Here is a 60,948-nt window from a genome sequence, read left to right on the forward strand (position 1 = left end):
AGATACTCCAATCTCCGCTGTGGAGCTTTGCAGCTCCTTCAGGGTCATCTTTGGTCTCTTTGTTGCCTCTCTGATTAATGTCCTCCTTACCTGGTCCGTGAGTTTTGGTGGGCGGCCCTATCTTGGCAAGTTTGTTGTGGTGCCGTATTCTTTCCATGTTTTAACAATGGATTTAATGGTGCTCCGTGGGATGTTCAAAGTTTCTGATATTTTTTTATAACTCAACCCTGATATGTTCTTCTCCACAACTTTGTCCCTGACCTGTTTGGAGAGCTCCTTGGTCTTCATGGTGCCCCTTGTTTAGTGGTGTTGCAGACTCTGGGCCTTTCAGAACAGGTGTATATGTACTGAGATCATGTGACACTTAGATTGCCCACGGGTGGACTTTATTTAACTAATTATGTGACTTCTGAAGGTATTTGGTTGCACCAGATCTTATTTAGGGGCTTCATAGCAAAGGAGGTGAATACATATGCACGCACCACTTTTCAGTTAAAACATTTTTAAACAAGTTATTTTTTTTATTTCACCTCACCAATTTGGACTATTTTGTGTATGTCCATTACATGAAATCCAAATAAAAATCCATTTAAATTACAGGTTGTAATGCAACAAAATAGGCACTGTACATGATATTCATTGGATAACATCAACTCAATAGTGATGACGAGATATGTTAGATAGACCACAAACCATTTATCGCGTGCTTATGTCCCCAGCTTGGTTGCTGTGGTCGGGAGTCTGTCTGCAGTGAATGCAAGGCCCATGTTGACTTGTGCAGATGTGTTGTTGTTTGCTCCCTCTGTCGCGTTCCCTGCTGGGGGGCTGGAAGCTGCCACTGCTCTGACTGCTATCAGCATAGACGGAGAGGAGTACAGTGTGTGCGCCTGGGCGGGTGGGCGTGCATGTGTGTGTGTGAGAATATAATATAATACAACTTTATTATCCAATGTGTGTATGAGGGGGTCTGAGTTAGTTTAGTGTTCCACGTTTGTAATGTGATTTTTGGACCAGATGCACAATGGAAACAYGACCACAGTTCCCCCAGATTTCATTTCACTCGGTCATGTGGCCTCCATCACTCTTTTAAACAACCGCTCTGTTTCCAAAACAGACATACCCTTCTGTCGTTTTGGAGACCTATTTCAAAATGGAGGGAGGGAGGGAATGCCTGTTGTGAATGCCTATTTTTGTTCTTGAATAAGACAATTYCTCTAGTAGAGTGAGCGTACTGTGATATCAATCAGTCAGTGATGAAACGCACTCAAAGAAAAGAACGCAAAGAAAGACACACAGCATACACTGGCTGTGCCCGGGGGCAGCATGCAAAATGTTTGTCCTTGGCATACATCGATCCACACGTCTGGCTCGTTATGAGAATTCATCAGGCATTCTTTGAGTGTGCCCTTCAGGGTCCTGAGGGGAACACCCTCTCTGTTAATTTGCGTCTATGTAATTGATCAATTAAATGAAACTAATTGTAACGTTGTGTCAATTGCTGTGCGTATGCAGAAGGGGAATGATCTTATAATTTTTTTAGGTGATTAGGATATTTTCTAACTCTTGGGCATTTAAGGTACAGTATTTCATAGAGGAATCAAATCCTTACTTGAAATATGCACCAATTGACATTTGATGTATTACCATATTCAAGTTGGGAGTGAATGAGCTGATCTCAAGTTAGATTTTGACCCCCAGTGATATTGTTGAGACTGCCTCTATTAATATCAAAGTCTTCTCACAGGCTATCTTACATTCTGGGTTGATTAGTCTTTGTATTTTTTTTTCTTCATATTCAGACAATAAATGCGATTTTTAACTAGCATCGGTAATATTAATTTGGTACCAAACGGAAGTGAACGGACTGAAACAGGGAGGGATTACGTGTCAAAGCACTTTTCCATTGCATGCGCTTTTACAATGAATACTACCCTGGTGATGAAGGATCTGTTGGCCTGCTGTGTTGGTTTGTTCCAGAACAGTCTTATGGAATCAGCCCCTGGCGTCTCCCTGGAGAAGCCAAATTAGATGGCTGTAATTTTGAAGAATTGGAAGAGAGCAGGCACTAATGATATCTATTCAGCTGTTATTTTTTTCCTAGCCTGGGCTTTCAAATGTAGGTCAGGCTGATTTCATACAGGAGTCAGCCTTGCAAAACAAAATCGCTCTGGCCGACAATATGGAAACGCCAGACATGTGAGGGCTGACTCTGATGGAGCAGCCTGACTGCCCTCCTTTCGTCCGTCCCCAGCTCAGTGAACTCTATCTCCATCCATCGCTTAGTGTTGTGCATCCTATCTGCACTGACAGTATAACTGCCTAGCCGGACACATGACTCACGTCATAACGGTTTTATGGCTAATTCAGTGGGAGATATTTAGATGCATTAGCATTGTGCTATGCCGGTGCAATACTGCAATGTTGTTGTTCATGTGTGACTGATCGGGATTCGAACCTGGGTCTCCTGCTTGTCACAATACTGTGTTAGCCCACTTAGCTCGGTACGTTTTTTATTTATTGGCCCCGGAAACCACATGTATCCGATCTGCTCATGCATGGTTGTCCGCAGAATTTTTCAAGGGGGTGTGGTTCAACCCATACATTCCTCTCACTGGAACACATTGAATTGGCTGCGTTTTTTTATGTGTCATTTCCGTTTTAGGGGCCCTTGCCCTGTTGGCAGCTTAACTTTTAAGCAGGGCAGCAGACTATTCCATGAACCCCTGTCAGGGTCAGTAAAATACATTTGGCTTGTAGGCATCGTTTACTCCCCAAAATACAGATATTACATCATCGTCGTGCAAAGTACAAGGGATGACTCTGAACGCCCTTGCTTTGTGGATAACCTGATGTTTGTACATTTGCTTTTAGGGAATAGACAGCCAGAGGTAGAGGTTAGTATATTTTTTTACTTTGAATGTGTTGTGGGAGTGCACATTTTTTCCTGAAACTAAGGTGAAGTATCCCAGAAAAATGACGGGCTGTGATTAATAGCTTGTCATGTTGATTCTAGGGCATGTGGTATATTTGTCAGTCGTTCTAGGGCATATCATGTACAATATGGTTATTTGGAATGGATGCGAATCATTCAGTGCTAATAGAACCTATTTTGAACTTTGTAAATTTAGGTGAAGAGCCTCGTTTTTTAAAGTAAATGAGTAGGGGGGCTTTACTTACTTTTCTCTTTCTCACTCATATGCAGGCAATGCACGCCGAACGCGCGCTTACAGACGCTTAACCTGGTCCATTTTAAGCATCCCCTCTGACACTGAGCTGACCTGCGCGACTCCATATCCCTCTCAGCCTGTGATGTCTAACCCCTATCGCTCTCCTTTCCAGGGTGACCCCTGTCCCTTTGTGTACTGGGATGTTTGAAGGACATGCTTTGTGACATTTGTTATTTTAAGGGTTTGGCCCTGTCACGTCACTCACCGTGAGGGCCCCGAGCCAAACACTGTTACACAAGCCTTGCCCCCTTGCAGGTGATCCCGGGATCATCCCACTGTAACCAATTAGCAACGTTGTCATGTGTGCGTGTGTGTCTCTGTGTCCTTTGGCCTCACGGAACACAACACTAAGTCATCTCCTAATGCTGTTATTGTGGTGCTGTGGATGACACAAACGGATTTTGGTCACACCGTACAAAGCTGCTTACAGAGAATAAAACTGATCTCATCCAACAAGCAGCCCGGAGACTTAAGAGATGATGAGGATGAGAAGGCGGTCAAAGTTGATGAGCTTACTTTATAACTGGCTTACTGTATAAATGTCTCTGAACATGCTTCGAAAAGTAATCTGAAGAAATGTTTTATTTCGTGTATACTCTATACTTTGTGAGAGAGACCACTGAGCCTAATGACAGCCTTAAATCTGTCACATTGAAAAAGCCTGTGTAACACAGTTCTTCTCTGCCAGTACATGCTACAGTCAACATATTGTATACCTTAAAAGACATCTTGTGTTATTAAAAAACACCTGTCAGGCACTTTGGCTAAAGAAGGGCTGGAATCAGTAAGAATGGGGAGGAAGGATAGTAGGGCCATCCACCTTCTGCTGCTGTTAGCTCAGACAGTAACTGATACAGTGGCAAGAAAAGGTATGATAGCCCTTGACCTGATTTCTGCATAAATTGGTCATCAAATTTGATCTGATCTTCATCTAAGTCACAACTATAGACCAACATAGTGTGCTTAAACTAAACACACAAATTGTAGAATTTTTCTTGTCTATATTGAATACACCATTTAAACATTCACAGTGTAGGCTGGAAAAAGTATATGAACCCCTAGGCTAATGACTTCTCCAAAAGCTAATTGGAGTCAGGGGTCAGCTAACCTGGAGTCCAATCAATGAGACGAGATTGGAGATGTTGTTTAGAGCTGCCTTGCCCTATAAAAAACACTCATAAAATTTGAGTTTGCTATTCACAAGAGGCCTGATGTGAACCATGCCTCGAACAAAAGAGATCTCAGAAGACCGAATTGTTGACTTGCATAAAGCTYGAGAGGGTTACAAAATTATCTCTAAAAGCCTTGATGTTCATCAGTCCACTGTAAGACAAATTGTCTATAAAGGAAGAAAGTTCAGCACTGTTGCTACTCTTCCTAGAAGTGGCCGTCTTGCAAAGATGACGGCAAGAGCACAGCGCAGAATGCTCAATGAGGTTAAGAAGAATCCTAGAGTGTRAGCTAAAGACTTACAGAAATCTCTGGAACATGCTAACATCTCTGTTGATGAGTCTACGATATGTAAAACACTAAACAAGAATGGTGTTCATGGGAGGACACCATGGAAGAAACCACTGCTGTCCAAAAAAACATTGCTGCACGTCTGAAGTTTGCGAAAGTGCACCTGGATGTTACACAGCGCTACTGGCAAAATATTCTGTGGACAGATGAAACTACAGTTGAGTTGTTTGGAAGGAACAGACAACACTATTTTTAAAATGTATATTTAACTAGGCAAGTCAGTTAAGAACAAATTCTTATTTACAATGACGGCCTAGGAACAGTGTGTTAACTGCCTTGTTCAGGGGCAGAACGACATATTTTTACCTCGTCAGCTCTGGGATTTGATCTAGTAACCTTTCAGTTACTGGCCCAACGCTCTAACCACTAGGCTACCTGCCGCCCCACACTGTGTGGAGAAAAAAAGGCACAGCACACCAACATCAAAACCTCAACCCAACTGTAAAGTATTGTAGAGGGAGCATCATGGTTTGGGGCTGCTTTGCTGCCTCAGGGCCTGGACAGCTTGCTGTCATCGACCGAAAAATGAATTCCCAAGTTTATCAATACATTTTGCAGTAGAATGTTAGCCTAATAACATATCTGAAGCTCAACAGAAGTTGGGTGATGCAACAGGACAACAACCCAAAACACAGAAGTAAATCAACAACAGAATGGCTTAAACAGAAGAAAATACACCTTCTGGAGTGGCCCAGTCAGTCCTGACCTCAACCCAATTGAGATGCTGAGGCATGACCTCGAGAGCAGTTCACACCAGACAAATCAGACTTCTCTTTCTCTGTTGCTTTTCAAACTACGGGAGAAAAGCAGCATGTCCACTGTTTTACCTCTTCCATGTGCATTTACCAGATTCTGATTGCGCGACAGTCAGTAGCTATTTATTTAAATAAAAAGAGAAATAGTGTGTCTCGATAATCAATAGGCCATGTGAAAATATACATAGCTGATATTTGGGTTTCTGTCAATCCGGAAGACACAGAAACCCCCAAAAATCAAGGCAACATCATTATAGAAACGAGAACAGTGAAAAATCTATTTAGCCCTTTTGGATCCACAGTGTCTAAGGAGTACTGCTAGAATACCTCTCTTTGTTTTACTTTCRGTACAATATCACCTCTTGGTGAAATTTGGACGTGTTTTATGGCTACAAAGCGCGGGGAGGAAGGTGAGCCTTTTTTTTTGGCACAGATGATGTGGCGCGCAATAGCATAGTCCGTGTTTTTATTTCYAATAGCAGCCTTATGTTCTGCAATGTGAAGTTTCAATGCCCGTTTAGTTTGACCAYTATTAGCAGCCCCACAGAGGCATTTGAGCATGTACAGTATATGACGTTTAATGAAGCTTTGGTTTTTGTATTCTTTACCTGTTCTTGTGTGGTAAAAAACGTTCGTATTGGTTGTACTGTCATAATGTACACCGTGGCCACACTTAATTACAATAACACATTTAGGGTAACAATTCTGTGTTTTTATTACTGTGTATTTACTCTCGTAAGTACTGTGTAACAACTACTGTAATTTTCACATACAGCCGTAACCATAACCTGAGCTCTAACCCTTACCCTACCTAGTGTAAGGCAAGTACAGTGTAACGAGTGATTACAATACTTTTTACACTGTACTGTACAAGAATAATTACAAATTAAAAAGTACACAGTAAAGTGACCCAGTTTATTCCTAATTTAAGAACATGATACCAACCCCTACACGCAGAGCTGAGTAAGAGCGAACCACACATGGCAATACACAGTCTGCATTGAGGAATAATGCTTGTCATGTCTACCCCCGCTCCCTTTCTCCGACGCTTGACGTTGCCGGTCTACTACAATGGAAACAGCAGTTTATCAGGACATCTCCCAGATMGTCAGTGAACAGGACACCTATTTCGCCAACCCCACGACCAGCTGGCACAACTGAGGATGGCTATGGATTAGGTCCTCTGCATTCTTCGATGTCTCAACATTCCCAGAGGGGCGTCACCACCAACAAGCAGAGGATTCTCTACCACAAGTCGACCCAGAGAGCCAGCACCCCAGCCTATCCAACAGTCCGCCCAGGTCAGCGATGCCCGTTAGTTCCTCCCGAACAAATATGACGGGCCTCCATCCAAATGCAGTGGCTTCCTACTCCAGTGCTCCCTCTATTTCACTCAGATGGGAGCCCCCACCACCGAGAGGTCCCTGCTGACCGGACGGCCATTGGACTGGGAGAGAGAAGAGGATGAGCTGGGTTCCTATGAGGGGTTCATGGCCCTGTTCAGGGGGGTCTTCAACCATCCACCGGAGGGCAGAGAGGGGGGTGAGTGCCTACTCCACCTTCGGACAGCGGCAGCATCCAGAGGAGGGAATGAGCCGGCTCTCTGCACCCTATTCAGAAGATCGTTGATCGTTCCGAGTCAGAGCCTGAACCCATGGAGGTGGGGGCCACACGCCTCCCCGCGGCTGAGTGACGCTGTCAGAGTCAGTTGGGGCTCTGTCCCTATTGTGGCCAGGAGGGGCACCAGCTTCAACAGTGTCCGGTACGTCCAAACCCGGAATCCACGAGAGCAGAGGGACGGCCCTGTGATCATCCGTCTCCTGGGTTGGGCGGGGGGGGGGCTTGGGTACTGTCACGTCTACTCCCGCTCCCCCTCTCCGGCGTCGGTCCTGGCAACCCATCGTTACACAGACCTGACAACCCTCATTACGCACACCTGCGTCCCATCATGAGGCACACCCGGACTCCATCACTTCCCTGGTTACTCCCCCTTTATCTAGCACTCCCTAGCATCACTCTTCAGGCAGTATTGATTATGTTTCCTTGTCAGACGTTTCTCTTGTTTTGTGTCGTGCTACGTTCATTATTATTAAACTCACTGACTGCACCTGCATCCTGACTCCCTGRGTCGACGTTACAGCTAGCCTGTCTGTAACTTCCAAGTATCACATTGTGTACATAGGGTTAGCTCATGCACTACATCCCTTGACAGAAGGCAGATTTTGGGAGTGTGCCTCAATGGACAGTCGATAGGGAATGTAATTAGACGAGTTAATTGAGGCCATAATAAAATMAAATAGAACATTTTTAACATTAACCTCACTGTAAAGTTTCATTTGAATGTTTCAGGACTGTCCTATTAAATGATGGTAAACACGCCTGGGAATTGTGGGAAAGCCAAGCAGCTGTAGYACTAGCCAAACCCCCGTGTTTAAAAGCCTATTAGTAAGTTTGTGACGTTTTSCCCATTGCCAAGTGAGGCTTTTGTGAAATGAAACTAGTACGTCTTTTGTGTCTGGGGTAACAAGACACTAAGTACATAAAGGCACTAAACAAAGCCCACAGATTATCCCTCATTTCAACAGCACGACTACTGACTCTTTCCAAATCTATTGACGAAAACAAAGACACAAATCCCCCCCAAATACCGGACAAAGTGCACCGTGGAGAAAACACCGATTTTCTTGTTAGACCGATTCTGATTCATGCCACTTGAACGTATGCGTGTACTTGTAGAAATACCACTCGAGGACAGGTAAGGTCTAAGACTAAGTAGATGTAACCAGGGAGAACATCATGCTGGTCTATTCGCCCTTGAGCCAACACCCCTTTTGAAATCAACGAACAATATGTGTTCTATTAATCCTAAACCCAACATCTGTAAACAAACATAACAAACATTTGAGATATAATGCACGTCAATCTGTGGCATGTGGTGTTTTATTAATGGATGCTTGAGGATTCACTAAACCTGTTTCCTAACAGACGGTTAAAAAACYTTTGTTATGTGAAAACCCTAAGAACATATGGGCGGATTTTGGCAGGAATTTTACAGCCTAGCAGACAATAGCTCACCTCCACCCCTCCTATTCGACATCACTCATTACCTTTGTATGTGGACTTAAAACCATTATCCTAACATATTTTGTGTTGTTCTAAGTTGTTGTACAATTTACAATGGGCAAAGTTTGTCATAGGTCAACACTATGGTCTAGAAAGGACTCCCTCAGCAGGTAAATCTACTTCCTCTCCTCCTCCCACCATGACTTTGCAGGACTTTAAATGTCTTTAGGCCAAAGCACCAACCCATCGATCTAGTCTAGCATCTCTCACATTACATTTAGGAAAACACCTATTCAGTTTGATCTATTCAAAGGAATATGCTTGTTTTCCCTAGTAATGTTTAGTGTTTAGCTCATCACATACTGTAGGTAGTTCCTACCATTGACGTTCATTTGAGAGTCAGTACCTGACTTTGTCTCTAGTCTCCTCCACACACAGTAGTCATTGACAAGTGGTGTTTACCTCTCTCCTGCTTTACCAGCCTGCTCAAGTACTGCCAGGGTCCACGGAGTAGGAGTGGAGGGCGCTGGATGAGAGTGCTTCGTAGGAGGATTTGCAGCTAACGGATTAGCAGCTAACATTTGCAGCTAACGGCGCCTAGCAAACGTCCGTCCATGCAGCCCTCTCTCTTTCTTCCAACAATGTTGCATAATGAAGATTTTTTCCATGTTACATCTAGGGGCTCCCGAGTGGCGCAGCAAGAGGCGTCACTACAYTCCCTGGTTCGAATCCAGGCTGTATCACATCCGGCCGTGATTGGGAGTCCCATAGGGCGGGGTAGGCCGTCATTGTAAATAAGAATTTGTTCCTAGTTAAATATACATAATTAAATTAAATACAAATGTAGTTCAAGTAACAGTCAATCTTAATCACATAACACAACATTGTTGCTTTATCAACATAGATATGAATGCTTATAGCAAGGCTTATAATGGTCTTCACCACCTAGGGGCCAGGCACTGAGTGCACATATTGCCATGTGTTTATAAATGCAGTTTAAACAGCCACAAGCAATTACGACTGCTTATAGCGAGCCTAATAATGCATGGCGGTGTGTCAGAAGGTGCRATTAATGCATTCATAACACATGATCACACTGATGGTTTGATTCACAGAAATTATTACCGCAGAAAGTGCCCCTTGTGAGAACACAGAGTGCATACCAGGTCGAGAAACGTCAGAAGAGAAGCACTCAGCCAAGAAAGCATAATAAACCTGAAGAAGAACATATGAGAAGATTTAGTTAGATGGGCTATGCATATTAATCCTGGTTAAACTCGACTAAACTTACCGCTGTGAGCACAGCATTCAGTCTGGTTTAACCAGGCTAAGCACATAAACAGCAGGCGTATTAATCCTCATGCAAGACCAGCCAGGAGGGAATTGAGCTGGACTTGGACACGGCGAGGCGCTGCTGCCAGTAACCTGTCCTGCCTTGTAATAAATAGCTGTGAGCATATGGCAAGATGCGTGCACTCACCCACTTTGATAGGGTGCCAACTCATTTCGTTGGGTATTTTTTTTATTGCTGGCTTATCTGCCTGGCCGTTGCTTTAACACTATTCATCAGCAATGAAAACAAGCAACATTTATACTCGGATTGCAGGGCTGAACAACATAAGACAATACACATTTTTTTATTCTTTGTTTTGGCTTTTAGCTTTGTTTTGTGTTCTCGTTCGATAGCCACTTTGTGGGAAGAGACACAAATCCAACTGCAGGATGGATGGATGTCCTGGCCCAGCTTTGAAGAGTTGATTGATTAAAAGGATGCGACGTGAAATTGTCACTACAAACTAACACTTGTCGTCCTATGTGAATACATTCCCCTTTATTGGCAGCAGGGCTGAAAATTGACATCTTTCCAATTTGTCAATTTAATTTTAATTCATTTTCTAAACTGGCTTTGGTTCAAGTGGAATCGATCCAAACTCTGCAACAGTATGATCCAAGAGAGGGAGAGTTCTGTTGTTTAATGTTGTGGTCAGATTTGGGGATTTTCCAATTCCAATTGACCACCTATTGGTTTGGAATAATTTGGAAAATTCCCATAAGTAACTTAATTTTAGGTCTTGAAATTGAAATTGAACTGGATCACTTTATATACAGAATGGAACATTTTATTTTGCTCTCTGGCGCAAACAGACATAAAAACATACTAATTACACACATTGAGCATTTACATGTCAATTCATCAGTCTTATTTTGGATTTTCACTGAGCTGGGGATGAAGGATTTCTTTCTTCCGTTCCTTCGTGCGAGGAATGGACGGCAGTATTTGGAAGGATGTGTACAGTGGGTGGGTGTTGTCGTTGAAGACCTGGAGTGCTATCCTTGTTGTGTTCTGTGTGCACAGTTCCTGGAGCTAATGCTGTTTATTGACGACTATTTTGCTGGCCTGATTGACAAGTTGTGCCAGTTTACTCCTGTTCCTGATCGAGAGGTTCCCATACCTGGAGGAGATGTTGAAAGTGAGAACACTCTCGATTAGGGATCTGTACACCATGGTCAGTGCGTGTTTGCTTGCATTAGAACTTCAAAGCTTTCTTGAAGAGGAGGTCAGAGTTTTCCTAGAAGTTAGGTTTGTGGTCTAAAATTGTCCTTTCATATGAGAGAGAGAGAGGATTTTTCAGAGAAGATCCAGATCTCAGGGAATTAGACCAAAGTTCTCAATTGGTACAAAATATATAGAGTACTGCACACACTACAATTACTTACGTTTAAAAATAAGCTCAACTGGACACCTCAATGAGGCAGTGAATGCACAGAGAGAAAGCACGCAGGGCATTCTACGCCATTAAAAAACAAATTCAAATTGAAATACCTATTTAAATTTGGCTAAAACTAATTGAATGTGTCAATGAACCAATTGCACTTTATGGCAGTGAGGTGTGGGGTCCACTTGCAAAACAAGATTTCATCAAATGGGACAAACACCCCATTGAAACCCTGCATGCAGAGTTATGTAAGATTCTCCTACATGTCCAGAGGAAAACTACAAACAATMCATGCAGGGCAGAATTAGGCCAATATCCACTAATAATAAAAACTTGAGAAAGAGCTATTTAGTTTTGGTAACATCTAAAATACAGTTACCAAGCCCTGCAATGCCAAGAGCTGAGCAAAGAAAAGAGTCCCCTCATCCAGCTGGTCCTGGGGCTGAGTTCACAAACTTGTTCTACTAACACACTGAAGCCTCAGGACCAGAACATCCAATCAATCAGAATAAACCAAATTACAACACAGTCAAAACAAAATTACATTGCTTATTMGGAAACACAAGCACAAAGCAAAATGCAGTGCTATCTGGCCCTAAATCGACAGTACACCGTGGTTAACTGTTTGACCATGGTTACTGATCAAAACCTTAGAAAAACCTTGGCAAAGTACAGGCTCAGTGAGCACAGCCTTACCATTGAGAAGGMTAGACACAGGAAAACCTGGCTCCTTGTAGAGGAAAGGCTGTGCAATGACTGCACAACAGCAGAACCTGAGACGGAGCTGCATTTCCTGACAAAATGTAAAAAATATAAAACAATTAGAGAGCGTCATTTCCCCAAATTTGAAACCCTTATTCAAGGTTTCAAAGACCTCTCTGATGAGGATAGGCTACCCGTCCTGTTGGGGGAGGACGCAGAGAGCTGTGGGTTGGCAGCGCACTACATTGCTGCCTGCCATAAATTGAGGGACAGTGTCTGACAGACCAATCAACCTGCACATGTCCTCTACTGTATACTTATTGTTGTTGTTCAATGTATGGTTATTTTGACCCTTGGTTATTGTTGTTACTGTCGTCCCGTTGACAATTTTGATTCTTATTATTTTCATATTGTAAATATCCAAAGTAAGCTTTGGCAATATTGTTCATTGTTACGTGTTGAGAGACTGAGACTTATTTTCGTTATTCCCCAGCTTACCAACAAGGCATAGTTCTTTAGTCTTGGTGACARTGAGGTCAAGGAAGCTATTGTCAAACCATGTTATGAGGCTGTCAATGAATTGGTACTAGCTTAAGCTGGATTTTCCACCAGGCAAGCAACCAGAGCCATGCCGTTCGCATATTTGATGAGGGTGAGGTCACTGTTGTTGCATGCCATTTCATTTGTGTATATGGAGAGCAGGAGATGTGACATGAGCCATGTCGTCCACATATTTGATGAGGGTGAGGTCACTGTTGTATGCAATTTCATTTGTGTATACAGTATATCCTGTGTTTAGGACAAGGTGGTCAGATACGGTGCCTTTAACATTGAATTTCTGGGGTTGCTCCATCAGGAGCTCCCAGATCCACAGCACCAGGCCCGAGTTGACATTTAAAGTATTCGTATCCTTTGACTTATTCCACATGTTGTTGTGTTACAGCCTGAATTCAAAATGGATGGCATTTTTTTGTGCAAATTTATAGAAAAATACAGAAATATTTCATTTACACCCCTGAGTCAATACATGTTAAAATCACCTTTGTCAGCGATTACAACTGTGAGTCTTTCTGGGTACGTCTCTAAAAGCTTTGCATACCTGGATTGTACAATATTTGAATTTTTTATTTTTTTATTCTTCAAGCTCTGTCAAGTTGGTTGTTGATCTTCACAAGACAGCCATTTTCAAGTCTTGCCCTAGACTTTCAAGCCGATTTAAGTCAGAATTGTAACTAGGCCACTCAGGAACATTCTATGTCGTCTTGGTTAGCAACTCCATTGTACATTTGGCCTTGCGTTTTAGACTATTGTCCTGCTGAAAGYTGAATTTGTCTACCAGTGTCAATTGGAAAGCAGACTGAACCAGGTTTCCTTAAGGATTTTGAAACTGTTTAAATGTCACCATTCACCCCATGGTGAAATCCCTGTGCAGTTTCCTTCCTCTCCGGCAACAGAGTTAGGAAGGACGCCTGTYTCTTTGTAGTGACTGGGAGTATTAATGAATAACTTCACCATGCTCGAAGGGATATTCAATGGCTACTTTTTATTTTACTCATCTACCAATAGGTGCCCTTATTTTCGAGGCATTGGAAAACCTCCCTGTTCTTTGTGGTTGAATCTGGAACAAATGGGTAAAACATGTCCCACTTGTGAATCACATTCCTTCAGGAGCTTCCCCTTTAGGTCGTCTGGTCCTGGAGCTTTGAGTGGGTTGACCCGTCAGAATGCAGAGGTAAAATGTCTCTCCTCTATTGTCACATTGCCTGGGACCATTCCTTCACAGATACTGTGGCACTCCCAACTGTAATCATGCTTGTCAAATCTGAAATAAAATGTTCTGTTCATTTGCAAAGTTAAGGGGGTCTTCACAATGAATGCTTGTTTTCTGTGGCCTGCCCATCATCGAATTCAGTCCTCTCCAAGCCTATCTTGCATAAGAATTTGTTCTTAACTGACTTGCATAGTTAAATAAAGGATTTAAAAAWAAWAATAATAATAATTGTTAAAAAATTGCCAGCACTGAATTTCTCCTCAACCTTGTTTTTGAAGTAAATTTAAACAGTTCTTATCTTGCATCTGATGTCCTTGTTAATTTATTTCACTTTCCCTGTGCCTCCCTGGGCAAAGGTTATTCTCTTGATATTAGGACAGTGTTTAAGTTTTTTGTTAACCCATGTTTTGTCGTTGTGGTAAWTTCTAACAACCTTCGTTTTGGTGATAGAATCTACACAGAAGTTAATGTAGTATGTTACAGTGTCCAAAAGCAATTATTTGTTGAGGGAACAGAGTACCCAGATCCCTTACCTGAACTCAGCATATGTTTTTTTGGACCCCTGGGGGAATGACCAGATAACTTTCTTGGACCCCCCCCAGATAACATTTTAAGACTATCACAGATAGCATCTAGTGACTGAGAGTTCATCAGAAGTCTCACAGATCACCTTTTTTAATCCCCATGGACGTTTCAAGTGTGTTTTATATGTGTGACCGACTGGCTATTGAGCCCAGGTTTTTAGGTAAGGTTACTTGTCATTTGATGAGTGTTATGTTCACCCTTAGGCTTACAGTATTCTCCACTTCACATTGTCTACCAAGTCTCTTCTATTCCCTTTGAATTAGTTATTCAGTTTGCCGCAGATCATTTATAAACATGAAACTCTCAGAACTCCTCATTGCCTGTATGTCTTCATGAATATTTGCATGCATTTGCATTGAGAGAAAGTAGCATATGTTGAAAGAAATATGGAAGAACTGTAGGGGTGCATAAAAGCACAAATGGCTTTGGCTTTCAATATCTTGACAAGAAAGAGTATGAGTGACTTCACATAAAAATGAAATGAGAGCACTAAAAGCTTCTCCTTGCTTTGGTTTTACATTGGCTTAACACTTCCATACAAAAGAACACACAGCTTCCACGTTGTTCATTATTTTCCAAAGAATGTTGTTTATCCTTTACTTGTACCAAAGATGTTTCTAACTAACCCAAGATAGACCACACCCTGTTGTTTCCAATAGGAACAAATTAGTCATAGTGGGCAGAACAAGAAAGGATAGGGGCAGAGGCAAGCACGAGCTAGTAAGATCCTATTGGCGGGCTCTAGCATGTATTTGCATTTTTCCATTAGGGAACACCTACTCTGTGAGGTGCGAGTGTGCAGTAACTCACTTCGCCCTTGTACTCCTTCTAAACAATGCCATTTTTGGAAACTTTAGCATGGGTAAATTATACAAATCTTAGTGCACTCTGTAACAGATTCTAGTTTTGGGAACAGAAACCTTTATTGAGATCAAATGTTTCATCGATGAGAACATTTGCAGAATGTTGGCCAAAATCATCTCGTTCCATCTTCTTCCACTTCCGGCCACTGGACATCCTCTCACCACCATATTAAGTGGTGAGTAGAAACGCCAAGCAGATGCTTCACATTATACATCCGGTGTATTATCTGTCTCATTGTTCTATCTGTGCTTATACTACGGGTGGGTCTAATCCTGTATGCTGATTGGTTAAAACCACATTCCAGTCGGTGTCTATTCCACAAGTTACCACCGGCTAAATCTATGAAGTTAAAATGCCGATTTACTCTGTTCCATCTGATTGCGCAATCAACTGTCTCATCAGCGCAGCCAAGCAATTTACAAACTTAATCTCCACAATAAAAATAATCTAGACATTATCTCACATTTCTTTTGGACTACCATTTAGTTTTCAACAGCAGGGATTTGTATAAACCTTGCTGTCTGTCTCTGACATTTGCAACATTATTTCAATATTCAAATTCGATCTCCAGCTGTCCCATAGTAATGAACGTGTCGGGAGTCGGGAGGAGACAGACAGGCATCGTTTCTCAGCTGGTATCATTTTTATGGTATACAGTAATCCCTCGTTTATCGCGGGGGTTACGTTCCGAAAATGACCCGCGATAAGTGAAATCCGCGAAATAGAAAACTTTTTTTTTTTTTTTACAATTAGCAACTATTACATGTATACAAATACAGTGACTCACGTGTAGGCCGTTTCACTGCTCTTCAGACTGGGCCGCTGCATCCTGACTGCGCTCTGCAGCTGTCTCTTATACACATCTAGATGTGTATAAGAGACAGATCTCCAGCTGTCCCATAGTAATGAACGTGTCGGGAGTCGGGAGGAGACAGACAGGCATCGTTTCTCAGCTGGTATCATTTTTATGGTATATACAAAGAAATGTCAATTGTGAAACGAAGTGCAGCTAGTTTGTAGTCTTTCCAGCTTCAGTTCGAAGTGATTGTTTTAGCTGTGTCGTTGACTAACTCCTCTGAACTTATTGTTATGGATGTATCCAAATAAATGTCACTTGAAAACAGTTTAAGCAAAAGCAAATTTTGCTTAAACTGTTGTTTGTTATTTTGGCTGCACTGGTTGACGTGACTGCAAGTTAGCCATAGTTGGTTAGCTAGCAAGCAAGGGATAAGAACGTTCCCAGCCAGTATGGCAATAYAACATTTAGAACGAGCGACTGGGTCTTGTTTAAGTGATACTGCCCGATAAACCGGTGTTTGGAGGATATATTGGCACAGGTGTTGTTAAGCCCAGACGAAGTRGAAGGCTGGCTAACCGTGCAAATATATCCTCCAAACACCGGCTTCAAGGGCATTATCACTTTTATACAACTGGTTACCAACTTCTTCAAATAATGATTGACATATTTTCATTAAAAACATTTTGATAAATTTATTCATACTATTTCATCCTTCCACAAGATATAGTCCCGCCACAAATCGAGGGTTGCTACCCAAGCCGGCTGGTAGTTCGTTCTGGTCTGTTCGGTTGCCAGAGACGCGACCCAGTTGTTGAGTCTTTTTGTTCTGTATCTATGGACGCGACCCAGTCGTTTGTTCTAAATGTTCTATTGCCATACTGGCTGGCAACGTTCTTATCCCTTGCTTGCTAGCTAGCCAACTAAGGCTAACTTACAGTCACGTCAGAAAGTGCAGCCAGAATAACAGCAAAGTAGCTGCATTTGTTTAAGCTGTTTTCTAGTGACATTTATTTGGATACATTTGACCTTTTTGAATTAACATTTCTTTGTATATATCCATAAAAATAATGCTGAAAAGCTGCCTAACTACCTTGTCTGTCTCATCCCAACTCCCAACCCCTACACGTTCATTACTACCGGACAGCTGTAGATCGAATTTCTATGCTGAAACAATGTTGCAAATGTGACCCGATTCAGGAAACTAGGCTTATGTCGCAAGAAACGAAAAAAATAMTTTATATCAGAGAGACGGATGGCAAGGTTTATGCAAATCTCCGCTATTGAAAACCAATTGCTAGTCTGAAAGAAATATAAGAGAGATAATTAAGAAATAATGTCTAGATGCTTTTTACAGGGGAGATCAAGTTTCTAAATTTTCGGGCTGGGTTGATGAGACAGTGGATTGCGCAGAGAGATGGAACAGAGTAAATAGGCATTTCAACGTCATAGTTTTAGCTGGTGGTAATTTGTGGAATAGAAACTGTCTCGAAGGCGGTTTTAACTCATCAGCATCCAGGATTAGACCCACCTGTTGCATAATTCCCTATAACTCAAAGTATATCAGCACGGTGAAATTCAATACTACAGTTCATTCTTACTTAAGCTGCTTTTGAAAGCGAAAGTCGAAATGAATTGTTGAATTTCTTTTTCATAATAGCAAGCTAGGACTGATGGTTTGGTTAGCTAAACTAGCAAGTCTGTTTGTTTGGTTACCAAGGCAACTAATGTCACTATATAGTGAACTTGCTACCTACTTCAGTGGATGTTGAACACATTTCTACCTGGAAATGAATACATTTTTTTGTGACAAATGTGTTAAATTATAGCCATGGTATAAAAGGGACAATCAACTTMGGGCTCATTGCGTTCTCTGGAAAATAATACAACTCCGTGGAAGGTAGAGTTCCACTCCGCTAGCGCCTTGTGGAACACACCTTCCACGTCGTTCATTATTTTTCATAGAATGCATAGCCCCTTGTTGATTATACCTTACATAGTGAATTAATATTGCATTACACACATGGCAGTCAATATAAAGTGTTACCTTGCATTTGACTATTTCAACATGAATCATAAACAGTATGCGACAGGCCCATTAAATGGCATTTGGAAGCAGCATCTGCTGAAGCCAGAGGTGATGAGGCTTATGTACCCAAACGTGGTGAAAAACAGAAAGGAAAGACATTTCCCCAAGGAAAGACATTTCCCATCACATGTCATGAGAAACTCATTATGAAAGTGTGGCTTTTGGGAAAACTTTTCCATCTGTCTGAATGAATTTCACATACCGTGTCCTTGAAAAGGCATCAGACCACTTGTGTAACAGTATAACTTTAGACCGTCCCCTCGCCCCGACCCGGGCGCGAACCAGGGACCCTCTGCACACATCAACAACAGTCACCCACGAAYCGTCGTTAACCATCCCTCCACAAAAGCCAGGGCCCTTGCAGAGGGAAGGGGMAACCACTACTTCTAGGTTTCAGAGCAAGTGATGTAACTGATTGAAACGCTATTAGCGCGTACCCGCTAACTAGCTTGRCATTTCACATCCGTTACACTTGGAGTGGCAAAGACACGGGCTGCAYTGCTGTGCTGTACTAATGTTCGAGTCGAGTTCATCTGGTACTCGGACTATGTTGGGAAAACTTAAAGGTGAGTTAGGACATAGTGGTGTCATCATTTTGGTCTGAGTGTCATTTGATTTGGCGGACATTCATTGAAGCAGTGGACATTCTAAAGCGACATTGTTTTTTGTCACCATTTTGACTTTGTTGTTGCCAAAAGGTTTTCTTTCACCCTCCATCTTCCTACTATTAAAATTGTCTTGGCCAACAGGATGGAAGTGAATTTAATGACAGGAATGTGAATGTTCAGTGGAATCTTTTGAATTTTTCGGTTTATATCTTTCTTTTTGCTTAATTTAACCCAACATTTTAGTATGTTCTTGGATGWGGGAAAGCCTGGAATACCAGTTCAAGCTGTTTTTGTTTTGAGATATTARGTGCAAAGAGAAGTGTTTTAGATGCGCTTTAATGACAGTAGCATTCTACAAGCTTCAAACTTGGGGAAATTCTAAGAAATCAAGTAATTCAAATGTGCAGGAAGGTATGATAATATATGGCATATCTCGAACCACGTACAAGTGACTGCAAAATAAGACATCATGCTTGGTTGATTCACCCTCGCTTGAATCTTATCTCCATTCTCTACTATTTTCTTACAGGGCTATAGAATTGCTGAACCATAGGCGATGATAAGGGCCTATGCATTGCCCCAGTTACAACTCCCATTCTTTAACGCTGGCTGACTGGTCAGACATTGGTTCATAGCTTTAAGTGTCTGATGAATCCCAAGTTGCTGCGGCCACAGTTGGCATCTCTGAGAGAATCGTTAAGGAAGCCTCTGCTCCTCCGTTTCCTGGCAGAGGCCCGGGGCTGGGCCACTGGGTATGAGACGACTCGCCATCTGCTGCATAACGCCAAACCTCACATGAGTCTCGTTAAGTCTTGCCAAGACCTCAAGCCACAGCCTCTCGGTATCACCGCTCAGTACTCAATATAGTGGGGTTCACAACCTAATATCCCTTAGCACAAACACACACACACACACTCAGATCACTTTCCATTTGTAATAGAAATATCTATCAAGAGACTCATACGAAAACAAGCAATGTTTGTTTCTATTTCCGTTAAGTTCCTGCCTCATGAGTAGCTCTGTATAATCCACAACTAATTTGACTTCTGCTGTACGCGTTCCCCCTCCCCCGGTCCAGATTTGATAAGGATGGGTGGTCATTTTGCCAGGGGAACATTGGAAGAACCTACAGCATGTTTCTTACTCAAGTTGGTGATGGTAGGGAGGATCGGTAGAACAGCAAGGTGACATGCGAGCCAGCGGTCATTTGAATATGTTTATTGGATCCTGGGTGATAATGAGGAAGGCTGACATTTACTTGGTGGCCATTCTGTTTTTCCCCTTCTGGTCTTTTTTCCAGCAAGCCCAGACACAAAGCAACTGTCCAGTCTTCTATTGACATTGTCTCCATTCTTCCTTTGATAAAATATGCAGTGGCGATTTTAGCATGTATGTAGTGGAGGGGCAAACTCAACCAACTGTTTTGTAGATGCATGCCAGCGAAGCCACTACACTACACAACACTAAACAATACATTAAATGCACTATAACGGTGACAAACGGTGTCCACAAACTGTTAGGGCCTACATAAAGCTGTTCCGACAGCGGCGCTTTCCTTTCAGCACCGTGGAGTGAATCCTTACCACAGCTACACCTGGCAATCAGCGGAGACTCGTCTGGCAGCGAAACAGATCGTTCAGCCTGATTTACTGCCTTTTTAAAAATCATAGCTGAAATGGCTGACTTGCTTAAATAAATACTGTTTCTACTGACTCCTTGTGGATTTGTGTAACTCGATAAGAACCGCATTCTCCTTCAATAATAACACGTTTTTACTGGTTTTGAACCCTACACAAACATTATTACATTTATGTTCAGTAAATTCATAATGTTTGTTCTTATTTCATTAGCACTTACACTACAGTTCAAAAGTTTAGGGTCACTTAGAACTGTCCTTGTTTTTGAAATAAAAGCAAATTTTTTGTCCATTAAAATAACATCAAATTGATCAGAAATACAGTGTAGACATTGTTAATGTTGTAAATGACTATTGTGGCTGGAAACGGCAGATTTAAAAAAAAAATTGAATATCTACGTAGACGTACAGAGGCCCATTATCAGCAACCATCACTCCTGTGTTCCAATGATTACAGAGGCTGTATCGCTGCCAAAGGTGCTTCAACAAAGTACCGTGTCGGTCTGAATACTTATGTAAATGTGATATTTCAGTTTTTTTTTATTAATTTGCAACAACAACATAAAAACTGCATTTGCTTTGTCATTATGGGGTGATGTGTGTAGATATATGAGGGGGAAAAAAATATTTTATCCATTTTAAAGTAAGGCTGTAACGTAACAAAATTTGGAAAAAGTCAAGCGGTCRGAATACTTTCTGAATTTACTGTACACTTAGTGTTACTTTCTTAGCTACACTATACATATGTATCTCCCTGGCATATTACATCACTTCTGCAGTAGCATACAAGACATATTTCTGGACTCACCGTTGTTGTGCTGTGCCCACTTGAACAGGAAGGTGGCGCGGCAGTCCTTCTTGTGGGCAAACTTCTCAATTACTTTGTCATCAAAGTCTGGCATTCTCTGGGTGAAGTCATGCTGGTTTGACAGCATGGCCAGTACGTTCAACCTTTTCTAGCCTATTGTGTTGCGTGTGGTTTTTATCCTTTTAAGGGTGTTCGTTTTGGATCGTGTTTGATGTACCCTTAAAAAGGGGTTGGTCGTCAAAATGCCTTTGTAGCCTGTGATCACCTTCACGCATGGTCTAAAAAATACACCTGAAAATGCCTGGGCAGGAGTCTGCTGACTCGTCATTGCCCCGCAGTGCTGTCTCACAATTGGCACACAATTTAATGCATACTATAATTCTGGCACGCACGTACCTATTCTCATCCATTTGTTGGTTGTGAAAGTGATGGCTCGTCTATATGTCTAGCTGAGCAACAACATTTGATTTCCCCAGTAATCCCAGTTTAACAGCGTTGTCTACATGTGATGCACAATTCTCATGTTTTGAGACCCTTTCTGACACGTTTTAAATCCTTAAACCCACTTGGACCACACACCCTCTCCACCGATAGGCAGGCAGTGGAAGCAAAATTGTGATTGCTTTGCTTCCTTCCACACCACTCATTGTTGAATTTGAAATGTACAACTTGTTGTGTAATGTTTATGTCCAATGGTCGATGTGCACCGAGACATTTTATRTTTAATTTCTCTTCATATTACAGGGATTGAAAAGGATTTTCTAGTAGATTGTTGACATAATTCATGATGATGACTGCTTATCTAGCTAGCTAGTTTGCTAGCTAAAATGTAGAAGTATGATGTTGACATGATCAGTCCAATCAAAGCTACAAGGAGATATAACGTGATTTGACGTCATCTTATCTGTGGCCAATGACCTTGAGCTTTCTTGGACGGGCACTTCTACTGTAAATCTATGGCAGCACCATGAGGGATCTTGAAGTGCCTAGCTCTCCCGTAGATTCTGCGGTGATGTACAGTAGTGTCTCCATGAGTGACAGAGCCATGACCCAATCACAGCGCAACCAGAGATGATTAACAACGCCTACCCTCTGTGCTTTCGCTGGCTGCCCCTCCACCACAGAAAGCACTGAGATAGTTTGAAACAGCTGCATTTTGGAGCTGCCTTACTCAAGAGAGAAAGGGAAAGGAAAAGGTTATAACTAGTCAGTTGCACAACTTAATACATTCAACTGAAATGTGTCTTCCCGCATTTAACCCAACCCCTCTGAATCAGAGAGGTGCGGGGGGCTAAAGAGACCAAGTTTGTATGCTGCTTTATTAACTCAAGGATTTCTTTCAATACATTGTTTGCCAAAATGTTACACGAATTAATGCCAGAATTACATGCAAAGCAGGCCAACTTTTATTTATTTTAATCAGGTGGCTCTGCCCTACCTGCCCTGAAAGACGGGTCTACACAAATAGAATGTCTATGTCTGTATTAATCATCAAACCTCTGTGAAAGGTTAAAACGAAGTTTGGACATCGTATTTGGGATAAATAACTGACCGAGTTGCTGAAGACAGTTTCTGGGACCCCCGTGTTAATTTTGTCTTGGATGCACGTCTTTTTCCCATCATTCACCTGTGATTTGGAGCCTATATAGCCTCTGGATGTAAAGATGGAGAAAAAAAATCTGTCCTCTGAAACTGGCGCTGGATCAGATTTTTGTCTAGTAACTTACTGTGGTAAAAGTTAGGCCCAGGTGTGCAAACGCAGATCCTATCACAGTGCTACGTACATACGTACCTGTTTAGTTAGACACCTTCTCCCCGGATTTGGGAGCTTTCAGAACAGACGCTGAAAAGGCCAACAACGTCGAAGGCAACATTACCATAACTGCATGAGTCTATCAGCTTAGCTGCTCCCAAATTCCAGATCCCTGTCAAGTGCYTCGCTGTCATCGCCGTGTGTCACGTCTGCAGCTTTACTGCAAATTCATTAGCCTAGCAACTCTGAGAAATTAAATACGTTTCAAGTGTTTTTCTGCTTCCCCAGTATGTTTCAATCTGAGTGTGGTTACGTAAGCCCAAACTAAATTTATCAACACTCATTTTATGTAAAGCCTGAGCTCCCGGCGCAGCCTGTATGTGTGATACTTGCTCAGAACCGGAGGATGCCTTTTGTTTCCCTTCGAGCCATTTCGTTTCTATTTTGGTCTGTGCGAAAAACAAGATTTAAAAAGGTCATGCTAATTTTAGTGCGGGTTCTTGGAGGAGGAATATGTATGGCTTTCGGTTCACACTCGTGCAAACAATCAAAGCAGACCTCAATCATGTTACAGCTGTGCAGCGGATTACAGTCGAGTATGAGTGAATGAGGTGAACGTTACATCTGCACATGCTGCATGCCTCTGTGTGTGTGTGTGTGTGTGCGTGCGTGCGTGCGTGAGGTCATTGTTGCATGCATTTATATTTCTCTAGTTTGTGTGGCTGGAGAAGTGCTCTGCAGGAAGCTGTTAGCATCCCTCTCCTCTCTTTCTTTCCTCCTCTCCTCTTCTCCTCACCAGTGAAGTCTGGAAGATGTCAGACTGAAATGTGTTAAGGTCATGTATCTCAAACAAGCAGTGACAGCACACAACTACCTCAGCTTAGCCAAGACTAGCGAAGACTGCTATCACTCTTTCAGGTGTTCAGTCAGTGTGCCACTCAACGGCCATTCAACTCTCTCTTTTTGACAGATTGCCAATTACAATTCCCAAGTTATCCATAATAAGGACATATATTTATTGATATATTTTTGTGAATAATGTTTTACCATATGTTGCTTTTCCGTGTTCATTTTCCACAGATAGTGTATCTATTTAGAATGACTTACCTGGTGATTTTTTTACTGTCCTGWTCCCCTGTAAAGGGCATTAGCAGGTGATCAATATCCAGATACTTCTCTTTTGTCGGGCTCATGCCATGGACTGAGAGACACCTTCAAAAGGCTAAGTACATTGTGCAAACCAAAGAGCATACCACTAGAATGGTGAGTTGACATGGTGAGTTGATATGCTCTGACATAAATTCAAGGGCACATATTGTATTCCCAACATTCAAAACATGTAGTTCTTTACCATTTATGGCAGTTTAAAAGCGTAATTTGTCACCATAGACCAGGGATCATCAACTAGACTCAGCCACGGGCTGATTCTTTTCTTGAGCAGATGGTCAGGGGGCCAGAACATAATTACGAATCATTTGTAGACTACAAATTGATCGCAAGAAGCCCAAACAGATATAACATTTGACTAAAACCTAATCATTTCAAACCTTGGTTACATTTGTATACAATCACATATACAGCATCTCTCTATTACACATGGAAATTCTTTGGAACAAATTTCCAAAATTAAAATCACTTGGAGCTGATTTGCTGGTGTTTTTTTACAGTCTTTTATGTCAGAAAACTTGGYMGGCCAAACAAAATCACATGTGGGCCGTCAGTTGGGGAACCCTGCCATAGACAGTGACAACTTGCTACACAGAAGGATTTTTATTATTGCCCTGCTAACAATAATGAGTAGTTAGGAAGTCCCGAAATGGTCTCCAAAAGTCATTATTGTGTCATGAACCCTTGGATGTTTTGTCTAGTTCCTGATTGGTCCTGGGGACGTCCCCGAGGATGTTTTTAGGACATTCTTGGGACGTTGTGTCATTGTCCCCTTGAGGTTTTGTCTAGTGTCCGGTTTGTCTCAAGGACGTTTTGAGGATGTTTTTAGGGCGTTCTAGGGACATTGTGTTATCGTCCCCTGGAGGTTTTGTCTAGTACCTGGTTTGTCCCGGGGAACGTCCCGAGAACAAACCGGGAACAAGAAAAAGGTCCCCCAGAGAACGTTCCTTTGTGACCATCACACAACGCCCTAAGGACTAGTCAAATGAACCTTCTGAGAACATTCTAAAAAGGTCCTGACATGGTCCTCAGTGACGTCCCCAGGAACTTACAGAGAACTCGACAAAGGTCCCCCAGAGAACGTTCCCTTGGGACCATCACGCYAAGTCCTAGGGACAAGTAAAACGAACGTCCTAAAAAGGGCCTGACATTGTCCTCAGCGATATCCAGGGAACTTACAGGGAACTAGAGAAAGGTCCCCCAGAGAACGTTCCCTTAGGAGCATCACACGACGTCCTAAGGACTATTAAAGGACTATTAAAAATTAACTAAAAAGGTCCTGACATGGTCCTTATTGACGTCCTGGGAACTTACACGGAACTAGACAAAGGTCCCCCAGAAAACATTCCCATGGGACTGTCACGCAACGTTCTTAGAACGTTAGTGGGATAACGTCAAGCCGAAACCTTTAAGGGATCTAATGGGTACGTCACCTTATGTCGTCAGAACATCCCCTGTTTGCTGGGTATGCACTTTACCTGGAAATCCAGTGGCAGGTTTTGATTGAACCGGGTCTTAGCCTTTAGTTCTTCAAATTCTGTGCACAACAGAAAGTTTAGCCTTTTCAATAAGATAAACGTCTCTTTCAAAATGGAGGAGATATGGAGGAGAGCTCTCCTCTGAATCAGTCCTGGAATCAGACTAGCCCCTTGCCAGGGTATGTTTTTTGCTCCAGACAAACCATACTGGCAGTTACCATGACAACAAACATAATTTTCCCTTCACACGTCACCCAAATTCATTTCGCTGCCAGAGCAACACAGCGCACTCTCTCTACGTACAAACCGTTTCACTCTTGGCAGSATCCTCTAGAGACGAGGGAATAAGCTCAGACAGAGCTCCTGCAGACAATTGGAGCCAAACATCACGTGTTACATAACGCCTACTATCAAACTGATGTCTTATTTGCAGCCATTTCATTGATAGGCTGTGATGAGGCCAGAATATTACATAGTCATCTCAAAGTGCACACATGAATGGCTAAACATTTGGATCGACTGCACTAGATCATACACACTCTGTAGGTAACTGCTAAACATATTCCTAGCTCAGCACGTTAGAATGACAAGGTGACCACAGGTGACCTAGTTGAATTGCCATTGCAGTGTAATGTATCATGATGTGTGTATTGAATATTATTGTCTTTAACATAGATCTTTAATGATTCGCTTTAAAAAAAAAAGACTGGTATATAGTTAAGCAAAGTTCATTTAGTTGCCTTATTCAAGCCGCAATTTTTGAAGAAAATRATTTTGCCCAACATCCTTTTTTTTCTCTCCCTCTTTTCTTTTGCAACGGTAGACAGGGAGTTAAAGGAGTAAAGACACCTCATCATAAGCACTCCTCACATGACCTAACAAAACATGTTTTTAATCCATTCAAGAATAGAATTCTCCCAAACCTTGTGGTTATCTTGGATCTGGTGGGATTATAGAACAGTAAAGACATAACAACATGCTCCAAAGCTCTGGCGGGCATATCAATGCAATAGTCCAAGACCTCCTCACTGGACCTTGACCTTCCTTTGGCAGTTGACCTGTTACCACCTAATCCCAACCACACAGAGGTGCCATGATGAATGTGCTGTTGTGAGTTGATTACAGATGTTATGAATTCACTGTCAGGGGTTCAACCACAGATTATTATATATTGTACATTAATGGGCTTAACTGTCTGCCTGTTCATCACATAGTACCAGATTGTTCCAACTTTATATGAATGATTACAATTTGTAAGCAGTTAACAATGTATACTTACAATGTAATTATAATGTACTTGTTTATTTAACTACCCTGTAAATGCATGATTTTAGTGCCTCAAGGTGGGAGCACATTATTTTCTGTCATCTAGGGTACCACCTCTTCCAAGTTAGGCAGTCCCAGCATATAGCAATTTCTGCTTACATTTACATTTGATTTGTTTTGTGAGATGACGGCCAGTTGACAACTGAACAATGAGTGTAGGAACTGAAAGAGCCTATTTGTATTTTCATCGATTTTTCCCCCACTCAGATTCAAGTCTTCTATTACATTTTGTGACACTTTTTTTTATCACACTCAAGTTTGCATTTCAGTATTCACAGTACAGTATGTAAACACGGGGAAATGCTTCCCGTTCTCAGAATTAGACACGTGCAGGGTTAGCAGTCGTGTCAACAAAGATAGTGCACGAACATTGCTAAAACAGGTGTGATTAAATTCACCCTTAGATTAGGTAAACAGACTCCTATTTGGTCTTTTCAGAAAAAACACCTCAGCAAACACTACTGCATCTCAAAACCTATTGTTTACATTATTCCAACGAAGGCCTTTAATGTGCTCACCTTAGCAGTTTTACATTTACTATGAGAGCAATATTTGATGAGTTGACAGAGCAAGAAAAATGTTATTGCTCGACATCCAAGGTCAGGGCCAGTCACACTGTCTGCAATTCTTTGTAAACACACCCTTAGGGAAGGTTGGTGCTTGAGTCATAGCACGGTTGTCTCTGACTATTATCGTTTTCAAAAAGTATAGGAACATCTTATCCATCAGCCTTATCCATCAACATTACATGTTTTTTGTCACCTGTTGACATTAGTGGTGATTTTGTAGGACATATACGTAAGTTATCTCCATATATTTGACAACCTGCAGTCCTATTGTAAACACCACTATTGCAAATGGTAAGATCGCTCGTAGGAGGGAGGGATAGGAAGGAACAGTGGTGTGTAGAGTCGTAGACAGGTACCATTGGGGATTTGGGGTGTCCCATTTCAGGGGCCGGTACTGTACAGAGGCATTATGTTTCCAGTGCTCCGAGTGGAAGGCGGCAGAAAAGATGAACACCACATTTGCTGGCACGGGAACGTAGCGCTGGGCCTGCCATGTGCAGGGATATTGTTCCCTGTCAAGTCTTGTGTTACGCCTTTGAGTGATGGAGCCTATTCCTGGAAGACGGTGGCAGGCTCGAACAAAAGCTATGAAACCCACAACAAACATTACTCTATATGCGGTCTTGGGGTGTTTCTGTGTGTGTGTGCGTGTGCGTGTGCGTGTGCGTGTGTGTGTGTGTGTGTGTGTGTGTGTGTGTGTGTGTGTGTGTGTGTGTGTGCGTGCAAGTAATTGTGTGTCTCGACATGTGTTTGTGTGCGCAGCAAGTGTATGTAGCCAGAACCTTTTGTATCCCCCTCTGCAGGTTCACCCAGTTTCAGAGGACAGCTGTGATGGGCGCCCGGCTATATATAACTCCACACAGGTCTAATTTACGCCCTCGTGGTCTGGCCCCAGTGTCCCACATTGACCTTTGAGAGAGAACACTATCACACACAATGACAAGTGCATTATTACCTCATTCCTTTTCTTAAAGGGGAGAGGACATTTCAAATACACCTGAAGCAAGGGTAACAAAAGAATTGTGTCTCCTTGATGATCATTTTGATAAGAATCRAGAATCATCAAGGAGACAATTGTTTTGTTACCCTTGCTTTAGGTGTATTTCAAATGTTGAAAAAACCGTTACGAAGCAATATGCACTTATCACATATTTCATGTTTCCTTCAACATTTTCAAATACTTGAGCTATTTGTAAGATTTATGGCTTCAGTGGTATTTGTCTAAAAACAGCTGGGTAAAATGTCCCTGTGGTCAAGCMTGTGGTTTGGCTGCTGCGAACAGTGGCTGCTGCTGTGGACGTGTCCCTGTGGAGCTAATTGTGACAAGCACAGAGAGCAGGTACAGCGCAATGCCTTTGTCGAGGGCTTGACTGATGCGGCTGGCGCTTGTCCAAGAGTCAAGTAATTGCAGCACGACGGACCCATTTAAAATATTTAAACAGCGCCAAACATGAATGACTCGAGCATCAGGTTTCAAAAACAACAACCTAAAGACCCCTTTGGAAGAAAACGTTATAGTGATCCTCAGTCTCTGGTGACGGAAGTGAGCTGACACTGAGTGAGAGACAAAAGGGGCCAGTCATAAAAAACATGCTGGATCATTTTATCTAACTGAACAGTAACTGAGGGAGAGACTCAGAGCCAGCGGACCACWGCCTCCATGTTGGCGTCAAATGTTCCATGACATGAACATTCTGCTTTCATAATAAATAAATAATGATGAAACCAAAGGGACAGTTCACATTCATTCCAACCAGCAACAGTTGATAGCTTACTTTCTGAAGTAGTTGACGATTTTGAAAAACATGATTCATATTTAGATGTGAGTTTCAGAGATTACACTGGTTATAGTCTCGCGTTGCCGTACTTCCAAAAGCACATCGTTGTCACGCCTCCCTTGGAGGTCTGGAGAATTTTGTATCACAAAAACGGTTTGAATTGTCCGCTGGCTCCCATCGACAAGATTTTGATTGGATGTTACATTTCAAGAACCCTCCACCCACATGCCCATAGAAGAGGTGCTGTGTGTTATGTGTATCACTGTTTTCCATCCGGGTAGGACACGTTTTGTAGAGAGTTGTTGCTAGTTTCAAGTGCTCGTTTTCAAGTTATCAAGTGTGGCTGACAGTCTGCAATTTATATTTCTTAKAACTGAAAGTGGATCATGCTGGTAAAGTCAAAGGTCACAACACGTTCTAAACCGCTCTGGTGACAATTCCATTTGACCACATGGTTGCGCTTTGCTATCACTGGAAACATCTTGAAGATTATTATTTAGTTTTTGTAAGGATCCAAAAAACAGAGTCAGTGGGAGAACCTATTCAAGTAAGTAAATTAATTTTGAAAACGTTGAAAAATTATGTATTACAGTGCTAGTAGTAGGCCACTTTGTAGGCTAACTCAACTGAGCTGCTAGCTAACTAACTTTACACAATGTTTAGCTAAGGGAATTAAGTACATAACAATGGCTAACTGTGAACTTTAACACCTTCTCACAAAGAAACTGTGCATACCAGRGGTATTTCTGTATACTACATTCGCTAACATAGGTAGGCCTACCTACACTCAGAGGCCAGTTTATTTGCTATATAGAGCAGGCAGACAGGCATTGAGGCATTCAGTTACTGTTCAATTGAATGTTATAATGGGCAAAACGAGTGACCTAAGCGACTTTGAGCGTGGTATGATCGTCGGTGCCAGGCGCACCAGTCGCAGTATCTCAGAAATGGCCAGCCTCCTGGGCTTTTCAAGCACYACAGTGTCTAGGGTTTACCGAGAATAGTGTGACAAACAAGAAACATCCAGTCAGTGGCAGTCCTGACGGCAAAAACAGCTRGTTGATGAGAGAGGTCGAAGAAGAATGGCAAGAACCGTGAAAGCTAACAGGCAGGCCACAAACAGGAAAATAATGGTGCAGTACAACATTGGTGTGCAGAATGACATCTTGGAACGCACAACTCGTCGGTCCTTGTCACGGATGGACTATTGCAGCAGACGACCACAACGGGTTCCACTCCTATCAGCTAAAAATAAGAAGCGGCTCCAGTGGGTACACGATCCCCAACACTGGACAATTGAGAACATCACAAATCCCGTTTACTGTTGCGTCATGTCTATGGCAGAGTCAGGATTTGGCGTAAGCAGCATGAGTCCATGGCCCCATCCTGCCTGGTGTCGACAGTACAAGCTGGTGGTGGTGGTGTAAAGGTGTGGGGAATGTTTTCCTGGCACACGTAAGGTCCTTTGATACCAATTGATCAACATTTCCATGCCCTGAAGAATTCGGGCTGTTCTGGAGGGGAAGGGGGGAGGACCGACCCGGAACTAGATGGGTGTAACTAATAAACTGGCCACTGAGTGTATATGCCATGGGTTATATGTGTGTATGCCTACCTATGTAAGCACATGTTGTATACAAAAAATACAGTTAAACATCATACACAAGGTATAAACCTATTACAATTGGAGCAGGCCAATCCTGCTGGAGGTCTGCTGGGTGTGCAGGGTTATGTTTCAGCCCAGCAATAACACACCTGATTAAACTTATGAAACCTAATGAGTTGATAATCAAGTGTGCTATTGCTGGGTCAGAACACCCAGTAGATCAGGGATCAGTGGAGCAAGGTTGGCCACCGCTGGTAAGGAGTTTTGTTCACCTGAAATGATGCTTTAGTAATATTAGCCTACTTGTTACTACTCAATTATCTATTGTTGTTTATACCAGGGGTTCCAAAACTTTTTCTCTCGGGGCACCCCTTCCAGCATTGGGGAACATCCCACGCCACGTCTATTTCAATGGGCACAAGCACTGTTCATGACATAAACTGTTCACACCCCTCTTGTTGGTGGAGAGAATTTTGTAGGTTTCAAATCAAATCAAATACAGTTGTATTTGTCACATACAACAGGTGTAGACTTTAAAGTGAAATYCTTACTTACAAGCCCTTAACCAACAATGCAGTTTTGAGAAAATACCTAAAAAAAAGTAAGAGATAAGAACAAACAATTAAAGAGCAGCAGTAAATAACAACAACAACAAGGGCTATATACAGGGGGTACCGGTACAGAGTCAATGTGCGGGGGCACCGGTGTCGAGGTCATATGTACATGTAGGTAGAGTTATTAAAGTGACTATGCAGAGATAATAACAGAGAGTAGCAGCAGTGTAGAAGAGGAAGGGGGGGGGGGCAATGCAAATAGTCTGGGTAGCCATTTGATTAGATGTTCAGGAGTCTTATGGCTTGGGGGCAGAAGCTATTTAGGAGCCTCTTGGACCGAGACTTGGCCCTCCGGTAACGCTTGCCTACGCTGGTTATAGTCTCGAGAAATCCATGCAGCTCTAATATTTTTTTGAGGACATTGTTGTGGACTAACACATTTTAGCAATGGTGTACAAGGTCTTTCAAATGATGAGTTAAGAGTAAAAGAAAATTTGTCAAGAGAAGTTCATACAGAATACGTCTGGTTATTGGGAAGCCTTCGAGGCAACTGGGTGACAGATGTAAGAAAGCTTGGAACATTCTAAAAGACCCTGGGTGACACTCTGTTTCCAAATTTGTCACAGAATGCCTACGGCAACAATAAACCTTTTCATGGGAACATCTTATTCTGAATTAAATTCATAAAGTTCTTATTTATTGTAACTGCCATATGCGTCTTTGGATTTTGAATATTGTTGTACTGGTCAAGCAATGCTCTATATGATGAAATGCTCCTCGATGTTGTAAACAGTGGAATCCTATGTCATTGTTTTAGAACTTTTGGTGCCAACATGGGTCCTATTACTGTAAAATTCTAAATCTTGAACCCTGCCAAACACTATATATCAACAGCTATGGGGGAGAAAATAAGGCAAAACATTTCCAACAGGTGCTTCTTGCATAAGGACATAACCAGTAAATTATGAGGTGACATATGAATACCACTCATAGATCATGTTGTTGCAATCCCTTCAAGTCACTCTCGCAGTTGTTTTTATTTCATATATTATATTTTTCTTTATTCAACATTGCACATACTCCGTTTCGATGACATCTCATATTGCTGCCTACAAAAATGATATTAATGTAGAAAATCCAAAAGTCTGAAGATTTACCTAAATAAAAATGTAAATTAAATGTAAAAATGAGGGTAGGAAATGAACGAGCTCCAAAGATAGTACAGAGAGAAGAAGTAACCGCAAGAAAAGAATACAAACATCTCAGATTAGGATGCACTTTTCAAAAACAAAGAATCATGCAGAAAAAAGCAAGGCTGACCAAAACATCGGTACTTTATCACATTTGGACTGTAGAAATATTATAACATCCTGAAATACACTTCTACGGAATTGTTTTAATATCAACTTTAAGAGTCAGTTCTAATTTGATTTCGCTCCCTTAATGACCCTCCAGTGTTCATGAAAACGAATGGTTCATATGCACACACATACTCGGACAGCATTAACATTTAGTTACATTTTAACAGAAAAATAACACATGTCATTTCCATGTGGATGTTCATGGTAAACGTACTTAGTGATGGTACAATGATTCCATGGCTGAAACATATTACTGTAACCAAAACATACACACACACTCCCTACATATGCCCACAAACACATAACATGCACACACATGTATATTGACGCAACACACACACACACACACACACACACACACACACTTTCACACTCACCACATATGCTGCTGCTACTGTGTATTATCTATCCTGTTGCCTAGTCACTTTAGCCCTACCTATATGTACAGCACATAGCTACCTCAATTACCTTGTACCTCTGCACATCGACTCGGTACAGGTACTCCCTGTATATAGCCATGTTATTTTTATTTGTTATTCACTGTGTATTTATTCCTTGTGTCACTATTTAAATGTTGTATTACATTTTTTTAATCTTTAACTGCATTGTTGGAAATGAACGCTTAAGTAAGCATTTCACTGTTAGTCGACACCTGTTGTCTACGAAGCGTGTGACAAATAAAACRTGATTTGATTTGTATATGTTCGTTATATTTATATATACAATGGACCCTTAGTAGCTACCCAATCTATACCTAAGAAGGCACGACTTTAAAATGTATACAATAGTTAAACATGTCATTATAATGATTTTCAAGTTATGGACTTGATTTGATTTGTATATGTTTGTTATATTTGGGGCAGTATGTATCAAGCATGTCAGAGTAGGAGTGCTGATAAAGGATCAGGTTTGCCTTTTTAGATCACAATAAATAAGATAAACTGGACAGGGGAACTGATCCTAGATCAGCACTCTGAGACACTTCGTGTGAATATGATCGTCCCAGGCTAGTGTTCAAAGACAGACCAGCTATAGTTGTCAATTTTCTGGACCTTTTCACTGTAACTAGTCACACCTTGAAGCAGGCCTCATATCTATACTAAGGATACGTCTAGATACTGTAGGCAGGGCTAAGCCCCATCTTTGATATTAGGCCATTGTTAAAAGCCTTTTCTTTGACTTTGTCTTTTCAGTTCAGTCCAATCACAGTTAAACCATTACCATAATATGTTACCATAATGTAGTCAAATATCATTGTTGTGGTCTTGAGGCTACACAGGCTATACCAATGACTTAGAATGGCTTTTTTTTTTTTTTTACATTCTCATCATTATGCGTAGTGCTTTAGGCGGGGACATAACACTGATTGATATTTTCAAAAGAAGCCACCACTTCGGAGTTATACTACGGATTGGGTAGATAACTAGGGAGAAGGTCAGCTTTTCTAACAGTATACAGTATCTAACAGTATAGTAACATCGTAACATACTAGAAAAACTTGCTATTGAAAGATACATCTTTCTCTTGGTCAGCTTTTCTAACAGTATACAGTATCTAACAGTATAGTAACATCGTAACATACTAGAAAAACTTGCTATTGAAAGATACATCTTTCTCTTTGTTTTCCCTTAAGTTACTGCTTATTCAACTACAATTTGGGAATCCAGAGTATTTTAGCTTAACTATGGCAAGACACAACAACTTCTTGCTAGGCACACTAAATGATACCGTGAACTGCTGAGGGATTTCTCTTTAAACTATTACACTTTGACAGACATCAATTATCAGAATGTGCATTGGGCTTTGTGTTTGCTTCAAAGTGTAAAACAATGGGACTATGGGATCAGGGAATAAACGGCACTTACTTTTTCTGAAATCATTGGTAAATAACCAGTGATGCTAAAGGAATTTGATAACAAAGTACATTTTAGCAGAGGCTAGCATGGTATGTTTGATAGGGTTTTCTGAACGTTGAGGAAAATCTTGACTACAGACCTTCAACGTTTTTTGTAATAGAGGGATATAGCGTAACCAATAAGAATAGATGTGTATTTGTGGAGTGGTGGTGGTGGGGGGGGTAATTAGGATTTTCTATGTAAGTAGATGAAGAACAGACACTGATATGAGAGCACATTTCATCTCCAGATTCAAGTGTTCTATGTCTTTTCAGACAGTACAATGAAATATGTATGTTTTCTTTTTATGGAAGAGAATAGAAATGCAGTCCATTGTCTGTGTAAATAATACTGTACATAATATTAGGTTCCACCCCTTTCAATAACATAAAAAGAATAATAGAGCTCTGTGTTGTTGATGCACTGAAGCACAGTCATCATGGGCCGACATCACAATAATAGACAGCACGCCCAGGAGCGAGGATTGCTAAGTTCTTGGCTGTTGACTGAACGTAAGAAGGATGGGCTTAAACATAAGATGGTATTTCTGTTTTTTTTTTAAAGCAAACACTTGATTTGTCTGACAAAGCTGCAACAAGCAAGCAGTGCGTACAACTATGTGTCTTTGAAAGCAGACCAAAAGAGAGTGGGCGGATTTTCTACGAGCAGTTATATGAGAACAGCACAATAAGAAACTAAATTCTAAAATGAAAACATCTCAAATAGAAATTGAAGGGCAAAATCATGGATCTTGTTGGAGCAGCATCCACAACATGTTCAATGTTCATGTAAATAAAAATGGAACATGGCTTCTGAAGACATTGTTAACAGTCAAACTAAGTAGAATTGTCTCAAATGTCATGATTTGCGACACATTGTTGGACACAGAAATATAAACATCAGCATATGTTCTATTCAATGTGTATCTATTTTCACAACATCTCCAGAGGAAGTGTACACCACGTACAATAAAATCAGGGTTTAAACTTTGGTTAAGTAATAGTCAAGGCTAGGTTTAAAAAAATATATAACACACTTCCATGTTACTTTGCATACAGTTAACTTTAAATGGATCGAGGTTTGTGTCAACAAAGCAGCTGGTCAATTATATCACTAACATAATAAAATTTGCATCTTAGGGAAAACCCTTTGTGTCCCTTCGGTAGATCATTCTGTGTGTTTGTGTGTGTGTATGCGCACCTGACATCTTTTGTGTTTGAGAGTGTGTGAACAGATGCTTACAGTATGTGGGGAAAAAAAGAGGACAAAAATAATCAGATATGTTTCATGTATATTGTAGAGTCATTTTGTCTCGTTTTGGACTCCCTACGCTTTTCTGAATTGTAATATAGTTGTCATAACATGATGTTGTGAATTGAAAGACATTGTAGCTGGTAGCTGAGTGAGCAGCTCCGCCTCAAGCCAGCCTTATTTTGGTTGACAATACGAAACGAGATAAAAATAGATCAACTCATTCTGCTTGCTGCACGTAAGCAGAGGAAAAACTCCACCATTTGGTTATCAATGACACCTACAAAGCAGACCCAACTAAAACATTGTCGACATTACAACCAAACCATTTTTCTCTATCTTATTAAAATATTCACATCTGTTCCTTACAAGACACTGTTTCACACATAAAGAAAAACATATTTGAACTCGGATAAGTCTCTAGTTTCATCACTTCATATATAGGTATATATGTAATAATTAAGGCAATCATTTGGGCCATGACTTACTCACTTCCCTGCTTCCAGGCTTTCTAGGAAAGATTTCTGTTCCTTGTGCGCTCCGTATAATGTCCCAATGTCTAATTTGTCCGTTCAAACTTCTGATGTGCGATCGCTGGGTTCACTCTTGCAGTAGATCTGTGGTCATCGATGTCCGTTATCTCACCCCAGATGACCAGTCATAATATTTGCTCTTTCTCTGCCAATTCCAAGAGTACCAGCCAGCACATCCTCTCCTAAGCCGTCAACTGATAGCACTGTAACAAAAGATCAACAGGACATGAATACCAGGTCATCATTCCAGGTTATCATTCCAGGTTATCTACAGATACCAGGTTATCAAAGACCATTCCAGGTTATCATTCCAGTTATCTACAAAGACCAATTTATCATTACAGGTTGTCGTTACAGGTTATGTATGGGTACCAGGTTATCATTACAGGTTATCTAATACCAGATTATCATTCCATGTTATCTACAAATACCAGTTTATCATGCCAGGTTATCTAACAGCAGGTTATCAATACAGCATATACAATATCTATCAGGTTAGCAACTGGTGTCAGCGTTTATGAACGTGAAACCATTCCCATATTAGAATCTCATGGGTACCAATACACTGCAGTCTCTTTTTTATTATGGCCCAGGGGAATATCTGCAGCATACCACAGCAGATAACAATCGCCCTAGCTCGGCCATTAAGTCTGAGTTATTGGGTCCCCGACACCCTTTTGTCCTCCGTTCAGCTCGGAGCCAAACGACTCATGTAGTTCCAAAACATTAACCTGGATTGCCAGGGGTGGGAACTGGAGGCCAACATGGAGGGGTGCGTCATTCCACTACTGGTGAACTGCCTGCTCCCTCTGAGGCTAGGGCCTCATTGTGAAATAAACCCCGATTTAAACATTTGGATAGATAAAATGTATTAAAGATCTTTTTTATTGCCTAGAGCATATCGTGAAAATTGACACGTCTCGCAATATCTATATATGAGACATTGATTGAATTAGCAATACAATTCCTTAGCATTTCTCTTCTTTTTCTGTGTAATGTAAATGTACCTAATTTCATGTGCCTTTATTTAATAGCAAAGACATGATCGATTCAAGACAGCCCTCTTCTTTGAATGAAACAGCTGGTGTTTCAGTATATCAGTAATTGCAGGATTCGCAGATTCCTCACACTGTCTCGGCCTAGACCCAGACGTTCTGTGTTAACTCCAAGCTATGCCAGAGACTAGACAACTACAACTTTCTCACTGAGTGGTTGTGTTGTGAATGGTCAGGCTCAAGGACAGTCATGTCTGTCCTTAGGCTGCACTCCGAAATAACTGAATTAGCATTGCATCTATGTGACATGTCCTGCTGTCTCATTTTACAACACAAACTGTACATTGTTTCCATGCACTGAAGCCAGAACCATGAAATAGAAATAGACTCCCATATTGACACATACAGACAATACATGAAACTCCTTCACATTCTCCTGCTACATTTTGTTTAAGGTGGCAACAATCAACATTTGTTATATTTGAATAAGTGAAACCTACCGTAAGCTATAAAGAGTGTTGTAGAGAGTTTCTTCTGATGACTTTATGGCTATTTTATGACTGGTTAATGCCACTTGTGTTTATCCTAAACCACTTATGGGTAAACATGCCAAGTGTGTAAACATTCTTCGACAAACAATTGACACACTAGTAGCAAAGTCCAGAACATAGGTCTAGGAGAAGCAAAAGTGTTAGCTTTTCACAGGTTTCACACTAGCTAGTGTAAGTCATACAATTATACAATGGATTATACAGTAGCTCCCCAGTCTATACCTAAGAAAGCACTACTTTCAAATGTATGCATTGGCTAAACATGTCATTGTAAAGATGTTCATGAGTTTTATGAGCGTAATCACTATTGTTTATGTGTCTCAATTCTTCAACACTGCCACATAAGTCTGCATAAATTCAAAGTGGAAATCCCAGTCTCAATTGAGCAAATTGTGCTGCCACAATACTATCATACAGCTACTGTATCCTCTGGCATGATATACCATCATTGATGATGACAACACTTAAAACTATTCCCCTGAATAGGTAGAGGAGAGGGAATGTAAACCTGTGACATTGGAGACTACTTTTGTCTGGAGTTGTCTTTTTCTCTGTGCTCCTTAAGGGTTATATGTGACAAACCGCACTCAATGAGCTGTATAGGGCCCTAAGCAAACAAGAAAATGCACATCCAGAGGTGGCACTTCTCGCGGCCGGGGATTTTAATGCATGGAAACCAAAATTAGTTTTACCAAATGTTTACCAGCATCTCACCTGTGCAACTAGAGGCGAAAATACTCTAGCTCACCTTTCCTGAACACACATAAAAGCATACAAGGCTCTCCCTCACCCTCCCTCACCCTATGTTCAGCAAATCTGAACATAACTCTATTACCACATCCGTCACCGGCTTCATTAATAAGTGCATCAACGACATCGTCCCCACAGTGACAGTACGTACATATCCCAACCAGAAGCCATGGATTACAGGCAACATCCGCACTGAGCTAAAGYKTAGAGCTGSRGCTTTCAAGGAGCGGGASACTAATCCGGACGCTTATAAGATACCCTGCTATGCCCTCCAACGAACCATCCAACAGGCCAGCTTCTATCCCCAAGCCATCAATACAGGACCGAGATCGTATCCTACTACACCGCCTCTGACGCTCGTAGGATGTGACAGGGCTTGCAAACTATCACGGATTACAAATGGAAACCCAGCTGAGAGCTGTCCAGTGACGAGAGCCTACCAACGAGCTAAAATTATTCTATGCTCGCTTCGAGGCTTGCAACACTGAACCATGCATGAGAGCACCAGCTATTCCAGAGGAATGTGTGATCACACTCTCCAAAGCCGATGTGAGAAAGAACTTGTTTAAAGATAACATTCACAAGGCCGCAGGGCCAGATGGATTACCAGGACGCATACTCAGAGCATGTGCTGACCAGTTGGAAAGTGTCTTCAATTACATTTTTAACCTCTCCCTGACCCAGTCTGTAATACCTACATGTTTCAAGCAGACCACCATAGTCCCTGTGCCCAAGAACGCCAAGGTAACCTGTCTTAATGACTATCGCCCCGTAGCACTCACATCTGTAGCCATAAAATGTCTACTCGAACAATTTGCATTGTGTGTGTCCCCCAACCCCTATTTTTATGCTGCTGCTACTCTCTGTTTATCATATATGCATAGTCACTTTAACTATACATTCATGTACATACTACCTCAATTGGGCCGACCAACCAGTGCTCCCGCACATTGGCTAACCGGGCTATCTGCATTYTGTCCCACCKKCCYCCKYCCKKTCRRTRWRMRWKSRMKRRSRRWCTSTRRYTRKWWRATYRATYSWRASTRWKWRRAWKRKTARKWYRARYTACWWKCTKCKTCAWRCWGKCTYACRYYRSMSTGTKTGTAMYRWSSCTKSRTWRWTWMKRWSSCTKSRMWKTYTAMKRWGTWTTTTTACTGTTGTTTTATTTCTTTACTTACCTATTGTTCCCCTAATACCTTTTTTGCACTATTGGTTAGAGCCTGTAAGTAAGCATTTCACTGTAAGGTCTACACCTGTTGTATTCGGCGCACGTGACAAATAAACTTTGATTTGATTTGAAAATGCTTTGTAAGGCTGGTCATTGCTCACATCAACACCATCCTCCCAGACACCCTCCAATTCGCATACCGTCCCAACAGATCCAACAATAATGCAATCTCTATTGCACTCCACACTGCCCTTTCCCACAAGGACAAAAGGAACACCTACATGAGAATGCTGTTCACTGACTACATCTCAGCGTTCAACACCATAGTGCCCTCCAAGCTCACCACTAAGCTAAGGACCCTGGGATTAAACACCTACCTCTGCAACACGATCCTGGACTTCCTGACGGGCCGACAACACATCCGCCACGCTGACCCTCAACACGGGGGCCCCTCAGGGGTGTGTGCTTAGTCCTCTCCTGTACTCCCTGTTCACCCACGACTGCATGGCTGTGCACAACTCCAACACCATCATTAAGTTTGCAAAGGACACTGTGGTAAGCCTGATCATCAACGACGATGAGACAGCCTACAGGGAGGAGGTCAGAGACCTGGCAGTGTGGTGCCAGGACAACAACATTTCCCGAAACGTCAGCAAGACAAAGGAGCTGATCGTGGACTACAGGAAACAGAGGGGKAAGCATGCCCCCATCCACATCGACGGGGCTGTAGTGGAGTAGGTCAAGAGCTTCAAGTTCCTTGGCGTCCGCGTCACTAAGAAATTATCATGGTCCACACACACCAACACAAGTTGTGAAAAAGGCACGACAACGCCTTTTCCCCCTCAGGAGGCTGAAAAGATTTGGCATGGGCCCTCAGATCCTTAAAAAGTTCACCATTGAGAGCATTTTGACTGCCTGCATCACCACTTGTTATGGCAACTGCTTGGCATCTGACTGCAAGGCGCTACAGAGGGTAGTGCGGACGGCCCAGAGCTCCCTGCCATCCAGGACTTCTATACCAGGTGGTGTCAGAGGAAGGCCCTACAAATTGTCAAAGACTTCAGCCACCCAAGTCATAGACTGTTCTCTCTGCTACCGCACGGCAAGCGGCACCAGTACAACAAGTCTGGAACCAACAGGACCCTGAACAGCTTCTACCTCCAAGCCATAAAATTACTAAATAGTCCGGGTAGCTATTGGTTAACTCTTTAACTATTTGCATTGACACTTTTTGCTCTAACTATTTTGACTCATCATATGTGCTGCTGTTACTGTTTATTATCTATCCTCTTACCTCGTCACTTTACCCCTATCTATGTGTACATATCTACCTCAATTACCTTGTACCCCTGCACATCGACTCGGTACTGGCACCCCGTGTATATAGCCAAGTTATCGTTACTCATTGACTATTTATTCCTCGTGTTAATATTTGTCTTTTATTTTTCCCTCTGCATTGTTGGGTAGGGCCTGTAAGTAAGCATTTCACTTACAAAGCATCTGAAAAATACAATTTGATTTGTTTTGAAACAAATTATATCAAATAAATAAATGATATAATAAAATAAATGATATCAAATATACCAATAAATGTGAGGAGCAACATATATCTCTGACTGGACTTCCCCTTTAAGGGTTCTAATTACATTTTATTGAAAAGGAACACTTTATTTGTACAGGACTGAAGGTGACTAACGAGGGAAGTGCAGGGCTTAAATACCTATCGTCAGTCCCTTTACCCTGACAGAGATTGATATGAATATTTTGCCAAGGTCAAACAGGAGCCTATCAGCGTGCAACGAGGAGTGGATCTGTGTGCCCAATGACTTCAGAACCAAAGCTGATGCCATAAATTTCTCCTTAAGCCACATTACCACAAATTCCACTCCGGTAACAATTTACTTAAAACCTGCAGGTATAATGCATTATGATGCAGTTATCATAATTCACCACAGAATACACATGAACTGTGACACTGTTTGTTTTGTGCTTTCTTTTTGATTCTTCATTTTATTTATTTTTCTCTTTTATTTTGATGTTTCTCCCCTGTGTACTGCCTCTACGTTACCTTATACTTAATATAATACAAGATAATTGTTCACAAAAAAATATGCAGTTATCATGAGCAGTTGTCATGAGCATGAATGACCCCACTTAAATCTATTATAATAATCTCATAATAAACCATATTTAAATACCATCCTGGTATTGGAGTAATCATTTCAGAAGTTCTAACTTCAAATATGAGACATTTTAAACTATTGACATGTGCTTTATGATGCAGCTAACTCCCGAACATAGCTTCKCAAGGAACAACGTCACCGCAGTAACACTGTAGCAGCTCCTTTTTAAATTGCTGTGGAAAAGGCTTTCGTCGACAGCAGCGGTATCACACAAACTGCTCCCAATAACAATAATAAAAAAAGAAGGAAAAAACATTTCCTGGCCAGAGGAAAATCAAAACATGGCTTAATAGAATGTTTTCCCTGTGACATTTTATTTACAACATTACTTCCGACCTTCGGGAATCTGCAATACCAACAACATTCTTCTCGGATGCAGCTACAAGCTGTGTTTCACCTGAGTCGAATGTGTGATGAATGCTGATTGGTTTGTTAGATTTCATGGAATGGGCTTGAAGTAGGCTAGTTGTTGTCATAGAAATAGAATGTGATTCAGGAAATAAGAGAGTAAAGGAGGGGTTTGATGGGTTAATAGATTGGAACATTTTGGCCATGTTCTGTTATAATCTCCACCCGGCACAGCCATAAGAGGGCCTGGCCACCACTCATAGCCTGGTTCCTCTCTAGGTTTCTTCCTAGATTTTGGCCTTTCTAGGGAGTTTTTCCTAGCCACCGTGCTTCTACACCTGCATTGCTTGCTGTTTGGGGTTTTAGGCTGGGTTTCTGTACAGCACTTTGAGATATCAGCTGATGTAAGAAGATAACAACTAGCCTACTTAAATTGATTTGATTTGATTTGATTTGAGAGGGCCCGCATCACAATTTAGACAAAACTCTCATGGGCTTTCCAGTAGACTGTTAAACATTTTAGAATGCTAAATGTAGTCTACAGTGGCCCAATAACAATTCTGGCACCAAATGTAAGTTACTTGTGACATTTGGGGAGTTACAAATGAAACACTCTCCATCTTTTTACTAACAGACCAAGAAAAAGGCCCAAGGGAGGAAAGGCATACAGAAGCACTGTGGAGGAGCGCTGTGATCTCTCATCGCGAAGAACAAGCGACAGTGTGCATTGTCCTGCAATTAGTACAGATCAGCGGCAGAGCTCTGCCGTAATGTCCTCACACCTCCTCGACAACTTCAGGATGAAGTCGCCACTCCCCTAGTAGGAGGTTCCCCTTTCCATGTACCTTGCTCTACGTTTAAGGACATCTGGGCCCATCTGGGCGCAATGCGCACATCTAGCGTGGTCCACGAAAGCTGCCATTGCACGGTCTACACCGAGGCAGGCAGCACATAACTGATGGGAATCAGAATGGGCCATGTAATTGCTGAAATTGCCAGGACAAGCCTTGTTAGCATTGGACTGCTTTTTCTCCCCCTTCCCTGATGAATTGGTCGGTAAACCTGTCGCCATCTCGTTTCGACCGGGAGGGAAGCGAAGGATACCCGCACCACAAGCTGCTATTCAACAAAGGTAACATTAGCTGGAAGCTAGGTAAGCAGAAAAATAAAGCTTTATTCACCAGGGGTGGGAAATAAAGTAATTCTATAGACTTTCAGGTTAGTGAAAGTAGCTCTAAGAGTGATGCTAGCTAATTAGCAGGCTATAACCACCTGAGTGACGATAGGTAGCTAGCCACGCCAGTGGGTGTTAATACCATATGCCGACTCTGTGTTTAAACCAAGTAACTTGAGTTAAAATGCACTGCTAGGCTTATCTTTTACAAGGGAATGTAAAAGGGGATGGTGCTTCAATGTTGGGGTAACACACTTTGAAGGAACAGCCACACTCCTGTTAGCCAAACAAAACAAATGGTGGCTTAGCACGAAAGGTTGCTAGCTTTGACACGTGTGGTGCCGTTCGCTATCTATCTAGATAGGTCACTCGACAGTTCAGCGAGCTAACTCTAAATGTTGGGAACCAACGTAGAGCTAGAGACCTTGAGTAGAAGCTGCTAAAACTAGTGGAAACCTGCTCTTAGCGGGATGCTAAAGCAGTGGCGCTAGCGAGTCAACAGCACTAATTACATGCAGGCTGGCTACGTACTGTGGCTGGGTCGTTCCACCTAACGTACCTAACTCCACGTAATTGTTGCAGATTGTGGCAAGGGTTTGAGTCTCACATTCGATTTTTTTCCCCCTTTGAAAATATAGAACACATTTATTGTGTTAGTGTGTTGAGAAGAGAAGAGAAGGGCAGGAAAACCTTGTAAATGAAGATTATGAATACATTTAATGAGTTTCTTGTTGGAATACCTCTTGCAGACGTCACATAGGCTACTACATAGGCTACTACATACATAGCACAGCTACATAAATAATAATCGCTACTATAGGCTATATTACATAGACATGTAAGCTACACTTACATATACTATTTATATGCATTATTATAATCATCAACTTTGTCACGTATGTGTTATTTGAATCAAGCATCGAGGACCAGCAGTGAACAGTGTTATCCTTAACAGAAATGCTTGATGCAAGGGGCGCTTGAATCCAATGTTAATGTGCACTGTTGTTTCAGTGTCAACCGCTTTAGCAGTGTGTGCTACCAGATAGAAATGATGAAGACAGTAAATTACAGCTATTTGACAAGTCCATAATGCTCTTCAAAAATGTTTTTAGGATGAATGATAAACTTAAATGTTGTTGATAACTGCATATTTTTTTCCATAAAAGCACATGGATGTGTGTGAAATGGATGAGCAAAAATTTGGGATTTTCTCACAAGCTAGGTTTCCATCCAATTGGCGACAGATTTTCATGCGAATATTCTAAAATACGCATAAAGGAAATATGCACAGTTGACCTATTTTGAGAAATGCCATTGGTTGGTGGATATAAAGTCTAAGATATTTGATAGGCTGATGCAGAATTTGTTACAGGAAATAATCACTGCCACCTGCTCAGGTTAGCATAGGGCTAAATGTGTCAGGTTGTGTAATTGGAACAGCTAACGTAGCGTTTGATCACGTGCAAATAAGTAAATTCAATTTAATTTTGATGTTCAGTTTAAACTTAAAACTTTTTCTAATGTTCGCAAGGAGGGACCCTGTGAGTCTCCTTTAATGTACATATTGTCATGAATTTTACTTGTGATTTCAACTTGAATGGGTTATTGTGTATGTATTGTAATATCCATGTATTTCAGTATCTTTGACTGCCATGTGGATATCGGTAAAAACTTGAACTTGAACATCAGCTATGCGGGTGTCGGCTATCACCGGTTAACGCTTGATCTGATTGAATCTAGGCCTTGCCAAGGACAGGCATATCCAAGCAGTGAACAAGAGGTAGGCCTATACAGTGTGTTTCACCATAACCTTACTGATCTAAATTGCCTGTGAAGAAGCTGCCTACCCTGCCTTAAAAATTCAGATTTCTTGGTACCAATACTCATAGATACGACAACCTCATAGGCAAAGCTTAATAATGACCAAAACCCAAGGCACATCTTTCTCAGATATTATTTGATAGACTAACGTAGGGACCAAATCCCTTGAGCCAGTGACACAGACTGACTGATGAAATGTAGAATTATCTTGGACTGCTAAGAATTCTCAACAGCCGCATTCAGATTCTTTGAATTCAATCTCTATTGATGTTCAAGTGGCACGCATTTCAAGTGGATACAAACCGATATGGAGAGAACTGAAAACCTGAACTAATGGCGAGGATGATGGCTGTCATGAAGGGCTTCAAGACAATCGAGAGACTATAATGGAAACGCTATGTACTGTAGTATGGAGAGAATTAAAACAGACAGCTTTAGAGACCCAACAGACACACGTAGCTCAGGGGGGGGGAAGTGCAGCCTTCGCTTCCTGCACACTGACACTAATCCAAAGGCTGGGGGATTCTTTCCTCATTCCCCTGCAGGCACTGCTCTCAGATCAGTCCTGACATTCACAGTCACACAAAGCAGACTATAAATATGCAGGCCACACACAAACACACACACACACACGCACGCACGCACGCACGCACGCACACACAAACAATCAACGTTCGGTTCACCATTCTCAAGCTCATTTTAAGCCCACAGCCGCCAGTTGTCCGCTGAAAATATTCAGACGTCGTTTTGCTACGGTTCATCAATGTAGATTTATCTGCAATGTACTCTTTTGCTGGCATGGTTGAGTGCCCACACAGACTCTGTTGTTTCTTTTTCTCATTGGCTGTGCTGTGTTGGTCAGCTGTGCTAGCCAAGGCAGCCCATGCAAACAAACGTGGCGTATGTGACGGTTGTGGGACTCAAGTTGATTCAAAGCGACAAAGGGGGGGGCGCCACTCGGAAAGCACATGTGCAATGCACTGTGAGTCATATTACACCATGACAGACCATCACGGCGAATTAAAGGCATGGCGCTGGCGGGGTGGCGGCGGTCAGTAAACATCATTAATGCAAAGACGCCCTCGTCCCCTGTAAACAAGCTCTGTGCACATGGGATGGCAGGACTGGCAAGAGCAGATCTACGAAATACGGTGTTTATGAGTGAATTCACTACAAGCCGACTGAGGGAGCTTATACAGTCGCAACTCAAATCACTTCAGTCCCACAAAAGCTTTTTTTGTTGGAACATTGCTGTGAGGTTGAAGAAACTATGTTTAGACACTATTCTACTGGCGTACAAGTGGAAAGCAAACCTGGCTACAGTTGTCAGGTTGCTAGGCAGTGGCAAACGCTCCAAATGCACTGTGTTTATGGGATGTAGGGAGGTCATCGCTGGTATAATAGAAGTCCATAGCAAATATATGCCAAAGATATTGAAATAATAACAAATAATGGCAGCTATACACAGTTATACATGTGCAATTCTACCATGATTGTGCCACATTGTACAAGTCGCAGACACATTTTTAAAGGACCAGGGCATCATTACTGGCACAGAGTGAGAGGTCCAACCATGAATAACTAATATTTATTTATGCACCAACTCACAAGGGCAAACAGTAGAATTACTGTGCATGTCTACCTTATAAGCTTAGGAAGGATATACTACTATTAAGAGCCATATTTATAAAGTGTTAACAACCAAGTACAAAGTTGACACCTATTTGCTCAGTTGGGGTTAAAATACCTCCCTAAAAACTAGAAACAAAACATCAAAATGTGAGGATAGAGGATTGCGAATGCACTAGCAGGACAACCCTGCATCGTGTGAAACCACAGCCAAAATGGAAAAGTTCAGCTAGCATGTCTGATTCTCATGCCTCTACAGCCAAAAGCAGAAACGGTAACATGTCTGTGACTCCCTAGCAGAGGAGAAATGCCAGAATGGTTGATTTATAGCCTCACTTGCCACATAATAAATCACACAGATGCATCTGAAACAAAAATTATATCAGCAGTCATCTCTACCCAGACTTCCATCCCTCCTCTTCGAATTAATTTATACTGTCAATGACCTTCATCCATATGAGAATGATAAAGCCATTTGTTTCCAATGGATTGCAGCTCATACAAATGATCTCTCCATAAATGCCATTGTTTATGTGTGTGTGCGCGTGTATGTGTGTGTGTCAGTAAAGTATTGAGTTAGCGTGCAGTAGGTCCCCGGTTTTATCGCAGTTACAGTTAGGCAGCAAACCACACAAATATGCTACACTGGTGTCAGAAGTGGGATGGATGGCCGCGGTCAGGTATTTTACATGAATGTTACATGGCCAATTAGGCCATGACCTTACTGAAGTCGCAAGATCGAATCTGACTCACACGAGTGGCATGATCGTTATTGCTTTTCCATTCCTCTTCATTACCACAACTCTGTCTGCCTATTGGATCATATTACGCTGGGGTCACTAGACACAGCTTTCTTTGTAACGCCTTTGGCCACAAGTGCCTTTCCTGACCGCACAGCACTGCTGAAGCTCCTTTGCCTAATCTTACAATAACACCTGAGAACAACTTAGTCCTTTTTACTTACCACATTCACCTACCTCAGAAGGCCAATGCAATAAACAACCGTTTGAGTTAGCGACGCCAGTTGGTCACACTGTACATTAAGCATAACTTATAGTAAATAAAGAAAGAAATGTATGGACGACCCACTTACACACATTAAGTAAAGAGTTTGGGTTCAAGCAAGCAACTCGTAGGACATGACACACATAAATAAAGTCAAATGCAAATGAAAAGTGCATTTGGCGTGAATAGTGAAAAACCGCATTTCATAATTATCTTGTGCCAGGAATCCAGTAAGCCATGAAACGCTGCCCAGGCGTCTGGACCTGACTGAAACATTTGGACTTCATTAATGAGAAGGAGAAGGTGGATGTGGGGGGATGATTAAGGGGGAGCTGTGAATGAGAACAGCTGAGAAAAACACATAAAATTGTTGGTTTGCTCTCTTTCTTGGCTTATTATAATTGATTAGCTAGTTTGGGTTAACTGCAAAGGGGCTGGGAGCGGGTGAGCGTGATTAGCCAGTGTGATTGACTACACAATGATTGTTCACACAGGAACTTTCTGGAATTTTCTAACTATCTTAAGATAAATGCACTAATTGTACGTCGCTTAGAGGGTCTGCTAAATGACTAAAATGAATCCGCTGCAGAACAAATACCCTTCCCTCAATAATAACATCTAACAGATGTAGCCCGTTGTAACAACCAAATGGTTTTGCTGTAATACTCGAGAACCTCCTAGAAGTGATCATATTAGTCAGAACCACAGGTCTCCAGTGACTATCCGAATGCCAAGGAACCAATCTGAGCAGCATTACTTGATTGATGGGAGGTAAGGAACGTCGATAAAGAAGACGTTTTGAAAACCAATACAAACGTCAATGTGGGTGATAACAGTATTTACGCTCTCCTAGTCAGGAGCTAAAACACAGACAGACATGTATAAGGAGGAGGTCAATAGGTGTTGACGGTGCCATGTTCAGGAGCTTTGGGATAGTTAGAATAGGATAGTCAGCCAGAGTGCAAAACACACGTTACACTGGTGTACTGTATCGCTAGGCCTAGGGTAATACGGCTATTATTCCACTGTTCTAACCGTCCAATTCACAAAAGTTGTGGGGTGGATACATCTCAAAAACAAAACAAACACAAAGAAATGCAGGTACACACCCAAACAATAACAAACACACACTTCCTGTTCGTCCATAGCTGTGTGAAATGTTGCCGCGCGACATAGAAATGATAGCGAAGTGCCACATTTGAACACGTGGCGTTGCAACTTTGACAGTGTGGTGAAAAATACAACCGCACACTGAGAGTTAAACCACYCTCCCCAGTCAGAGGACAGAAACCACTTAAGGGCACAGCATGTAACACATCAAAAAGGATCGGAAAAGTGATATTAAGTGTTTCCCCGCTATTGCTGAATTGCAGTTGGATTTCAGACTCCAACCCACAGGTGCTGTAACTGCTAGATGGAGTCACAAAATAAATCTCTCGTATATTAAGCGTTGCAGTCTGCCAGTGGTTTGTTTGGGGGAAAACTGCACATATTTTCCAAACAGAGGGTGAGAGTTGGAAAAACAGATCTAGAAACACTTAAAAATACACATATACAGATGAGCGCACACACACACAACACACACACACACACACACACCACACACACACACACACACACACACACACACACACACACACACACACACACACACACACGCGCACAGGCACTTTACTCCGACACAGTATACATCAGAAAATTCCAGTCACGGTTGCTATGACAATGCTTACACCACAAATGTTCTCCTCTGCAGCTTATCGTGGCCCCCAGCACCCGTGGGAAAAGTGTTTTTAACTTTATGCCTGGGAACATAACAGTGGAAAAGCATAAGCCTCAAGTGATTGATCAACTCTGATTGCCCAATTTGGGTTCCAAAGCTAGAGCCTGCTATACAGTTAAACCTTCCAGATGTTAATATTCCCAATTATTTCAAAAAGCTATTTGSAAATGACGTAATACTCAATGATGAAAGTATGAAAAGGTCATGTGTTTGAGCTTTTGTTGGCATATGTATTGAGAGAAAACCAGAAAACTCATTGCATTGAATAGGAGCTCTTACAGTGTATTACAGATCTTTATCCTCCTCTTTTGAACWTACATTAAGACAAAGGTAATCTCGTGCCACAAGGTTCTCTCTGTTCTCTGTCATGACACCCGTTGGTGTGTCTATACAGAATAAAGATAGCTGGCAATGCAACAACAACAAATGGCATCAAGACAGGTTATTTTCAAAATACAAAATCTCTCCCCAGCAGAGCAGGAAATGCTATCAGCTATTTATAGCCTCAAACGTGCAATTTTTCAGCCGGCACTCAAGGGAGGGCACAAAGTCCCAATTAACTCACCGGAAACTCACCAAGACAAACAGTGAGATCACTAATGATAAGGTAGATGCTCAAATACAAGCTAGAATATTTTATTTGATCTCAAAAGGCGGCCAGTACCACAGCCTCGCAGATGTGTTGTACAACAATGGTGTTTGGCCTTACTATTATTAGTCTCCTAAACAATAGCAGTCAACAAAAAATCATCGTTGTTTAGTAGACTATGCGTAATAGGCTACGGGGAGGAAATTGGACAGTTTTTAAGTGGATAATGTGGAAAATTGAGAATTCTTTGTGACCTTTTAGAGTGGGATAAATGTTAATGAACAGCATTTAAGCCACTTCATTCAGGATATTGCAGACTTGATCATTTCTTTACAGCTCGGTCATTTTGTTAAATGCAGGTGTTTTGTTGCTTTTGGAACATTGAAAGAGTAGGCCTAATTCTACATAGGACATAGAGGGGCGGTTTCCCCGAACACAGATTAAGCTTAGTTCTGGACTAAAAATCTGTGTCCAGGAAACCAACCCAAAGAGTACTGTGTGCATCTTCAGTATTTCTTGACATGCAGTGAAAAGTACAGTAGACTGGCTGTGTGATCTGTTAATCGATGTCAAATGGTTAGAACGTATTGATAAAACCATTAACATCACTACACTGCAACTAACTACTGCACAACCAGCTACCAGGTACACAAATAAAAAGCTGCTATGTTAATTGGAATTAAGGATTGAAGATCCCTTTATAAATCACCAATGAAGAAGAAACAAATAATACTTTGTCTTTCATCATGTGTACGTTACCTAGTAATTGTTAMATAAACGTAATTGCTGTATAATCATTTACTCTAGAGATCAATCTTTAATCATTCTCTTTCCACCTGCCGGTGCAGCAGAGTTGTTTCTCAAGTATGGGTAAAAGGGATTATAGAAGAAAATAACAAATAAACCATTTGTTATTTATAAAAATGGAAAGGGAATTTTCCATCACCCGAGCAGTGTTTTAACGTGCCAGCTGTAGAATACCTCTGACGAATGAGCAGAAAACCATGACTGTATAAAAACCAAGACTTGGCTTGAGGGAGAAAGGACTTACTGTTAGTGGCTCAAGAAGTAAAACAAAATCCTAAAAGAGAACTTTGTCGTTTCCTGCGTAATCCACCAAAGAAGTGAACGCCTTCCCAAAATAATTCTGTGGATCTGGCCAAATAAAATTTGAAGACATACAAAGCCCTTGAGCACTGACTGTTACTTGTAAAGAGAAGTAGCATGTTTTGCCAAGGGGCATATCTGCAAGTCTCCATCAAAACCTCTGTGAGGAAGCCAAAACCAATAATATTTTACCATTCAAGTGCTTACTGGTACATTTTTGTAACATGAGTTTTTATAAAATCAAAGACAAGGATAATAGTAAAGCAAACGTTCCACAACGGTTCCTTAGGGAAATATATCTCAAACATTTATGGTTGGGGTAATGACATGTCTATGTTATCAGACGAAGCCATGAGAGACTCAAGAAGTAAATAAATCATTAAATGATGGATGTTATGACATCAGCAATATAAAGTAAACAACAGCATTCTCCACCCCTCAGCAGTATTTCTGTAACTACTTACCTCAGTTGGTTTAAAAACAGCTCCCTTTGACTCTGTACTAGACCAATTACAACCATGCGTTTCAACTTTTTCTTCAAAACGGCCAATTGACTTTGGGTAACACTACATTTAAGCATACATTATAACGGGTTCATAAAGGGATTGTAAGTAGCTTATGGACTTCATTAATAATTTACGCTTAATAATAAGCAGTTATAACTAATATTAGTCTCACAATTTGTCAATCAAAATTTCAATGAGTATATCTGTTTATTATATTACCTATAAACATATAATACATAGTCGATAAACCCCTTACAAACCCTTTACAAGGCATACCTTGATGATGTAAAGTGTTACCTGGTTTGAATCATTTCACTTTGAGAAAATATGATTCTGCTTGCTTCCCTTGACCTAAGCATATCTTTGAACAAAACCACGTGGTTTGTCAAGCGCCATAACAATAAGGGTTCTCTTCCATTTATCAGAATGTTCATCATTTTTTACTAAAGACCAACTCCCATGCACTTTATGCGGGGGATCTTGGTCTTTGTAGTCCTCCGGGTTGCCTTCTGAGTCATCAACAGTGAGTGGAGGCCCCTGTAGGCTGGCTCCTTGTGTACACACGCATGCACTCACACATGCACCGATACACCCCGGGCCCTGGAGAGCTAGCATTAGTCACTCCACATAAAAGCTTCCAGTCACTCCAAAGCAGGAGAGCACAGAGAGCGAGTGGGAGACTAGGTCTACTTGGTCTCCATTTATGGCAGCCATTTTGGCTCCACCTGGACTAAAGATGCCACTGCTTTGATTTTGGGAATACAGGCTTACGTTTATATAAGCTGATCAATACAGAGGGAGGCTCTGATCACATATCACGGCTCATCCAGGATTGATGGTTTCAACGTCCATTAGGAGTGGCCTTGATTAGTCATGAGTGAAAAATGACTATGCTTGATTACATATATCCCTGACTAGGAAACATGATCATGTTGCTCATTACATTTCATTACATATGGTATCCAATGTAAAACGTGTGCTTGTTACCGTAATCGAATTGTAAACCATGATTTTACTTAGGATGAAATCATGGAAAAACAAACTAATTAAGTGGTTTACCTTCTTCACATACATTGTCATTCCGTGGTTGGATTACACAAATAACCTGGTTGCATTATCTAGGTCTAGGATCTATTTTGAAGCAACCCACATTTGTAATGTGTAACATTTACACTATAGGCCTTCATTATATCAACTGCTATTCAAAACTCCATCAACTTTACCTTTTTATCTTGTTGCTTTACCTGATTGTTCGACCCTGCGCAATCAAGCTTGCATTTGAACACTACATGAAAAGTTTACACTGTACAGCTCATGTGACCTTGTTTGTTAGGTGTTTACGACAACCAGCGAGACCCTGCTTACTCGTTCCTTACTTATCTCAACGCTCTGTTCAAGACTCCCAAAGCTGATGACACATCTGGAGCCACTAAAGTTTACCAGCAGGCCGCTAGCCTCCCAGCCAGCAGCCCGCATCGTCAGGAAGAAAAAGTTTTATGGTTGAGCAGCTGTTGCATTGCATTAAATCTCGAGCTTGTTAATATACTACCACTGCATCTCTGCAGGGCCTTCGCTTGCACCCCTAGGGACAACCAAGTCTGAGTAAGACTCCATGTGACAACTCTGGGAAGTGCTTACCTGTCCAGCGGTGTGCTAAGATTTAATTTCCTCCTGCCCCAGTTTACATGTGTGACTCCAAACTTGAGTCTATTCTATGGACAATATACACACTTCCTAGCTACGCTCATTAAGACTACAAAGACTCATAAAGACAAAGACTTGGTAGCATTGTTGTGCCAATTTATGTCACCTTACCATAAGTCATGCTTTTTCATTACTCTGTAATAAGAGTGTAACTACTGTCATTACACCGTAACATCACGCAACAACCGTTATCTCCATACATGTGAGTCAGGAAACCCTGAAACCCTACACTAAAGCATATGTGTAACTAGCAACATTATCTACACGTCTAGAATGAGGTAACATAATCGACTCCTGCGCGCACTGTCAGATTAATTGAGCTCATTGGAAAGATCCGCTGTGAGATTTTGTGTTGTTAACAAAGACTCAGGTTGCTATCTTTCAATGGAGGCATATTATGTGACTTCAACATTGAAACCCCAAGGGTGGGTTCCATTTACACAGAGGTTAGTCTCCTAAAGCTCCCACGTGTACATTAGTCAATCTCTTCCGCAATTGAGAACAACAGTAGGATTGTTTCCATACAGATCAGCCTTTCAGTTTCCATGCGCACACAATATTTGTGTAACTTAGAATTGCAATGCAATACGACATAACATAGTCTATAAATATGTCAGAGGGAGGCCCGGACATACTGCACATGTCCAAAGAGTCCTCTGTAGCTCAGCTGGTAGAGCATGATGTTTGCAACGACAGGATAGTGGGTTTGATTCCTGGTACCACCCTTATGTAAAATGTAAGCACAAATAAAAGTATTCAGAACCCTCTGAATTATTTTATTGTCTTACAAACTGCGATTAAAATGTCTTAAAATGTACTTTTTTTTGGTAAAAAATATACACAAAATACTCTTTAATGTCAAATAACAAAAAATAGTTTTTGCATACAGTAAGTATTCAGCCCCTTTGTWTAGGCAAGCCTGAATTACTTCAGGAGTAAAATTTGTCTTAACAAATATTAATAAAAAGTTACATGGACTCGCTCCGTGTGAAATAATAGGGGTTGACATTATTTTTTAATTGCTAACCCTTCCTCACATACATACAACATCTGTAAGGTCCCTCAGTCAAGTATTGAATTTCATGCACATATTCAACTACAAAGAGCAGGGAGGTTTTTGAAAGCCTCATAAAAAAGGACAGGCAATGGTAGATGGTTAACAATAACAAATTAGATATTGAATATATTTTTAAGCATGGTCTAGTTAATAATTATGCTGTGCATTATGTATTAAACCACATAAACATCTGAAAGATACAGTCATCCTTCTGAACTGAGCTGCAGGTCAGGAAGGAAACTTCTCGGGGTTGTTATCATGAGGCCATTGGTGATTTTAAAACAACTACAGAGTTAAATGGCTGTGACGGGAGAGAACTGAGGATGGGTCAACAGAGTGAAAAGAAGAACACAAATATATTTAAAAAAAATACATATATCTTGTACACAACAAGGCCGTAAGTGATACTGCAAAAAAGGAATACACATTTTGGCCTAAATGCAAAGCCTTATGTTTGGGGCAAATCTAACACAACATGTCACTGAGTAAKTGTCTCCTTATTTTCAAGCATGGTGGCTGCATCATAGTATGCTTGACATCGGCAAATGCTTGGGAGTAAAAAGAAAAACGGGACAGGACTAAGCACAGGCAAAATCCAAGAGCAAACCTGCTTGAGTTTCAGCAGGACAATAACCTACAACACAAGGCCAAATCTAAACTGAAGTTGCTTAGCAAGAAGACAGTGAATGTTCCCAAGTGGCCAAGTTACAGTTTTGACCAAAATCTGCTMGAAATACTATGGCAAGACTTGAAAATGGCTGTCTAGCCATGATCCCCAACGTTTTGACAGAGCTTGAAGAATTTGCAAAGAATAATAGGCCAATATTGCACAATCCAGGTGTGTAAAACTCACCCAAGAAGACTCACAGCTGTAATTGCTACCAAAGGTATTTCATACATGTACAGTATGGACTCAGGAAACTGAATACTTATGCAATGACTATATTGTATTTCTATTTTTTTCATTCATTTTTCTTCCACTATGACATTCCAGAGTATTTTGTGTAGATTGTAGACAKWTTTTTTTATTAACAAAATCCATTTTAATCCCACTTTGTAACACAATGAAATCCAAGGGGTATGAATACTTTTGCAAGGCACTGTAAGTTGCTTTGGATAAAAGCATCTGCTAAATGGCATATATTATACTGTATATCATAAACTGTACTAGAGAAGGCTCAAAACAGAAATGTACGGTTTTTGCATCAGAGCCAAGTTTGCACCTATTATTCTCCCAAGGGAATAAAACAAACATAAAAGGGAGAGACAACTTTGTGCTAAGTTAACTGTTTTTATCTTTTCGATCAGATCTGACCAATTATGTAGATTCACTGAGTATTCCACACATACAGTATGTAGCTTCAGTCAGACTGGTTGTACATACAGCCTCAATGGGAAAATGCATTAGACCAAATACAGTGTACACAAATTGACTTGCCAGGGTCACCAAAGGTCATCTATAGCAACAGCCATCCAAATGAACATTCTATCCTTTGAATTGATGCCTGGAGATGAGGAAACCCCCTGCAAATCTGAAAATGTTACACTAATTGATCCTACTCTTCATATGAGGTGAGTGTATGGTAACAATTGACACTGCAAAGACCATCACGCACATGAAATCAGAGGTCAAACACACTCATAATAATGTAAACTTATGACATCTGACTTAACATTGACATGTGATGTCCCAACCTCTTTTTAACCAAGCTTGATGGCAAGCAGTAGCCGTAGCTGACATGGGCTTAAGTAAAATGTTTTAAGTTTAAATTGAAGGCATTGATGCCATGCTGGGGAAACGACAAGCAGATACTGAGTAACCTTTTAGATGAGTCTGGATATGAGTCTGGATGTACCGTTTCAAAAGAACAATGAATGCCAGTGAATGTATTTGTCTGACAGGCATTGACAGGTTTTCTGGATAAAGACCGAGAGCTCTGAGTGCAAAGAGTATACAAATATTGCTTTGTACAACTCAGTTTTATATATTTAATTATTATATTAGGCAGAACGTCAGGGCCCCAAAAGCATCAATGCTGTCAACATCAAGAGTGTGTGTTTGTGTGTGTGTGTATTGGGGCTGTACAACCAAGTAGTTTCGGGTGACTAATTAAATGAATGCAATCAGCAGGCTAGTAGTGGCCTGTGCCGTACATTATCATTTGTTTTGATACAGTTGGCCTAGTCTATTCATATTTAATGGGATTACTACCGTCAATGGAAAAAGTGCGTAAAGTTATCCCTTTATGTACGCGCATATCTTACTTTTTATAATGTTGCATTATTCAATATAGTACGAAATATATGTATATCCTACTATAAAATATGGGTGTAGTATGGCAGTACCTGACCTGATTCAAAAACATGCAGCAAGCAACTAAGTCTTTCATCAATTCATTTGGAACGTCTCCAAATGGTTCCAAAGTGCGTCACATAAAGTGTGCGGTGACATCAGTGTGTGTGTCATGCTCATATACAGAAAACCCCATCACAAAAAAATGTGTATCTGTGAATGATGATTGTATTTAAAAGGTGAACATACCTTGGAATCAACCACCTGCTGGAGATCTTGGTGCTTTCTGGGATGACCAACAGACCTTCCTTTCTTATATTAGAGAACTGTGCACTAGGTCCAGCGAACAAGAGATACAGTTCACAAACCCAACGTTTCCATGATGACAGTCATTTTTCCCATATTGGTTTCAGTCAACGTCCGTGTAAAGGGATATTGTCAGTCAGTTTGAGGTGGTTTTAAAGGGACGGGCTTGTAGTCGCGCAAGATTTCCGTGCAGGACCTCCCGTGACAGCCAGTGTGGAGCAATTTCTCATGTCAGTCTGCAGAGTATCTATTGTAATTCTTGTGCTTCACCTCGGTGGTTGGTCAATAAAAGGCTTTATTTAGGCCTAAGCGTTGCAAAGAATGTTGTTTGCCAAGCGTCTCACTTGTTGACCGCAGTGTGCTGCCGAAATAGGTATCATGCTCATTTACTCAAGAATCTCACACATGATGTAGCTATTTCAATGTCTCTGATCGGTATTTTTTTTGTGTACACAGATGGGTTAGACCTACACTGACACGCAATAAGAATGGATTATTGTTCATAATAAAAATATCTCATTACTCTTTAGTCAAACGAAGGGTGTATAGGTTGCCATATGGCCTACAGTTTCTGTCTCTCAATATAACTTCCAAGTCTATCTCTCTTGAAAGTCAGCGACTCGAACAAGCTTTTACAATAGTGCAAACTAGGCCTACTATAAACTTTGACTTTATCGCATAACAGCAAAACAATATATATATATATCTCCCCTTCCATTATTGACAAATGAAACTCATAAAGTGCGTATGCATAGCCTGTCTATTCAATATTTTCGATTTCATTTGTAGGTTTACGAGGCCCAGATAGGTAGCCTATATCTGATATCATCGGATTACATTGGTCATAATAGTTATAAAGCTTTTGATTTGGGCGTATATTTTCCCGTAGGCCTATATTCCCCTAAGCAGCCACATGGCAAAATAAAACCCCATATTTGAGCTTCCCAAAATATAGCTAAATATAAAGTATGTGTGCGTCTGTCTGTGTGCGTCTGTCTGTCTGTGTGTGCGTGTGTGTGTGTGTGTGCGCGCAAGTYCGCACTTGTGTGAGTCTGACCACCTATGTGTGTGTGATTTGACAGCATATCTTTCTTCACGAGAATAATCATTTTTTTGTCATCACACATCAGTCTGTTGTGACTTTGAACTTGTACTGTTTTTCCTGCCAATGTCTGTCCCATTTCCTTTACTCGGGCTTTTGTCCACCCCACACAGCGACTCCGTTACCCCCTCTTCCATCTCCATGTACTCCGCTTTATCACCCAGCGAAGAGCCTGAGGGGGAACCTTTAAATTTTTTGAGAAAGTTGGGGAAATATGGGCAGGCAGGTGGTGGGGTTTCAACAACCGGTGGCGAGTCTGCTTCATTATCAGTCTCCCTGTGGTAGAAGTAATTGAAGTTGGATACAATGACGGGCACTGGAAGAGCTATGGTTAACACACCCGCTATGGCACAGAGCGAGCCAACTATCTTCCCACCGACAGTTATTGGTTTCATGTCTCCATATCCGACCGTGGTCATAGTGACGACAGCCCACCAAAAAGCGTCGGGAATACTTGTGAATTGAGACGCGGGTTCGTCTGCCTCCGCGAAGTACACTGCACTRGAGAACAAAATYACACCAATAACGAGGAAGAAAATCAGAAGCGCTAGTTCCCTCATACTGGCGCGGAGGGTATGTCCGAGGATCTGCAGTCCTTTGGAGTGCCTGGAGAGTTTAAATATGCGAAAGACTCTGACAAGGCGGATTATTCTCAAGATTGCAAAACTCATTGCCTGGTCCCCRTTGCCTTGCTGTTGAGCAAGATCTGTGCCGAGCGTGATGAAATAAGGCAAAATSGATACAATGTCTATAGTATTCATYATGTTTTTAAAGAAATCCGTTTTACTTGGACTTGCAAAGAAGCGCACTATAATCTCAAATGAAAACCAAATAATGCARACCGTCTCCACAATGAAAAAWGGGTCGTTAAAAGGGGTCTGTCCATGYGGTTCTGTCGAATTYTCTCGTGGTTTAAGGTATTCTTTTTCGTCCCTGAACTCTGGCAACGTTTCCATACAGAAAATGACTATTGATATWACGATGACTAAAACSGACACGACTGCAATCCCRCTCGCAGGTTGTGAGCTCTCTGGGTATTCAAAAAGAAGCCAAACTTGGCGTTTGAACTCGTCCTCTGGTAAGGGTTTCTCTTCCTCTTTGACAAAACCCTCATCCTCCCGAAACTTCAGCATTGCCTCCTCCCCAAGTTCATAGAATTTCACCTCCTCAGAGAAGATGTCAAACGGTACATTTTGGGGTCTCTTCAATCGCCCCCCTGACTGGTAATAATAAAGAATTGCGTCGAAGCTTGGTCGGTTCCTGTCAAAAAAATATTCGTTCCTTAGAGGGTCGAAGTACCTGATTCGTTTGTCCGGGTCTCCCAAAAGAGTGTCAGGAAACTGTGTGAGAGTCTTAAGTAGAGTTTCAAACTTTAGTCCGGACACATTAATAACAACTCTTTCGCAGCACCCATACTCGCTGTAAACATTTGCGTATGCTGATTGGGGACGTCTGTCTGTGAGTGAGACAGTATCTTCATCATCCATATTACAGAGAAAACTGGAACTCTTGCTTCCCCTGTCCTCCTCTTCTCCGCCTTCCGCCTCGTCCTCCTCTATCATATCCTCCTCTGATCCAAGTAGCGCCAACTCCGAGTGGCGCAAGTCCCCACCGAGAGTCTGGCGACTCCTTCTCCAACGTCCTACGCCGCGTTGCTTTTTCCTTTCTCTGAGAACCTGCTGCTCAGACTCATGGTGGTGCTGCTGTGGCTGTTGTGAGGAGGAGGGGCGCGAGGCGGTACTGCCGCTACTGTTGTTGGCATTTGATGAGGAGGCGGTGCGAGACTGATGCTGCTGGTGGTTGTTAAGGAGATGGCCAGAGGACTCCCCTACCTCTCCACTTGCTGCACCTTCCGCAGCGGCTGTTGCCTGCTGTACCTGTCTCTCCCTTTCGTGCTCCCTTTCCCGTGCGCGAGCATACCCGTAAGGCAGTCGAGTTTTGCACCCATTATCTGCACCTATCATGGCAAACTCCATTTTGAGGAGGGTGTAAATTCAGTTCTGAGTGAATGATATAATCCCTTTAGCGACGACTCGTGTAGGACAATGGAAAGTAGCAAATTGTAGCAAAGGGCGCACAGGTTGGTTGATCCTGCTTTGACAGATAGCAGGCACGTGTTATTCAGTGAGGCGTAGGTGAGTTCAGAATGCGTAATTAAAGGTCCATTTTTGGAATATAGTTCACATTGTCGTTGACATAAATCACATGAATATATTTTTGTAAACGGACTCCTCATGTATTTTATGACATCATTATTACAGCCAAGTGAATATAGGCTGTAGATGGGTAGACCTTTTATGCTTTTCAAATGTATAGCCTATTAAATCACCAGATATTGGACAATATATTCACAAAACCACCTAATTTGTCCATCAGGTGCTTAACTCCAGTGTGAGTACTTGCAGAAATACGGCATTTTTGCCTTTTCGTGGTCCCTCCTGGTTGCCATTTTAGGTGATGAGAAAAC

The 60,948-nt window shown here is 41.5% G+C and overlaps 1 protein-coding gene across 1 annotated transcript; it reads right to left on the bottom strand.

Moving 5' to 3' along the window:
* Nucleotides 1-32,431: 32,431 nt before the first annotated feature.
* LOC111973700 (potassium voltage-gated channel subfamily A member 1-like) lies at nucleotides 32,432-60,598 on the bottom strand. Its single transcript, XM_024001079.2, has 2 exons — nucleotides 57,323-60,598; nucleotides 32,432-36,616 (listed from the first exon to the last, which is right to left on the bottom strand). The coding sequence occupies exon 1, from the start codon at nucleotides 60,455-60,457 to the stop codon at nucleotides 58,499-58,501; it is 1,959 nt and encodes a 652-aa protein (XP_023856847.2). The 5' UTR covers nucleotides 60,458-60,598; the 3' UTR covers nucleotides 32,432-36,616; nucleotides 57,323-58,498.
* Between the last annotated feature and the right edge of the window lie 350 nt (nucleotides 60,599-60,948).

This window comes from Salvelinus sp. IW2-2015, linkage group LG15 (genome assembly GCF_002910315.2).
Source record: "Salvelinus sp. IW2-2015 linkage group LG15, ASM291031v2, whole genome shotgun sequence".
Lineage (NCBI taxonomy): Eukaryota > Metazoa > Chordata > Actinopteri > Salmoniformes > Salmonidae > Salvelinus > Salvelinus sp. IW2-2015.